This window comes from Strix uralensis, chromosome 13, assembly GCF_047716275.1.
Source record: "Strix uralensis isolate ZFMK-TIS-50842 chromosome 13, bStrUra1, whole genome shotgun sequence".
Classification (NCBI taxonomy): domain Eukaryota; kingdom Metazoa; phylum Chordata; class Aves; order Strigiformes; family Strigidae; genus Strix; species Strix uralensis.
The window spans coordinates 20,621,649-20,692,673 of record NC_133984.1 but is presented as its reverse complement, the minus strand read 5'-3'; the positions used below and the strand labels follow the sequence as shown (position 1 = coordinate 20,692,673).

Here is a 71,025-nt window from a genome sequence, read left to right as displayed (position 1 = left end):
TGGTGCTTAGAGGTGTCTCATGAGAGAGCGAGGGGTGGATGCGTGCTCAGAACCAGCACAGGCAGGCCTCTGGCTGCGTGGCTGTGCAGAGCTGGCAGGGGTGCAGCCAGCATCGGCACCGGGTGCCCCCTCACCACCCCCTGATGAGCTGGGCTCCTACTGGAGAGGGGGGCTGTTTTGAGCGAAGTGTTTGAATTTTAGCTTTAGTTTTCCCCATCTTGCAGACAGAGACCCTCGGTGTGGGCAGAAAGCTCCCGTCCTGCGCTGGCACATCAGCTTTTGGAGAAGCCTCCCACCACTGCACTGGCAGCACGGTTGTGGCTCAGGTGCCTCACTTTGCTTTCTATCCTTTTTGGGACCCCTGTGCCTTTGCTGGCTTTGGTGGATTTGCTTCTGATTTACAGCTAGTGTCATATGAAATCTGAAGCAGGTGCTGCTCCTCTTGCCCCCTGCTTGCCCGTCCCACCTGGGACACCCTCGCCCCATCCCACTCCTCCAGCAGCTCCCAACACTGCTCCCCAGGTCCCTGCCTGTCCTCAGGGACATGTCTGCGTCCAAGCCTAAAATCAATGCTGATGTACACAGGCGGTTTCTTTTTCTGTCTGCCTATTTCTTTCTTTTTCCCTTTTTTTAAAGGAAACTGAATCCAAGGCTGCCATGTAGTGATGATGATATCATTGTTAGTAGTTATTTCTATTTCCATAGCTCCAAGAGGCAGAGAACAGAGTCCCACTGGGTTAAATGCAGCACATGCTGTAACAAAAAGACAGTCTGGGTGCCAAACAACTTGCAATCTTCTTCTTAATGTAAGGAATGTAAAATTAAGATTACTATAGCAACATCTTGCTCACATTGCATACAGATAGGATTTGTTGGTCTTTATATATATATATGTGTGTGTGTGGGTATGTGTATATATATGTAATATATATATACAAACCCTAAATATCTCTGGCAACTTTTTGCATTGTTGAATTTATATTTAATTTCAAGCTCTCTGTATCTCAGATCTGTATTGCTCCTTAAGATTTGCATCCAGCTTTCCTTCAGCAAGCCTTGCCTTCTCCTTTGGGCTCTTTTGTGCATGCTGCGTGCCAGGCTCGAGTCCCCTCCTCCTGGGGAGAGAGCTCGGCCCCCAGCCAGGAGCAGGGACAAACCCTGACCGGGGGGTTCATTCCATCTATTGGGGGTTTCGTTTTAAATGTATACAACCCTGTTAAACTTCATAACTGACTTAACATCTCCAAATTTGCTTTCTTCAGCCAGATTGTAGGAGAGTGGGGTGAACCTGAGACATGCAAATCCCTCTTTTCTCTTCCCATCTCTCTTCTCTCAAGTTATTAGTTCAACTTTAAGTGAAATTTTGTATGTTATGAACCACACCTCTCACTTCTCCTCCATGACTAAATAAGACCTGGGCCCAGAAATCCCTGTGGGAAGGGCAGAGCACACCCAGGAGAAGGGACCCAAGGGAAAGGCAACAGGAGGACCTACAGTTCAGCATTGCTTAAATTCTCCAGGAAAGCAGCAAAAATTCAAGCACAATTTTCACCTTGTTGCAGAGGTAAGTGGAGTTACCGATAAAGAAGAGTTTTAACATCGCCAGATCTGAGGAGCTGTCTTTGCTTACCAGACTACAATTGGGTAGGAGGGGAAAACCAGGCACCAAACTGTGCTGAAGAGATCTGAAGGGTATCGCTCTCCGCCAAAGAAAGACGCGTCGGAGGGATACCCGTTTCTCGTGAGAAGCGGGAGGAACTTGCGGCTCGTTTGTAACAGCTTTGAGGCTGTGGAGTTGAATGTGCACAGTTGGAGGGCTGGTGGATTCGCTGTTTTGAGACCAGACTGTAATGGAGATCTGAGAACCAAAACTGAAAACGTCTGCTGGCAGGTCTGGATGGAGGAGCTGGAAAGCAGCCTGAAGTTGCCAGCTGCAGATTTCTGGTGCCTCTGACTTAGCAGTATTAAATACAAGGAAATAAGTCATAGGCAGCTCTGCCTCCAGGGTCTAGAAGGAAAGCAAGGGGACTGGGGTGAGGTGGGTGAAGAAACCCCACTTCCCAGTGGGTCTGTGGGGAAGCAGAATTGGAACGGTGAAGAAGGGATCTGCACGGCATAGAGGGGCCAGCTTTCAAAGCCCACCCAATGGCTTTTCTTCAGACAGAACTGCTCTGTGATCAGGAATCAATACTCTTCTGCAGAACCTGCAAAAATGTTGACAGGTGTGAGCGTGCAGAGCTGATGCCGAGTAGGAGATAACTGGATGGAGCTATTGAAGAGGTGGGCAGGATGAGAGCAAGCGTGAGTGATGCTGTCCTGGTTTCGGCTGGGATAGAGTTAATTTTTCTTCTTAGTAGCTGGAATAGTGCTGTGTTTTGGGTTCAGAATGGGATTTGGTATGAGAAGAATGCTGATAATACACTGATGTTTTCAGTTGCTGCTAAGAGATCAAGGTCTCTCCAACTCCCCATGTCCTGCCCATGTGCAGGTGTACAAGAAGCTGGGAGGGAGCAGAGCCGGAGCACCAGACCCAAACTGGCCAATGAAATACTTCATATCATGTAATGTCATGCTCAGTATAGAGGGGAGGGGTGGCCAGGAAGGGGGGGCGTTCTTTCTTGCTTCTGGGATTGTGGTTTCAGGATCCTGGTATTTCAGGATCGCTAGCTGGGAATGGGCTGGGTATCAGTTGGCAGGTGGTGAGCAATCACATGGTGTCTTACCCATTTGTACTTTCTATTATTGTTATTGTTTTATTTCAGTTATTAAACTGTTTTTATGTCAACCTGTGAGTCTCCCTTTACCCCTCCAATTCTCTCCCGCATCCCTCGGGTGGGAGAGGTGAGCAAGTGGCTGCATGGTGTTTGGTTGCTGGCTGTGTTTAAACCACGACAGACACTTCACATGTATGCTGGGTGTTGGCATGGACCTTACAGTGACAGGCTGAAGGTCTGGGAACAGCTGAAGATCAGACCAGGCCATGGGGAGTGGGTTGAAGACCAGTGGAAGTTCATGAGCAGCCAGGTATTAGAGGGCAGAGCAAAGTGAGCGTTGTAAGATGGGCACTCACCTCAGTAGCTGTCCCTTCACTGAACCAGCCCCAAACCAGGGCCGACCTACAGGCAGAAGAGACATCGCTACTTCCTTTCCCCAAAGAAGGAGTATAGGCAGGCTCTAGGGGTCAGGGGGGCAGCAGGGGCTGTGAACCTGGCCCAGGAGGAGCCAGCAAGTCTGTAGGGCTGAAGAAACCATCTCTGAGACCGTCGGTTAAAATGCACACACGCTTTCTCATTCTTTTCTCTGGAATGGGAACCCATCAAGACAAGGGTCTGTTTATGATGCTCAGCTGAAATTTAACCACCCTGGACTTCCTCAGGTAAGGGCAGTTGCTGTGAGCACTGGTGCTGTGCGCTGCGTAAAGGTTTGGTGTGCAACCTCGGCCCAGAGACCTGGCTGCTCACAGCTTAGAAACCCTGCAGGGCTTTGCAGGTGTGCTGGAGTGTCTGGTGAAACTGGGGCTTTTGGTTGGAGTGGAGTGAGAGGGGAGAATTGTTTCCCTTTCCCCAAGGGGTGCTGAGTTTCCCAGCTACGGGATGCATGCTGCTGATACGCACCAAAGCGATAGCCTGAGAAAAGGGCATCTCTTCATTGGGGAAAAAAACTGTGGCTTTGGAGTCAACTCACTGCAGCCCTCTGTTAACCCCTGCCGCACTGCTGCAGCGGACGGCTGTGCTTCTGGAGGGACAGGTGGGGGCCACGCGTCCCCCCCGGCTCCACGGCGCTGCCATGCCAGCCGTGACCACCATCACATCTACGTTTTTCATTTCTCTTGACCTCTGTGTTTCCATCAGCTGTTTTTAAGCAAGCCTGCCACCCAGACTGTAATCGGTTCCCGTGTACTCCTATTTATGCTTTCACCTAGCAATTTGCGCAGGGCTGTCGAGCTCTCTGCTCGTAATTGACAGGAGAAAGCAATCCACTTCACGAGAGGAAACATCTCCACTAGCTGCTGGGTCCGAGCAGGCTATTTCCTGTAATGAGGATGAAGCAAAAACAGGATCTCACTATCAGCCGCGGATGTAGTGAGCCCCCACTACTGCAGGCGCAGAGGTGCTGCTTGGGACATAATGAAGAGCTCGGTATTTGGAGTGCAGCGTGTCACGCCGTCCTTCCTGTGCCGATGGCTTGTGACGAGGCTGTTAGTGCCAAGCACTCCTGAAGCTTGCTTGAGTCACAGCTCCCACAAGTCAGGAGGGGCTGCTCGGGGAAGGAATGTCTCCTTGTTTTCTTTCTTAAGGCTGTTAATTCTCCACTTGCAGAGGACCACCATGGCAATTGGAAAGCAGCTGCCAATGGCAATGGAGTGATTTTGACAAGAGTGGCAACAACCGTGAGTGCCCCCAGTGACAGTGCGGCTGAGCGGGTAACACGGGCACCGGGGAGCCAGGCTGGCCGGAGCCCAGACTCGGGCTCGTGCCATCCCCAGCTGGAAAAGCAGCTTGGACGTAGTGCTGGGCAGCAGAGTGGGTGCACGCAAAATGCTTGCAGGTGGGTGTGCATCCAGGCGAACTGCAATGCAAATCAGGGATGGGGGTGGGGGAATGTGGAGGGGAGAGTTCCCAGAGCACCATCTCACACTGGTCTCCCCACGGCAAGGCCAGGAGCCTGGCAACCAATGCTGAACATTTGAGATGCCGCGCAAACTTTTGGGGGTGTCGGAGAAAAGAGCAACCACCTCTGCTTGGGCGCTATCTGTGGAGCAGAGCGCTTTCCCACCAGGCCCTACAGGGGATAAACCAGTCTTACCTCCTTGTGAAGCGCTAACTAGCCCATTTTTGGGGGGACTGAAGCACAGCCAGAGGATAAGCTTAAGTCCCTTCTCTGCATACAGGTGGTGGTAAACTGGGTAGTACCCTGGTGTGTCCAAAAGATTGACCTGACCCCTCCAGCTGACCCCTAACTGAGATAGACCCCAGGCTTGGGGAGGGGGAATAAAGAAAGAGGAGAGAAAGGGAGGTGAGAGGCTGGGAGAGCTGCACCAGGAAGACCGAGAGCGACCCAGCTAGCATCCCCGCAGGCGCTGAGGCGGGAGGCTGCAGGAGCAGCCGGGTTCCTTGTGCATGGCGTGTCGGGGCAGAAGGGGTGGACAGGGAAGGGACTGGCGGAAGGAGACCTGTAAGGAGCAGGAGTGGGTTTGTTGGTGGTTTTCACTGGTAGAAAGAGGGACTGGATGAGGAATCTCAATGGAAAAAATGTGTTCTTTTTTTTTTTTTTTTTTTTTCCCTCTTGCCACCCCAGGAGGTCTCGGTGTAAGGGGAAAGCCTTCCCCAGTACACGCTTTGTGGGGACAGTGTGAGGAGAGTGAGTGGTCCTTATTTTGCTCGAGTTAAAGGCAGGTCTTAAAAACAAATAGGGCCCCTGTCTGGGGGGACCAGTCTGTTATGAATCAGGTTTCTTTGCTCTGCTTTCTTTTTTTTTTTTTTTTTTTTTCCAGATTCACTGCCTTGCTGATAAGCACTGAGCTGGCAGCACCTTGAATAACTTGCCTGTTGTTGGGCAATGTATGATTTTCTTACTCAGATACTAAAGCACTTAAAATTCTTTAGGATTTGTTAGTCACAAAATACATCAACTGAATCTTCCCAGCTTAATGAGGTAAACAGTTGTGGCCTTTCCTAAGAGTTTTTTTTTTCCCAGTTCACCCTAACAAACCCCACCAGCCCGATCCTTTCCATGTATTTCCTTCAGCATGACTGTCACTTGGGCAGAGTCCTGTGCTACCACTCAGCTGTCATCTGAGCAGCCTCAGCAGCCCGCACAGCAACCAGGCTGCCTTCGCTGGGAGCAGGCCCTCTGATCTGGGATTTTTTGGATGGGATTCAGTAAGATCATTTTAAAAACGACATTTCATCCTAGCACCTCAAGACCTGCAGCAAGACCGTCTCCAGCCTGGCACAGCACGGGATGCTCCCTGATGTGGCTGGTGGCGAGGGCTACGCCAACACCCCAACACGATGCATGTCCCCAGGGTTGCCAAGCTGGGTTCAAGCTACTGAAGATGCTGCAGGGAAGAGCTTGAGTTTTTCCGCACATGTTGGAAGGGCTGGAGTTATTTGCTAGCAGAGGTTGTACAAATCCCATGCATAATTCAGCTGCTGCCATACAAATCATCCCGCTAGTAAAAGCCTTTTCGGAAAGCATGATTTGATCGCAACAAACTTTGACCTAAATGTGCCGCAGCTGACAGCCCCGTATGGTGGGTTTTAAACTTATGCCATCACTTCCTTCTGAGAGGCAAAGTGAATCTAGGTCACCCCCCTTGCTTGTTTGTAACGAGGCTAATTCTGATTTCATTCATGTTGCGTCCTCGAGTTTGAGATGGGGGAAAAATGGGAGATTTGAAATGGCAAGTCAGCCTCAAAGTCATTCTTCTTAAATCCCATCTCGGAGCAAAGGAAGTGGTTTGATGTTGCGTCCCAAGGCAACATTGATAGTGTCATTTAATATTCAGGGTACGAAAGGAGTACAAAGTTTTCCTTCTTTTCCTTTTTATTTAAATTGCAGTGTTGAGCAGTTGAGCTGAATGAACAGGCCTGTATCCGCAGCTTTTTGAGTGATTAACAAAAAACCCTGTTCTGGGCGAGTGAGCTGTGCGCTCTGCGTGAGGCTGCTGCTTCAGGGACAAAGAGGGGAAGTGGCTGAACACGAGGTTATTAGTTTGTCTGGAGTTTCTATGCAAGCGTGATGGCACAAATAGAGCTGCTTGTTTGTTGATCTCTTCTGTGATGGCAGCTCAGGGCAAGCTGCTGTATTCATCTATTTATTGCTGAAGCAACTAGTGCTTTTTTCCCAAGACTGGGATTCTCTTAGGCCGTACACAGTACAGCTGCATTGCCTCTGCAGTAAATAGCTGCGCAGTCCTAATGGACAAGAAAAAAGTTTGGGAGAGAGGAACTACTGCTGTATGTGTTTGGCTAGAGAGTTGTGGGTGGATAATGGTGATTCCCCCTTTGGTAATGGTTTGGCCACATGCTGGATTTAAGTCCAGAATTGAGACAGGGAGAGGGAAAAAAAGGTGTTGGTCCTTATTTTTTGAAGATAACTGCCATGATGCACAGTGGACTAAATGGCTTATTTTAGCTGTGTTTGTCAGCTCAAGGCGTCTAAGACTGTGCCAAGGAATGAACCTCCGTTGTCTGGGGTCTAGACCAGAATCTTAAACAAGAAAACCAGACTGTGCTGGAAAGGCACGTGCTGAAGCTCTCCAACGTCTGAGCACCGCATCCTGGTGGCGTTAAACCACTGCAGGCTCCTGGTATCAATATGGGAGGCAGGAGAGACCTCTAAACCCTCATCTGGTCTGCTCAGGGGTGAAGGGAACCTACTCTGCCCATCACCAGGAGCAACCCTGCAGGGCTCCTCTGCGTCCCATCCAGGGCTAAACAGCGTGGGAGTAGCTCACGTGGCAAAGGATTTATTAGCCCTGTTTCTGCATCTGCTTATGTGTCTCTCCCAAAGGCCATTGCTTGAGTCAAAAGGCCCGCTTGTTGAGAAATTACAACTTTTATTGCCGTTTGTTCTTGCTGGAAATAAATATGAGTACTCGGCCAGGCTGGTGTGGTGGGAGGGGAGGGACGCAGCTTCATTCAGCATCTTTGCGCTGCATGTGAGGAACTGGGAAACGGAGCAGGAGCTCGGTGGGACACAGGCAAGGGAGACAGCTGAGCGTTTCTGCTCCGGGACCTCTGTGTTAGGAATGACTTCGTGCTACAAAATTGCCTTTGCAGCTCACTGGTAGTTATTTGCAGCGGGGAAACCATGGTCCTGCCTGGTGTCTGCTTTTGCAGGGAGTTCAAAGACTTGCCTGCACCCTGTCTGCAACCGAGACGTTCAGCACAGAAGTTCAGGGAAAGTTTCCTGGTGCCCTGGTTTTCTACATTTCTCCTTCCTTCTCGTATCTCCTCCCTCCTTCAAAGCTGGACACCAAAACACCTTTGAATGAGTTCACGTTGGGGTTCTGAATTTCCCAGCCTGGTATTCTTTATCCAGTGTTAACCTACCTGCTCGTGGGGGTGCTCAGAGGGCTGCTAATTATTTTGGTAAGCACGAGGAGTTCCCCAGGTCTGGCTAAACGGAATCGATACGTCACTGTCACTAAGCAGACTCAGTCAAAACGACGAGACAAATTGGCCTTAAATATGCTGAATTCAGTATAGTAGTAGTTGTGGAGAACAGCCATTACCTTTGTATATTTGACAAAAGTTAATTGTCTCTTTGACAAAATCAGTGTAGTAGTCAGCCTGTGCCTGTATAGGGGGGGAAAAAAAATCCTTCATTTATAAGTGATTCACTAAGTAGCATTAAAGCTGTCTCTGAAGACAAAATAATCTTTTTAAAGAGGACTCAAGGTACCAGGAAGAAAGATTAATGGCTCAGCTATTTTTCAATTATGCAAGCTTTCATTTATTATAGTATACCTGGATTAACTCTTACTAAGCTGCGTGCTTTGGTAGGTAGGGTCAGGAAGGGGGGTGTTTCGCGCCCCTGGACGAGTCCTGCACTCAGCGAGGGATGAGCAATTCTCTGCACATGGCTGCTGTGGTGGGTGCGAGCGGCATGGTAGGAGGGTGCCAGGTGCTGCCCCTCTAAGCCTCACTGTTAGCAAAGCTATTACATTTTTGCAAAAAGAGTGTTTGAAAAGCATCTACGGTGCTTGAATATTTTGTGCTGATTGCACTCTGCTTGGTCTTCCTGTCTGTGTACATGTACATACCCTCTCTGGTGTGCTTTGGGTACTGAAGGGCTCTGGGTTTGACCCTAATTCAGTTGCATTCGCCTGTGATCACGTTCACGGTCCCTGCACAATCAAATGAGCCTGAATTCTTCTAATACACTGGGGATATTTTTATTTCAGTATGATTTACGTCAGAGGTTCCGGTAAAGTGTAATTAAAAAGGTCTTATTGATACCTCTACCTTCATTTTTTTTCCTTGCCACTGCTTCCTAGAGTGCTAGCCTTTCCTTAATTGAAGCAGTGAAGAGTCCATTTAGCAGAAAGGTGGGAGGAAACAGCCTGAAAATCATTCATCTAAATCACTCCACCGATGAAAACTGTTGCTCACTACATCTATCATAATTTCTTCTAAGTGTCTTACGGGAGATTAGTTGCTATAACTATGCAGCTGCACACATGCCTGGTCGAGCTACGCAGACCTCCTCATCTAGAGCAGTCGCACCGGGCCGTGGAAAAAGACTGCTTTCTGCACGTATAAATTGTGCACCAAAAGAAGTTACCATATGAAAACTCCTTTTTGTGTTTTTCCGGTTGCAGCAGTTTCATAAAATGTGACCCCACCTCTACCTTGCACTGCTGTGCTAGAAAGCATTTTTTTTTAACTGTAAGTGAGGCCAAAACCTTCATTGGGCAGCTTTGGCACTGCCATTGGTGCTCTCATCCCAGACAGCACCAGCACAAACACCCCTGCCCTGCAGCTGGTGTAGGGGCAGTGGGGTTCAGCAGAGTTTGCATTAATACCCTTCCCATTGTTCGGCAAACTACCGTTTGCTATCACTAGGCGAAACCCGTTCCCCACGGGACGTCCCAGCTTGGTGGCCAACGGAAGGTGCTAGAAGACAGCACTAGGAGGTTTGGTGCTCACACAAGATAGCTGTTCTGAGTGCAGGTTTGCTGGGGCTCTTGAAAGCTTCCAGAGGCAGGGGAGAAGCAATAGCATTGCACACATCTTTAAGCAAAGCACTCAGAAAGGCAGCTTCTTCCTTGACTTCAAACACCATCTTCATTAGTTTCAAACCATGTTTCTACTAGCAAGTCCAAGACACCTGCATATAAAGTTCAGGTCCTCTGAAGTCACATCCCAGTCCTCCACATCTGAAATACATCTGAGAGTGTCTTAAAAATGGTGCAAACAGGTGCCAGAGCAGAGTGGTGTGAAGGTGAAAGGTGCTGGAAGGATGTGTCCACGCGAGCTGCTCCAGCCCCTGCTCCTGTACCGCAGGTACGTCCTGAACGTAGACCAGATGAAAGTCTGTGAACAAAATATTTGGTTTACACAGAGAAAATATTAGTAAAACTATCCAGAATTCAGTGCAGAGTGTCAACCAAGAAGTTGGAAGAAACCAAACTTCAAGCCAAAATGCTCTCTTTGACAATTTGAAAATGCATGCGTTTGATCATTATCTTCAGAAAACCCATTTGGTTTCAAAATTGAGTGCTCTCCAGTCATGGGGAAAGGGTAGAAAGCTGCTGAAAGCAGCTTGGCTCAGCCAAGGCCTGAGTGCGGATGCGGGGCTGGCTTTGACCCCGCGCCACGGGGCTGGGGCAGACCCTGTTTGCTGCTCGTTTCGGCTGTGCCTCGCTGCTGTTGGCAGGGAATAAGCTATCAAAGCATCTGCTTTTAGCTTTGTTATTGAGTCACTCAAGCGGGCAGTTGTAAAACCCCCAGGCTGGATTGTGATACAGCCTTCGCGTTGGCTGGGGCACTTTGACCTGCACACAGAGAAGCGGCTCTGGGCCGAGGCCAGGAGAGGTGCCGCTGGGGGTGGCTGCCCCGGTGCCCCCCTGCCCTCTCCTGCCCCCACCCAGGCCCTAGCACAGCATCACAGCTGATGGCCACAGCTCATAAAACCTATTTTCTGTGTTTATTTTCTAAATAAAGCTGAGAATTCATGTGTCACAGAATCGTCTAGGTTGGAAGGGACCTTGAAGATCATCTAGTTCAACTGTTAACCTAGCACTGACAGATCCCAAATACACCATAACCCTCAGCGCTATGTCAACCCGCTTCTTGAACACCTCCAGGGATGGGGACTCCACCACCTCCCTGGGCAGCCCATTCCAACGCCTGCCTACCCGTTCTGGAAAGAAATACTTCCTAATATCTAGTCTAAACCTTCCCTGGCGCAACTTGAGGCCACTACCTCTTGTCCTATCGCTTATTACTTGGTTCAAGAGACTCATCCCCAGCTCTCTGCAACCTCCTTTCAGGTAGTTGTAGAGGGCAATGAGGTCTCCCCTCAGCCTCCTCTTCTCCAGACTAAACAACCCCAGTTCCCTCAGCCGTTCCTCGTACGACATGTGCTCCAGACCCTTCACCAGCTTCGTTGCCCTTCTCTGGACACGCTCGAGTCATTCAATGTCCTTTTTGGAGTGAGGGGCCCAAAACTGAACACAGTCATCGAGGTGCGGCCTCACCAGTGCCGAGTACAGGGGCAAGATCCCTTCCCTGTCCCTCCTGGCCACACTATTGCTGATACAGGCCAGGATGCCATTGGCCTTCTTGGCCACCTGGGCACACTGCTGGCTCCTGTTCAGCCGGCTGTCAATCAACTCCCCCAGGTCCCTCTCTGACTGGCAGCTCTCCAGCCACTCCTCCCCAAGCCTGTAGCGCTGCTGGGGGTTGTTGTGGCCAAAGTGCAGCACCCGGCATTTGGCCTTATTGAAGCTCATAAAGATTGCAGCTGCAATCCGACTACAGGGGCTTGGCCTCTTCTTGCTCATACTGGTGTGGAGTAAAGCACAAAAGGTGCCTGGAAGCCCCAGCCGTGAGAGCGGGGGCAATCCCTGCTGGGGGCTGCTTGCCTGGGGCTGAGAAGTGTGCAAGGGGGCTGCTGAAGCTGGAATTACTGCCGAGGCTTCCGCAGCGCACACGCTAGAATCAGTAAAAAGCATTAAAACGACAGCGAAGGGGGTTGTTCTGACATAACTGGTTGAAAAAGTTCTTGTGACGATGGGTTTGGCTCGGGGGGGGGGCTGGTGGCGTGCTGGCCCCGGAGCGGGGCTTGCAGCGGGCAACAAAGGCAGAGAAAACCCTTCTGCGACAGGGACAATGCGCAAACCTTCACCTCGGCTCTTCTCCCTTTTCCGTACCCCTGTCCGAGGGCGGGAGCCGTCGGAGGCTCCCCGGCAGCTGCGCTGCTGCGACGGGTGCGGGCAGCCCTGGCGCTCACGGCTGCCTCGCTGCCTGCCTGCCCGCCTGCCCGCGGCACCGCTTCGAGCCGGGCCCGCTGCCCCTGATCTCCTCCGTGGGCAAAAAATAAAAATAATCCTTCTCCCTGACTGGTTGCCCCCTCGGCGCAGCGCTGCGGCCGGCTCCGAGGGGGGAGGCGAGGTCAGAGCCCGGTGGAGCGGGCGGGGATGCGCGGGGGGGGGGGGGGCGGGCGGGAGCTTGTCCCCGGGGCTGCCCCGCCGCTCCCCGCCCCGTCCCGCCCCGTCGTTCCCCGCCGCCGCCGCGCGGTGGCGCCATCGGACCGGAGAGCGCGGCGGGTGCCCCGCTCCGAGCACCGGGCAGCCCCCCCCCCCCCCTCCCCTCCCGTCTCACCCCCCCCCGCCCCGCCCCGCCGCGGGCAGGGCGGTGGCACCGCCGGGGGAGGGGGCGGCGTGTGCACCCCCCGGGACGGGCGGAGGGGCGCGCTCCTCCCCGCGGCGGCGGCCCGGGGGGCTGCCGTCGGGGCGGGAGGAGGAAGAGGAGGAGGAGGAGGAGGAGGAGGAGGAGGAGGAGGCGGCGGCGGGGAGAGGCGCGCATGGAGCGGGAGGGGAGCAACGGGAGCTGCCCGGGCTGCCGGCCGGAGCGGGGTCCGTCGGCGCGGGCCGCCACCGCCTTGGCGGCCGTGCTCATCTTCACCATCGTGGTGGACGTGCTGGGCAACGCGCTGGTCATCCTCTCCGTGCTGAGGAACAAGAAGCTCCGCAACGCCGGTGAGCACGGGGCGGGCGCGGAGCGGGCGCGGGGGGCTGCCAACTTGCCGGCGGCGGGTGGAGCGGAGCGGAACGGAGCGGCACCGACCGCCCCGCACTGCGCCCGGGGCTGCCCGGCCCCGCACGGCAGCGCTCCCCGCTGGCGGCGCGGTGGGAGCCCGCGGGGGTCGGCGGGCGGCAGCGGCGGGCAGGAACGGCGGCCCCTCCTCGGCACCGGAGCGGTGAAGGGCTTCTCGGCGACGGGAGCCGGTGGCGAGTTGCCCAGGAGGCAGAGGAGCACCCGCTCGCCTCTTCTCTGCGGTGACCCGAGCTACCGCGGGGGTCCCCACTCGCTGTCCGCCCGTCCCGTCCCGTCCCGTCCCGCTGCCCTCTGACTTCCCGGGACGTGGCTCTGCCCCGGGCAGCCGCAGATGGAGGAGCCCGAACTCCCGCCGCCACGCAGGTAACGGCCGCACCCCTCCCGCCGGGACCGGGCGGGGAAGGGCCGGGGGGAGCCGGCGGCCTAAGGAAAGCTCGGGTGCCAGCCAGGTGCGGGGGAAGGACTGCTCCTGGCTTTAAGACGAGCCTATGACAACGCTGAACACTTGCTTTTACGGCCCAGCCTTGCATGTGTTTTAACATTTTCCTCAAAGCTGCTGAGCTTTAGGTGACCAACTGAACGCAGAATACAGATTTTTCCACGGGTAATTTGAAAGTCTGCTTTGGAGCCTTAGGTATTGACCTCCCTAATGAATTAATCTAGGAAGATTATCAAGCTGATATTGATATTAACCATTTCTAAGAAAGCTGTATTTTTTGAGGTGTAATGTTTTTGCCTTCAAGGTCCAGTTATTTTAGCAAAGAAATAAAACTGGATATGAATTGCTCTGTAAAGAGTTAAAAGTAGTCTGTGTAGTGCTGCTTAAAACATACTGCAGAGTGTGTTTTGCTAAGGACTACACCACTGCCCACTTCTACAGCGAAAGACGTAAAATGATCTTTAGTTTTATAGATTATAAAATGGTTTTAATGAAATATCTCCAGTGTTTATAATGTATAAGACAAAGTTGTAAGTATTTCGGAGATGCTGATCTCTCTCTGTCCCTCTCAATCTTTTGTAAATATGGAGTAACTCAACAAAGTTTGGTAAAAGTTGCTGATGGATAAGACTGGCGGGACAATTTCCCTCCCGTGCCCTTAACATTTGGTTTATTAACAATAGCACACAAATGGCTACTGGCCGGGGCAGGCGCTGGATGCAGTGACCTCCACCAGTGAGCTGCTCTCTAACTGGCACACAAAACGTGGCCCATAGTATCCACAATACACAGACATGCTGTACTGGGTTTATGAGAACTTTAATAGAGTTGGGAAAGGGATTTTCCATTCTCTTCAGCTTTGTTTTGAAATGTGAGCGCTGTGAGCTTGTGATCAGTGGTTCTGGGAAAGAAAAGTAGAGACACCCTTCCCTTCTCTCCACAAAAGTAGTTTCTGTTATCTGGCTGGTTGGGCAGCAAGCAGATCTGGAACTATTTAACTGCTTTTATCACCTTTCTACTTGTTAATCACTTGAATGCATTTCACTTCTTAAGACTGCCTGTGCTGTGAATTAAGGTAGAGTCCCTGTGGAAGTGGAAAAGAACAACTTTCCCTTAAAGCGACCATGGAGATATTTTCCAAACCTTAATCCTTGTCAGTAGCCTGTTGTCTGCTCTACGTACAAGCTATTGGGATGTACGGGTAAAGCCAACACAAGTGGAATCTTTGCTGGCCTCCCTGATTTGAGGGAAGGTGGCTCTCGTTGCACACAGAACTGAAGTGTGACTAGTGGGGAATTTAGTGTTATGTGCTTCGAAAGGGTGGTGGGTGTCAAGAGAGCCGTCCTGCTTTGTTGACCTGAGCATCATTCCCCCTTCAGTCAACAGCCTAAACTGGGAATGCCTTTGCCAAGGCACTGGAGGGGTTCAGCAGCAGGAAAGCGAGGTGGTCAGACTGATGGTGATGGTCTGAAGTTCAGTAAGGTAAAACGTCTAACTGGCATCTAACTGTTGTATCTTGTTTTGCTGAAAAGATCATGTGTATTTAGGATGTGCAGACAATATCCTGCACCTGTCCACGTTGGAGAGTGAGTGCGCTGTCTGCCTCTCTGGATGTAGAATGAGAGAGAAGTCAGGGGTCAGCTCAGTTCATGTTCCTCCTGACACGTGAGCAACACCATGAACGAGAGGGGCTCAGCTGGAGTGCAACCGCCAGGTTGAAGTCCTCTGGACAAAGCATTTCTCTGCTCATGTTCAAACCTACCCTAAGCCAGTCCACTAAATGAAAAGGACACCCGTTATGGATGTGTCAGCTCTAGCCAAATCCTGGAAGCGCCAAGCCCTCTGTTTCTGGAGCAAGCTCACAGGGAAGATAGTGAGAGCTCAGCTGCAAGGTCGTCCAGCTGGAGCATAAGCTGGATTCGGGCTGGGATGTGAAACTGGCACTGCATCAGTGGCTGTGGTGGGTGATCACTCTTATGGGGCTGGGGTTTTTGGTCCATCCCCCTGGCCCTCTCTGCAGTACTTGGCACACTTCAGCACCTCTGCGCTGCCTGCAGCTACGGTGCGCAGACAGCACGAGTGTGGCTGTCAAGCGGGCTCACACAAGGAGTACCCTCACTGGCGTGGTCAGCTGCCTGGAGAACATCAGCAGTTGCCTGGTGCTGAATGAGCAGAAGGAGGTGAGTGATGCCTGTGGGCAGAGGAAATCCAGATTCACTGAAAGCCCCAGGCTTCCTCTGTGGTGGACAGTTCGTGCCCACAGTTCGTGGTTGTTCAGTCAGTCATGCTGGAGAACTGCTGGAGTTAAGCTTTCCTACAGCAACATCCAGCTGCCTGGACACTTGGAGCTGCTTGTATGGTCTGAGAGCACCAAACAAGGGTCCCAGCTTTGGTCCATATGTCCACAGTGCAGGACATTTAAGTGGTTGAGGGTGAAGGGCATGAGGAATAACTCTGCTCCTCTGACAGGAGAGATGTCTTTATGGGAGGCAGGTGAGAAGGGGTGAACTTTTTTTGGCAACTGAAAGCCTTCACAAACCTGGCCACCCTTCTACCCCTGCGCTGGTGGGTTTTAAAAGCAAAAGACCTAAAACTTTCCAAGAGAAATTGCTCCTTTCCCACACTCTGGGAAGGTGTAAGGTATGTCGGGTGGGTGTTGGTGTGTGCTGTGGTGTTGCTGGAAGGTGCTCAGAGTGCTGAGCACAGATTAGGACCCATGTAGGAGATGATATGAGTGAGCTGTGTGTTACGTGGCCTGTGCAGGATCATGACCAGCTGAAGGGTGCTGGCATGGCTGAGTCTACAGCTTTTCATTTGTGAGTCCTGCTGGCTTTACAAGTGCCAAAATCTGCACTAAAAACAGCCAATATTTTTCAATGACTCTTTGGGCAGAGGCTCTGGAATTACCCTTCTCTAGCTCTCCTGAACTTGCTGCAAGCTTAGGCACACAGCCAAAACATGCATTCCCTGAAAACCCGTGTCTCCCACCAGTGCTGCCTGGAGCTTCATGTGCAGACAGCAATTTCTGCTGCCTCATGGGTCTTTTTCCCTCGTGGAAACATCGTCTCTCCGGGGAGCCAAAACCTCCGTGGGGGCAGACAGTGCAGGTACAACTCTGCTGAGGTCACCAGGCTCAACTGGCTTTTAATCCTCTGGATATACACTCTACACTGATGTTTGCATAGCGCTGGGGATTTTGTTCTTAGACTGTCACACCGGCCAAAGTCAAGCGTCACACACAAGTCTGCATGTATCATGTCAACACAGTTACCTTTGTCAGCCAAATGTGTACTCTTAGAAGAAATACTAGATTAGTTTGACAAGCCCTCTGACCAGAAAACTGTTGACTAGCACTAATTGTGTTTCCATCTCTGAATACTGCCTCTGCCGGGGACCGCGGGCAGGGTAACCAGCTTGCACTTCCCAGGTTGGGCCGCTTGCCCTCTGAAAATATTGGCAAAACCCCAAGTTTTTGTTAGCTTGAGTGAGGATTTTATTTATTGTTCCAAGACCTCTGGAACTTCCTGGCTGGCCTCTGACATGTTTCTGTTAATTTTTTTTAAAAAAGTCAATGTTAGGGATTTAGTGAGCTCCTTCATACCCTCTGATGTGCAGGTTTTCTAGTTAGAGATGTGAAAAATGGTTAGCAGGTGGTATTGGGTATCTTCCCAACTTGGTTCTCAGAGAATTTTGTTATAGCTGAGATATGTCATCCTTATGTGCAAAGATAAAAAGTAATGCTTATACTTTCTACATCTTCTGTATCAGAAAAAATTCATTGTACCTTTTTAGCATCAAGCCTATTGCACTGATAGATTGTTGCTTTTATCCTGATATACCTATTGGCATTAGGCTTTTTGGTATCTTTTAGTTTTCTTTACAAAATGTGTTGATTTCCAGCTACTAATTCTATAGTGGATTTTCTATTTGTTACATATTTTAGTTATTTTTTAATTTGGCTCTTGTCTTTAAAAAAATTCTTATTTTAAACCAAATAAACCTTTTTTGAATACTCTTGGGGGGGGGGGGGGGAAGGAGGGGAAGGAGGGCTCTACTAAGGCATCTTTAACATCTCCCAATAAGCGTTGTCACATTTGCTTATATTTGGGTGTTTTCTCTCAGTTATTTTTGTGTCTGATTGTTTCTGGTTTTGGGAAACTGAACTTTTAGAGACATTGTGTAGGACTATGTTCTGTTTCCTTATCTCAAATGCAGTTGAGAGCTGAGAGCTGGTTTTCTTCCAGCTACTGCAGGATTTCCTTGTCTTAGAAAGCTATCTATTATATGTAGGTGTGTTGAGATTATTATGTTTTTAATATTTTTTTTTTTTAGCACCACAAACTCTCCAGCATCTGCCACAAGCCTGAAATTACATCTTTTTGTACATTGTGAGTAGATGCTTCAGGAGCTGCTCGTCTGTTCTGCTGATTCATTTGTCTACAGCAAACTCCCACCAGTGCTTGTGATTTAGCCAGCCCCTGACCCTCTGAAATGTCAGGGATCTGCAGTGGGTGCTTGGATTTCTGGTGGGCTCTGTTGAGGGAAACGTGCTGTTTGTCGATGATATTGTTTGAAGGTTCCTGGGACTCTAGGAATGTATGGTTGGTGCAGAAGAGGTGTTGGAAGTGGTCGGCGGTGTGAGCAGCAGGGGTGTACCTGAGTGCACCCAGTGGGCTCAGGGAGCGGTGAAGAGGATGTGCTGGTGGGGATGTGTCAGTCCCTCCCTGCGTCCTGCTGCTGCAGCCCCCTGCCCCTGTGGCCCTGCAGGCAGGGGCTGGAGCGGGGCCACCGGCTGCAGGAGGTGGGAGAAGTGGGAGCGACAGTGGGATAGAACCTGGGAGAAAATTAATTTGGATTACGGTAAAGCATGAGCTTTAAGTGTAATAGCAGCGTATAGTGAAGAACAGTCTTAACCTGTGTTTTCCTAGGAGGTGATTTGCATAGTGAGACACGAAGGAATGGCGCTTTGCTTGGTCTGTGTCACCACCCCGTGACCAGGCTGATTTGGAGAGCTCTGACAGCATCACCTTCGTGTGCACTAGCTGTGGTGGGGGTTCAGGTCAGGCTCCCACCCAGACCCTCGCACATCTGTCCTCCCAGCAGGGCTGCGCTGGGCTCTTCGTGGGCTGTGGGAGCAGCGAGGTGCCCAGAGTGCCGAGGAGGAGGCTCAGAGCTGCTGTCCTGCTCCGAGCAGCGTTTGCAGCTCCCATGCTGGGCTGCTCCCATGCTGGGCTGCTCTGTGAGCTCTGGAGGAAGCGGCAGCTCACTCGGGTGTGAGCAGCTCATGAATTTTTTTGGAGTGCAGTAGCTTCAAAATATTTCTAAATTGGTCCTTTGTACAGCTCCATAAGGGATCCCAAGGGATTCCATCCCATCAGCTGTGTGAGGTGAAATCCACCAATTTTTGGTTCTTTTTTTTTCCTATTTTTTTCAGGAAAAAGCCCCCTCCTTACAGTTCATGTAGATGGTAGTATTTTTGGGAGTGCCGGAACTCTGGAGCCCCTTTGTGAAACTTTGTGGAACTTCCAGCAGAAATCTCTACTCCCCTGTCATGGTTTAACCCCAGCTGGCAACTGAGCCCTACACAGCCTCTCTCTCCCTCCCCCCTGGTTGGATGGGGGAGAGAATCAGAAGGGTAAAAGTGAGAAAACCCATGGGTTGAGATAAAGACAGTTTAACAGGTAAAGCAAAAGCCGCGCACACAAGCAAAGCAAACCAAGGAATCCGTTCACCCCTTGCCATGGGCAGGCAGGTGCTCGGCCATCCTCAGGGAAGCAGGGCTCCACGGTGGCTTGGGGAGACAAACGCCGTCACTCCCAGCGTCCCCCCTTCCCCCTTCTTCCCCCAGCTCTATATGCTGAGCATGATGCCACATGGCCTGGGATGTCCCTGGGGTCAGTTGGGGTCAGCTGTCCCCGCTGTGCCCCCTCCCAGCTCCTTGTGCACCCCCAGCCTCCTCGCTGGTGGGGTGGGGTGAGGAGCAGAAAAGGCCTTGACTCTGTGTCAGCGCTGCCCAGCGGTAACGAAAACATGCCTGTGCTATCAACACTGCTGTCAGCACAAACCCAAACCACAGCCCCATACAAGCTAATAAGGAAAAAATTAACTCTACCCCAGTCAAAACCAGCACATCTCCCATTCCCACATGTTGGTTTTCAGGACAACCCATGTTTGGAGAAGGACTTAAACACAGCACCTTAAGTTGTGGATGTGCAGCTGGGGAATGGAGTTAAAACACTGTTACAGAATCACAGAATCATCTAGGCTGGAAGGGACCTTGAAGATCATCTAGTCCACTAGTAAGTCAGCAGTGCTCAGCGTGCGCTGCAGGTGTGCCAGTGATTGGATAGCCAGATGGTACATGGTCAAACAAGTGATTGTATGATTCCACTAGAAACAGTAATTCTGGTGTTTTGGAACTGAGGAATATTTGTCTTTGCAAAGTGTTTGGCAAAAGTTTTGTTACAAGTTGGTGCAGGTCTCTATACAGTTACCCTCAAATTAGTTGAAACAAAAATCCTCTGATTAGCAAGTGTGATTCTGTGAAGATCTGTGTTTTGCATCATGCAAAATAACACCCTGCCAACCTGGGAGGGTCACCCTATGGACCTTGCAACAAGAGTTAGCAAGCCACGTTCAGCCTGGTGCTGGGCTCTTTCTCCCTCTCTGAATCCTTCGAACTCCTTTGCCCTTCATTGCCTCTAGAAAAGGCTTTTCTTTTTTTCTTTTCAGCCTCAAAGAACGTTACTGCTTCAGGACTTGATGTTTCTGAAAGATTTGGAGAGGCAAGTACTGGCTTAGACAATGGCAGATAGTTAATTACCTTGCAGACAGTCCTTCAACACAAGCAGGAACGTGTTTCAGGAAGAGGGAAGGTGGGCATATGTGTTCAAAGTAGCTGTTCCCTGTGTGACTTGTGGAGTGATTAATTAAAAGGCTTAAAAAGACAACTATCATGTGATGGCCTATAAATAAAACGGAAATTAATTCAGAGATGGTTTTTGTATGCTCTTTTTTCTCTTTTTTTTCATTTTCATTGCAGTTTGCTTTTCTTTTTCCGTGCACGATGCTTAATCCCTTCCAAGTCCGTCCCACAGCAGAGAACAGGGGTGGAGGAGGACAGGACCATCCTTTGGGCTGGTTGGCAAGGAGAGGGCTGTGCCACAGTTCCAGGACACTCTGTCTCTGACAGCCCCTGTCTAATGGGACTGCTCTTTGTGGAAGATGTAGAAGGAAACCTGTGGTGTAGCTTTCTCATGTTTAACTATTCTCAGTCCCAAAAGTTGGAGTGAGGGCCGGTGAGTCCCTGTCTTCTGCGATCCCCCATTTGATGTCTTCTGTTGAGAGACCTCAGATCTTGCTTTGTTGAATAATCCCCAGCATCACCTTCAGATGTGATGTTGGCAAACACTGCGATGGCTGCAGGGGACTGAGGTCCAGCAGCCAAGGTCTGACCTGCCCCGAATCCTTACTTGTCCTTTGACTTAGATGCAACACTCATGGGCCTGGGCTTGGCCCTAGGCGAATTCAGGCACAACTAAGCTGGATGACAGGGGTGCTGGGGAATGTGTGTCACAGCTGTGGATCCCAGGCCAACATAAAAGGATCCAGGTAGAGATGGGTTCAGCGAGGCCTGGGGCAGGAGGATGTGCAGAAGGTGAGAGAGGAAGGACATAAGTGGGAATGCTGATGGAGTGGTGAGTGTCTGGCCACAGCAGGAGTGGCGGGATGTGCCAATGCAGCCAAAAGTGAACAAGGGTGGGTGGTAGGATGCTTGGACTAACCCAGGTGTGCCTGTTCCCCCACCCTGAGGGGAAAGGGGGGGAGAACTGGCAGCTCATTGCAGACATTTTTGTTTGACAGTAAGGGTAGGTGGGCTCGAGAGACCCTGATGTCTTCTGGGAGGGAATGTAGCTGGCCCCGTGGGTGCCAAGCAGGCATGCAGCCTGCGGTTCCCATGGGCTATATGAGCCATAAGTTAAATGGAGTCTAATGTAGTTCACCTTGTTCCCGGCCCTGTGTCTGGTCTCCAGATCTCAGTTGTGATTTTTATTTCTGCAGATATTGCAGTAGAAAGTAGAGCAAACTGAATCTTAATGGCTGGGTGAAACCCACAGCAGAGTCACGTGTGGATGCATTAGAAGCTGGAGCCCTGGCCTGTGCTGCCAGAGAAAAAAGCTGCCTGACAGCCAGGCAGGAGGGAACAGCTTCCCCAGTGTGGCCACAGCACGGCTCCTGCCAGGCACGGGCTGCCTGCACCCAGTGAGATGGGGGGCACAGGGCTCTCCTGTGGCTTTAGCTCTGTCCTACTTGTGGGGCAATTCACAAGGAGGGATTTAGGAAATGTTCTCTAGGTGGTCCAGGATTTTCCAGTGACTTGTGCAGGGTGACTAACTTGCTTTCCTGCATGCTGCGGGGTGAGGAGAGCCTACTGATTTAGGTGACCACAGCAGCTTAAGCCAGCCCTGCGACTTGCATACTAACATAGCACAGGAGCGTTTGTGGAGTGGGCAGCAGGTAGAGAAGATAAGAGGGAGTAAAAGACTGGTATCCTGGTGTGTGGGAAGGGGTTTGGGCTCTGCTTTTAGGGTGGAACTGCTGAAGACCTGGAGGAGATGGTCCGTGCTCAGGACTTCTGTACCTACCCAATCCCGCTTGTGTCTGCTGGCCAGTTTCAGTGACAGGAGCCATTCAGATCTCGCTGTCCTCCCAGTTCTTTGGCCCCGAGTCCTGTCTGTAGGCTGCTGAAATACTCCTGCCTGGCATTTGCCTTCCCAATGTATTGGTCAGCATTCAGCTTTGGGGCTTCCTTGGGCCAATGGAAGAGTCCCTGGCCCGGAGGAGAGCAGAGTCACACCAGCATTGGCAGGAGGGATTGGTGCTCGCCCGTGTGACAGGCGAGGGAAGAGCTGATGGGAGCTGTGTTTTGAGGCATGCTGATGGAGGAGGGAAGGGTTGGGGACATCAGGGGAGGTGTGCAGGGCTCTTGTTCATGTCCCCAAGGGCACAGTGAGGCAGGGAAGGCAGCGTGGCAGCCCTTCCCCCACACTGCTGTCGGTTTCCAAGCAAAACCTAGTGTTGTTCTTGGCTGGTTCCTAGGAAAATGGATCATACCATATCCAAAATATTCACTCCTGGATTTAATAATAATGCGAAAATAACTTAAATGTATTTCTTTCAGAACCTTATGGTATTCCATGGAAATGATTTCTGTTTATCTGCTGGAGTTGCCAAACATGTACTCCAAAGCCAACGTTCATGCAAGTCATCGCTCTTTTAAATAGAAGGGGAGAACAATAGCCTGTGTCGATAGCTTTGGCCCCATGCTGTCTGAGGACAACAGCTGTGCATTATACCATTCACTACCTGCAGCTTTTCACCAAAGTTTCCTGGGTCGTATCTCTGTTGACATTGCTAGAGAGGCGCCTTGGTGAGCAGAGCCCGGGCTGAGCGGCTGGGTAACCTTCCTCTACGACTACACCTTTTCCAGGTTAATTTGTTCTTCAGTCTCTGCACCTATAGAGACTGTTCTTCAGTCTCTACATGTCAAGATCCTCCCTCCTCATTCTTTACTTTGAGATGCTCTAGAGCTTTTTGGAAGTTGCCTTAGTTGTGGAGGAGCTGGGAGAGTGGTGGAGACCTCTTGACGCTGGCCTGGTGTCTTCTCTGCAGCGCTGGCATGATCCAGCCCAAATAAAAGCAAACCCCAGCCCCTGTGATTGATTCTCCAGCCAAATGCAGTAGCCCAGCCTTATACAGCACCTCCAGGCCAAGCCTGTGGCTTTTCAGTGTGGTCAGGGTGGAGGTCAGAGCTGAAATTCAGGAAGAGTCTGGTCAATGGTGCCCTAAGGACATGGGCATAAGGTGTGTTAACTGTATCTCAAGGATAGTAAACACCCTTTCCAGTTCCTGGTGCAGAGACTAAAAGCAGGGCATGACAACATAAAATATCTCTGAAAGAGGCTTCCAGTAGCATTTGGAGTAGTCTGGAGTTGGCAAAATTCATATTCCTGCTTTTCAGTCACACTTTCCATCATCCTCTCTCACACTCCCCTCCTCCCTCGCCTCTTTTGACTCCTGGTGGAGGGCAGATCATGCTCACGCTAATGGTATCTGTTAGTATCTGACTGAAAATATATCTGTCTCTTCTGAGGTTTGCGCCATTATCTTGTTTACAAATGGCCAGTATGATCTCAGCATCTCAATAAACAGCAGCAGCAAAGATGAAGATGAGTTAAGTAGTTAGCTGTCCCCTGCTTTCCATCACTAGTTCTGCCTGTTTTCTTTCTGTCCTTTCCAAAAATATTGGCACCATTTCTGGACTTTTCAGTTCTCTGCTTTGCAGGGAGAAGTTAAGCTGAAATAAAGTGTACTGTTCCCTTTTATGCAGAAGTAGATGTTGTCAGGTCAGAGATTATATCTTGGCTTTTTCAAGGGAAAACTAGAAATGAAAGAAACCTTTTCTACCATACCTAAGATGTGTTAACTCAGCAGCAAGCTCTGCCTTTGTGTCTTAGGTCTTATGTCTTAAACAGTCTTTCTACTAATCAAAACTGACTAGGCAAAACTAATTGGACTAAGTTGAAAGCTTGCTGACAAAACCCTTTAAGAGTAGGTGTGGTTGATAGGTTCCGAAATGATCAGATATTGCAGCATGGATTGCAAGCTCTGCCTCTTCCGTGCTCATCCATGGGAGTTTCTGTAGGGAAGGCAGAAGTGTGGTGCGAGGACTTGCAGAAAAATGGATGTGCGGTGGGAAAAGGAAGGACTGGTTTAGTGGGAGGCTGTCAAGCTAATCTCTGCCTTCAAACAGGCAGCGCTGCCTGCTGAGAGCTATCATGGCCAGCAGTTAGAGCAAAGAGGAGCAGCAGGAGTCACAGCTCCGTGTTATTCTAGATGAGATGCAAGCTCGCTCCCGCAGGTGATCTGCTTGCATTCCTTGCTGTGATACATCTGGGTGCCCGGGGTGCAGAGTGGTGCCTTTCTGCATGTGCCAGCTGTGCCCTTGCACAGCACCCTGTGTTTTAAGGGTTCAATGAACCCAGCCTGTTGCAAGGTGCCCTCTTTCAGGGCACTTCTCGCCCAGGTTAGGCGTGGACTGAACATCTAGGCATATGCAGTGGTCTTCAGGAAAACAGAGAACTCGTTGGGCAATGTTCTTCCTGACAGATGCTTACCAGCCAATTCTTAATGACCCAAGACCTCACTGGGAAATTCAGAGGGCTCTGCTTTCAGGAGGACAGCTGCAGTGAACAAAACATTCCCAGCCTGGACTAGATTGGCATTGAAAGGTGAGGTGATGCTGTCTGCCACCACCTAGCTAAGTCCTTCTAAAAGGCAAGTCAGGACAGAGGAGCTGGGAACTGACTTGAGGGAAGACCTTAGGTGGGGAAAGTAGGGTTTGCCATGCAAGGCAATGAGGGAGTAAAACTGCCTAATTAGGACGATAGACTAATTAGCTAATGAGAGAAGCCTTCCCAGTGTGGATGTACCATTGGAAGCCATTAATTAAAAGTCCTGCTAAATTCCAGGCTAGACAAAGCCTTTGAGATTAGTGTGGGAGCAAGAAGTAACCACTGGATGAACACCAGCATCGTGTCCCTTAGCAGACACACAGCCTTCTCCGCCTTCTCCATGGAGTCTTTAAAATAATAAATTTGCTTTGGAATAAGTTATACAGATATGGGAACAGAGCAGCTGGGCAAGCAACAACCAGGGCTTACAAGGAGCTAGACTGTTTCAGCCTTCCTGTGGCAGCATCTGTTCTTCCTTACTGGTATTTCCACTGCAGTTCTCATTTATTTATTTTTTGAGACAAATTTCTCCCAGGAGAGGCTGGATTTCTTCTGATTGATCGTTAGCTTTACAAAAACAGTTACTGCTGCTGGACTGTTCCCATTGCTTTGATGAACCAGTCTTTCACAGTTTTTTCCTACCTTTGAAAGTGATTCTTTTGCCCATTTGCAACAAATGTGGAAAGATACCCACTTTTCCTCCCATGTGGAATGAAGACAAACGATCAAACACTGGCACTTTTTTCCTCGAATGTGATCCTGGTTTGTAACTAACCCTTCTATTTTCCTCTCTGCTGTTTTAAAATGAGTTTCAATTCCTAGCAATCAACAAAACTGTGCTATGAAGAGGTGACTCAGATGGCAAACTGTGATCCCTTTTCCACCTCCTGTAGTGTTCATAACGTGGGCAGAAGCTTCTCCTGTGAGGGTGCTGGTGAATGGCATGCCACCACTGCCCTGGCTCCCTCAGAGGTGGCATGAGTGTGTCAGGCCTCTGCTCTCACTGATTTATGGTAGATGCTACTTTATAATGGACCCCTCCCCAGTAGATTTTACTCTATGGTTTAATATGCACGTGCGACACCCAGTCAATGGGCGTGTGCCAATGTATGTGTCTCACTGGTGAGGTTTGCTTGTGAGGTTTTAAAGGTTTGTACTCACAGAAGATAAAAGTTGGCAGAGAGGTGGCTGGCATGAAGGTAGTTTTGGTGTTAAGGAAAGGGTGGTTGTGCTGCAAAGTTGTTGTGCACTGTGGTCCTGTATTTGTTGCCATATGGCTGTAGGGCTTGGGGGATAGCCCTGCGTTGTAAGGGTCCTTACTGCAAAGCTGGAGAGTTGCTGGGCCAAGCAACAGCTTGCTTAGCCACAAGCTGTTCTTCAGTGTGGTAAAATCCCCCCCAACTGGGGCGGAAGGATACAGCACATCAGTGAAGAGAGATTGCTGAGCAGCGCTTTGTCTGGTTTAGCTTTCTGCCATGAACATCTAAGGCAAGTTCATTTTGAAATAGAAGCTGACTGGTTATTCTGCACTGTGTCACCCAAGAAAAGCACTTCTTTTCTTAAAGAAGAAGAGACAGAGAAGCCAGTTCCTGCAAAGCGTTAATTTTGTGCGTGTCCTTCCACACACCTTTGCTTCTCTAATTCTGCTGAGACTGCTCTTTCACCGGGGAAACCAGGGAGGGAGGGGAAAGGTGCTGTGTTTGGGGCACCTAAATGTGTTTGGTTGCTGACTGCAGGATGAGGATGCCAGTGCGGACAGGCGCCTGGCAGTGTATTGCACTTCTGTCTTTGGAAATCCAGCAGCCCTTTTTGTTCTGATGAGTCTGTTTTAACTCTTGGACTTTCCCCAAAGCGGGGTTCTTAGTGTGGGCTGAATCCTTTTTAAAGTAATTGGGTGGAATTTGAATTGGCAGCCCACTAAAGACTGTAAGTAACTGGTGGTGCAGCTGCATTTGGGGCATCCTGGCTGCAGCACCGCTAGCAGAGCATAAATGTGTTCCCCTTGGCATTAGAGGAACAGATGGTTTCCTGTGGGTCTTGAGTGTGAGTGTTGGCATTTTAATTCTAATAATTCTAATAACAGTGCAATTAGAGTGGGTGCTGGTCCCAGGACACATTCATCCCTGCTGTGCACTGGTCTTGCAGCGAGGAGATGGTCCTGGCCACGCGTGCTGTGGGAAGGGGCCCGGGGAGGCTGCTGTGCCAGTGCTGCGTGCGGGGCTGGCTGCCCCACGGCCCCAGCTGAAGGCTGGAGCGTTGCTGGGCTGGAGCGCTGATGTATGAGCTGCCACACTGATGGGGACCGCAGAGCCTGGCACATCGCTGTCGGGAACAAAAGGCGATGCACGCACCGTGTGTGATGCCCGTGTATAGGGTATTGAGCACCCGTCCTGTTGTCCTGCTGCGCTGTGCGTTCCTGGTGGGGAGGAGAGTCGGGGGAAAACAGCATGGATTCAGGAGAGAGAATGACTCTCTCCCTTCTGGGCATCCTAGAGCTCAAAATACTTGAATATCTCTGCTGTAACGGGAAGATAGATACTTTGCAATCATGCTAAAAAGATACAGCATAAAAGACTTCTGATTTGGCACCCTTTGTCCTTCTGAGTGGTGCCGACTTTAAAGCAGGTGAGGTATCTGCTGGAGTGGCCTTGAAGTGGCACAGGAATAGCAACAGGGGAAACTGGAGTTGAAATTCCCTGCAAAGTTGGTAAAAGGACAGCCTGAAACTGAAATGTTATTCAGCTGCAAAAGAGATGAAAGTAGTTTCTGCTTGAATACAGTCCCTTTCTTATATATCCGGCGGTGATCTTTGTGACTATGTATTTGTCAAAAATGGTTTTCAATTACCTGTTGTGGAGGGTGTGAGTAGATAGAAAGCTCTTATGCTGGCTTTCTGGGCATCTGGGAATAAAACCCAATGCTGCTGATATCCCTGCCGTCAAACTGGGCCTGGCAGCTTTTATTCTTATCCTTCACACTTGGGAAAGTAAGACAGAAGATTTGATTTCTTTAGCATGGTGACGAGCTGCGGACTGTAACAGCAGCATCCTTTCCAGGGGACTGCTGCTGGACGAATACGTTTCAGACCCACTGTGTACTCCTTTCTCTGTCTGAGACAAGGAGATTTAGAGCTGTGATACCTGGAAGAAGCTAAGATGTGTTTGTGTCCATCCCATCGTCAGGTTTACTTTATTTCTGTCAGAAATGCCTAGTTTGCATTTTAACAGATGCACTAGGGATAAAGCTTTTTCCTCTTGAATACTGTTGGTTGTAGGATGTGAGACCTATAGATCAGCTGCCTGTGGAGCTGTAGTTTCACCCGCATTGTAGTAGTTTCTCTGCCTTATTCCTTCTCCCCCATTTTAAAATTACTTTGCTTTTAAGTGCTTTTCCAAGCTGTGGAAAGCTACTGACATTCAGAAATTCTCAAACTCCACCACAGAGAACACAATTCTTCTGCATTCTCTATCAGCAAGTGTTTTATAATTCATTATTCTAGTAACACTGAAGTTTTCAAACATTTCTGGGTTGCTTAAATACATTTTCTGTGAATTCAGAATGTACATGTCTGAGAACACACCAGATCTCTTCCTCACGCCTCTTGTATTTCCCTGTCTTCCTCACAATCATGCTGTATTAATTCTTTCAGTGATTAACAGTGTCTGCCTAGAATTGTGTTGGGAGTATCTTAAGAAGTAAGAAGCCAGTTAAAATTCAAAGCAGCACACAGCAATCTTGACGTGGAACTTGAAAGTGCTGCAAAATTATGCCTAAAGAGATCAAGCACTTCTGTTTTAAAAGCTGCTCTGTCCTTTTCCCTTCCCTTCCCTCTGAGCAGTAAAAGATCTGCGTTAAAACAGTCGATGAGCAACAAAATATATCTATATGTATCTATATGTAAGCAGCAAAAAGAGAAATAGAGCAAATTATTTCGTGAAGCAGCTTGGAGCCTTCTAACATCAGATCTGTGTTCTGAATCATTATGCAGAAAAAACCCCTTTGCCATGTGAATGGATTCGGATAGGCTTTAAAAGGAAAGGGTGACATGAAGTCTGGTGCTTGGGTTTGCCTTGTGATGAGGACACTGTCTTTTGGAGTCACCTCTACTGCCATCCTCTCAGTCCCCCCTTTCCTGTGATGCTCCCTTGGAAGTGGGCCAAGACAGTTTCACACTGGGAAGCGATGTAAAGCCAATGAACAAGGTTTCATGGCATGGAAAATATTTGCTCTCTTCTGACAGTCTTTTCCTTCCTTTTCCTTAATATCTGAACATCTCCATGCATAATCTCTCCTATAATTATAACCACATTAGAACCAACAGTGTGGTACCTAGTAATTACTTTATTAATTCATATTTATTCGTTCCTATGACTTTCATTCTTTTACATTAAAAACCAGATTTTTACTTGCCATTGTTCGAAGTCAAGAATGTGGCATGTATTTAAAAAACACACACAAAACCAACCTTTTTTTTCTGTTTGGGGAAAAAAGAATCCCAACCACAACCCATGTTCAAGACTTCCCAAGTGTCTAAGCAAAAGTAGTGATTCTTTTTAAGGAGTTAAACTTGTGGAGTTTTAACTGAGAACTACACAACCTTTTCAGGTCATTGTGGAAAAGAAAGATCACCGTGGTGTGTGTGTCCAATTTGCAGTCCAGCTCAGGGACATCTGTTTTGCAAAGCTGCACCTGGGGAGGTTTAGGTGGCTGGGAAGGTGTAACACGAGTGACTTTGCACTGCGTCCTTCCCCTGCCCCTCTGCTCGTCCCGTGTGCTCAGGCTGTGGGCAGGGGCTGTGCCTGACCTGCTGGAATGGAGCCTGTGTGCTGAGCTCCAGCACTGCTGTGACCGGGCACTCGTACACCACCACCATCAGTGACTCACATGCTTTGCCATCTCACCAAAAGTTGCAACTTCTACTAAAAAAAGAATCGTTTTATCAGTGACTCTGGCAGCCCAAGGATTTGTATGAACAGCTTCCTTAAAGGCTAAAGGGACCGACCAAGGATGAGTGTTTTACACTGTTGTTCTGAGAGGATGGAGACGAGCCTTCAAAGCTGGCTTGTGCTGGCAGACACAGCCAGCCAAGATGTTTGAGCTGAACAGCGGACTTTTTGCATGCTAATTGATATCCAGATATTGAAATGTGCTGGTTAAAGAAAAACAAATTATTGCATCCGTAGTATACCAATGCATCATTCTAGCTCATGGCTTTATCTAATTCAACTTTTGATTTAGATTCTAATTTTTCACACCATTCAGAAAACGTCGCTGAACAAGGAGCAGGAAAGACTGTGGAAAGCTGAGCAGTTGTTGGCTCTAGCAGCCGAGTCCTCTGCAATCTTATTCCTCATCTAATTAGCAAAGCAAGACAACTAGAGGGTAGCATTTTGTATAAACTCAGAGATGCAACCCACCGTCTTGTAGGGTTGTGCAGAGCAGGTTGTAAATCAGGCAATGCCTCTTAACTTACACACGGCTTCATCTCCTGCTCCGAGTAGACAAAAGGAGTGTAATAGGGAGCAGGTATTACTCGTGCCAACTTTACACATACTTGGCTATGAATCTCCTTTTAGGAACGTTTCCTTCTCCAAAGAGCCAAATAAGAACTGTCATCCTGAAAAAGACTGATTAAGAAACTGCAACATGGAAATATTAGGAGAGGGAAGAGCATGTGGCCCTTATAAATGGCTGTAGCAACTGTGGAGAACAAACCAACTGGACTTGACTCCTGGAGATATCTTTAAAAATTCAAATGTGAAGTAACCCGAGAGGAGCTGGTTGTACATCTGTGTACATCATCGAGGGTGTCGTTTGGTTTTGCTCACTTTCAAGCTAAAACTTTGGGGGAGTTTCAGTAAGAAAAGTACATTGTAATTACACAGTGGTTAAAAAGGTATAATTTCTTGTCAGAAGTGTATCTGGCCAAATTGTAAAGGCTTGTTTCTCTTCTTCCATGGCTAGTTTTGTTTAAGACCTGCTTTGCAACAAAGCTGGTAAAGCCAGGCTTTTTTACTTCAGAAAGAGGAGGAAGGTACTGAAGGTTAATCGGCAAGGCTGGAGGTATTTTATTAACACCACCATGGGGGAAGCCTGATTCTGATTTATTTGCAGAAATTTCACAATTTGTCAGTGCTTCTGTCAGGCTTCCTCTTGACTTTCAAATGACTGGATATTAGGATCAGTCCAAGTAGAAAGCTTTGTTTGAATGTGAACTTCACCAGAGATTACCTGTGAACTTTCTTGAGATCCTAATGCACCCATGGAAATGTTAAGGGTTTAGAAGAAACCAGTAATTACTGATCAGTGTAGTTAGTGTTTTAATTCACATATCCGTTCTAAATAGAACTTTTCCAAAAGCTTCTGTCTAAATTTAAATGGACTGTTTATAGCAACCAGCCAGTAATACAATATACTGAGCAAAATGTGCTGAGCATATGAAACAAGCAGGGTTATTAAGCCACGAATAAATCATTGGTTCAGATCAGTTTGCACTAACGATAGCGCCAATTTAAAGAAAATGTACCATGTAATTCAAAGTGTTTCAGCATTAATAATAATAATTACATTCTTAATCACCAGGAGGCAATGTTTCTTTCCCTTGCAGCCGAGGAAACTTTAGTAATGTAGGATTTATACTTCTCTAGATGTAAACCTCTAATTTCTCCATAGCAATCATATCGGACATGTGCCATTGTATGGGATTATTCCCCTATGCTGAATGGGGAAAGACAAAAAAAGATTACAAATTTGGCCTCGTATATTGTTTTAGGAAGAGAATGGCCCCGACTCTTAATTTTTCTTCTATGGGGAATTGTTATGTCCAGATTTGGGTTTTGGTGCTTGGAATTGGAACAAAAAGTCAAAATTGCCTGCAGACTGAAGAAGGTTGATTCCAGCTTGTCAAAACACTGAAAGATGAAAACATGTAAATGTGCATATAGGGTAAAACTGAATATTTGCATACAGTTAAATTGAGATGAAGTAAGCTGAAACATGTTTACCTATCAAGCTAATTCATTTAGTCATTTGCTACTAAAAACTCTGTGCAAATATCAGCATGTTTCTCATGAAGATTTTGGATTTTGGTGCAGCAATGTTTTCTTTACTTGAAGAGCACTGCCTTTGAAAACACGTGTTCCTAACAGCCCTGCACAGTTGGAAAAGGACCTGGGCCTCTGGGTATTCAGCCCCCAGCCCTGCCCGTGGGGTCGCAGCTCCTTCAGCCGGTGGGCAGCCATGCCTGGGGGATGCAAAGCTCACCTGTGGGAGGAGTGGCCAGCTGGGTTTTGGCAGGAGACACAGAGGTGACGTGTTTTTCTTGTATAATGTCTCGTACAATGAATCATTCTATAAATTGTGCAGGCTTTACTTTAGACAAGAAGGACATCTCATCTGGGTAACCACGTTGTCTCCAAGTATGGGTGGCTTCCTCTACCAGTTGTGCTGTTTGTCACCTGTGGGAGCCTCGTGCCCAGTGCAGCTCACCCAGAGAGCACAGTTATGGCTCTCCTGGAGATCGCTGAGCTAACCGGGAAGTTAGGCTTAAATGATGCAGGAGGAGACTTGTAGAGATCTGTCAGATTTATAAGCATGCATTCTCTCTGAATACATCCTACATCTTTTCTGGCCACCGTTCAAGCGAGGGCTCCTATAGCATCAGCTCGTGCCAGGCACAGCACCTTCCCTCCCTGCCTACCTAGGCTCAGCCACTGCTTTCTGGCTTATTTTCTTCTCCAGGTAGATAACTTGTTAAGTGAAAGCTTTGTGTCTCAACTGTCTTGTAAGATTTTCTTACAGGTCCACTGTAGTAGTGTTTAAAAATGAACTCTCTTATTAGAAAAGCTGCTATGTTTTATTAATATTATATATGACTCTAGTGTGCCTGTCTGTGTGTCGGGGAGGAGCCCTCCCTCAGGGGATAATTATCTGCCTGTTGCCCACTATGGTTTCCTTGAACTTTTCTGAGGCAGCTCCTTCTGGCAGCTGTTGGCAGTGGGACACAGGACCAAGTGACCCTCAGGTCTGCTTTGATGTGGCTGTTCTCATGCTGAGGGCGTTCATCATTCCTTTGATCTCCATGGGGTGTGAGTGTGTGCCCACAGCAATATCAGGTGTGCCGGCACACTTGCTTTTTCTTGTCCTTTGCTGAAAAGTAGAAGCAAGCACCAAGGGAGTGGGGTAGAAATGAGAAGAGGAATGGTAAGGACATGAAGGATTCCCTAGGCTGTGGGATGTAGATTTATGGGTGTCCTAATAGGACTCATGTTTGCAAATGTTTTTCTGCTTTTCCTAGTGAGCAGCAGTAGTTCAATTCTGTTCTCTTTAAGAGAATGATCATTTATACTTTCAGCATGGATGCTATTTCCAATTTTCCACATCCTTTCAGTGCCTCAACAATTTCTTGTGAAGATAAAGTGCATTTGTCTTTTTTTTTTTTCCCCCAGCTGAGGTTGTGTGATGTCCTCCATTAAGGCCTCTGGGACTGTGTATCTCTGGGAAATGAGTGTAAATAGGTAATCATCTGCATGATATTGTATGCCAGAGTTGCAATCTGTGTAATTATCTAAAAGACTGCACACCCTGTGAGCTACAGAGTTGAAGAAATTTGTGGTTCCTAACCTAGACTTTATCTAATATTTACTTTTGTGGGTAATTCACATTATGTCATTCAGGTTTCCAAAATACATCCCCAGAGTACTGGTAAGTTCTGAATTCTGTTTTGCCTTCTATTAAGGATTGGAAGAGTTCTCAGATGATTTGTAATGAACATTAATCATAATTATAGGGATGTCATTTTCTGAGCTTTTGAATTTGTGTCCTCAGTGTTTGTGTGATTGTTGCAGCAGCTGCAAATATTGATGTAAACACAAGACCACATACATCCACGGAAAGAACTCTGTAAATGATCAGAAGACTGCTGCACACTGAAGTAGAGCTTTCCTTCCCTGCACTTTAAATAGCGTTACCAGAGCTGTTACCTTCCCAACACGTTTTCACTGTTCTTCATAATACAGAGAAGAGTCAGCTTTGTCTTCCTTTATAACAAAACCCTGTACATGGATAATAATCCCACTAAATCCTGATATCATATTTTTAAACCATTTGCACATTGCAGGAGAATGTATAAGTGAGGGAGGGTAAATATTTAGAGAAGAAACCTCTCATAGCCTGAAGATAGGGGGTGTATGATATGGATGCACCATCCATGAACAGGTAGGATGCACCGTGGTGAGGTAAGGCACAAAACGTCTTTCTCATCATGTGCCCAAAGGCACTGGACCTGACACTTCCAAGAAACAGCAAACTTGGGTTTGTTTTCAGAGGGCTTGTTTCCACGCAGTCTCTAGCATGCTACCCTGGCTCAGGGCTGCATGTTGTGAACAAAGCATTTTAATTTCCAGCTTTGCTTATGAGGAAATGAAGTAGCATGTTTTAAGACCTGCTACTTCTCCTTGCAGAGGTCACACTGATTCAGTGAGAACTGGCTTTGGCTTCCTATGATATGGCAATCTGAGGGGAAAAAAAAAAAATCTGTGAATCCTGGCTTAAATGGATAATGTGAAATGCAAATGTGTCATTCTGCCTTGCCCTGATGTCCACAGGAGCAGGACTGAGCCTCCTGCTGCTGCTGACATGGGTCTTGCATTGTTTCTTGAAAGTGTCAAAAGTGGAAAGCAAGCTGCACATTTTGGGTCCCCAGAGGGAGGGTGCAGTGCCCTGACCCCCTGGCTTCCCCAGGGTTCCTTCCATCTTTGTTCCCTTCCTCACGCACAGCCTGTCTCCTGCTTTTGCTCTTCCTTCAGTGCAATCCTATATGCAAACAACTGGGAGAGAAATGGGAGGAGGTATTGTTTTCCTTCTTTCAGCTCTGCAGGCTGAAGCCATCCCAGGAGGGCAGGAGCACCGTGCTCCTGCTGTCATGTCCATCACAGAATGAATTTGAGGGTGGCTTCTGAATTTAAAATGAACTAGCAGCAGTTCTAAGCATCGTCCTGCATGTCCTGCTCTTGCTCCTGATTTTTCTCTATTCATTGAACTCAACCTCGTGTTAGAGAGGGAATTGTCAGGAAGGCAGTACAGTAGGAGGGGACACTTTACTCATCAGCTCCCATTGCTTTCATCTGTGCATCCTAGCAGTAGTTTTCCTCAGGCTTTTTCTCACTTGAAACCCTTATGTCATCTTGTTATTCTTGAACGTGTTTCCTCCTGCCCTACTTCATCTCCCAAGAATGAAAAAGTTAAAAGTCAACATTAAGGGTTTTACAGATAACTGCTTATTTTTACTATTTCCTGCAGGCAGAGCTCAAAGGTTGAGAAGAAAGATGCACCAAACTGCAGTTGTGCCTCAGAGGGCTTCCTTCTTCATGGAGCATTCAGGCTCCAGCCAATTCTTTAGCCAAATTTTCTTTCTCAGCCTGCATTTCAGAATATGACCAGTTAATACTGAAGGAATATATGGCCTTCAGTTCTTACTCTTAGGTTGGCTTTCAACCCTGTGAGACTTCTGAAATGTTGAGATACAGGTGTTTATGGGTTTCCTTCCAGGGAGTGGGCAATGGCAGGACTGCACGTCCTCAAATGAGTGCAAGGTGGTAATGTTTTACAGTGGAAACCCTTGTTGGTGAAAAGTGAAGTCATCCATTTCCTAGATTAGTTTTGCAAAAAACAATTATTTTGTGTTATGGGGAAGCATAAAATAGTGTTTTTGACATCTTCAGAAAAGAAGGTTTCCATGTAAAACTTTCTTGGAAAAAAACCCACTTCAGTTTTATCAAGAAAGTAAAAGAGCTTGAAATCACAGGGAAATATTCTGTTCCCATTTTGTTCATTCAGAAATTTCTTCTTGGTTGATGCACTGGAAGTTAAATTTTCTGAAGTACTGAAGAACAAATTGCATTGTAGCAGGAGCCAAACACTCTTGTTCCAAACAAAAGGTTGTTTGTACAACCTGTGTAGCGGTGTGTGCCGAGCAGCCAGAAAGCGTGAGAGAAAAGAGCAGCGAGAATCCAGACACGACAGTTTGCCAATCTTCCCATCTTCCAGTTTTTTAATTACAAAGTTTCTCTTGTTTCTTGGATGGAATAACACACATCCAGAGCCAACAAGCAGTCGGCCTTCAGTGGCCTGATAAATTGTTCTTAATTTCTGGAATAGGTTCATTTTATTGAAGTAAGGGAAGGCGAAAAGAGCAGGCTTTTCGGGGCACTGCCAAATAAGAAGATTAAATCAGCATCAAATCCATTAGTGAACTGATTTATCTATGTTGGCTAACATCATTTCAACCTCTTTGTCTTGCCTTTTTTTTTCTTCCTTGGGTGGCAACCCACAATCTCACTGCTGTATTGCAGCACTACATGGTTGTTGCTCTGCTTAAAACTAGGTTTACTGCCCTCTAAACATTTTTTAAGCAGATTTAATTTTTTTCATGGTAACTTTTTCTTCTGCGAATGTGCCATTTCTTTGAAAACTCATGGGACTTGATTTCTGGGAATATGCAGTCTTAGTTGTTGTAGGCTACTGCAGACCATGCCTGCAACGAAGAAGTTGCCTGTATTAATTGCCATCTGTATGTGTCCATTACTATTCAGTATCAGCTTTGAGATTCCGTTCAGGAGACCTGTTCCTCACCTCCATTGTGGGCCTGCTTGTAGTTGTCTTGCCAGTCTTTGTTTTCCTCATTTTAATTTCCTCCTGATTGGAGGACTGGAGCCTCACGGTCAGGTTCTGGTATCAGTTGAAGTCTAACCTGTGTCAGAGACTTTCTCCACCTGTGGGATATTTATAAGGTGTCTGTCTTTTGTGGATTCTTTCCTAATTTCCTGGTCTTGGATTTTGCAAATTCTACCAAGAAACATGTATGCCAGCTATTATCCCCGCCTTTGTTAGTCTTGCTGAAGCAGTCAGCACTTCAGGGAAAAGTCTTGGTTTAGAGGAGACTTCTGCTAATAACTCCTTGCCCACAATGAGATATTCAGTTTTCCTCTTCTAGGCTGAGACATGAAAGATGAGTTAGTTTGACTTGAAGCCAGCAGCAACCTCTCAACAGTATTGTGATGCTACCTCTGGTTTTCTTGGTGTTTAGCATCATTTGTACAGAAGAGGAGTAAAATGTTGCACATCACAATGAAGCTAGTTTTCCTATAGGCTGGTTCTGCATTGGGTGAGTATGAACTTGACTGAAACTCGTCCCAGTCTGTGGTTTTGTAACTGAATTACCCTGTTTCCTGGAAAACCTGAGGTCACCTGATACCTTTTTTAATGAGTGCAGTCACTCACAATACCCCTGCTTTGCTGGGGACCAGTTTCCATTGTGTAGAAACTGGTTTTTTTCAAATGAGTCATCCAGTCTTCTATAAAATGTGAATGAAGTTGGTCTTCAGGAACAAAAATTACTGAGGAAAAACAGGCAGTGTGATCAGACACTTCATTTCTCCAGGAAACTGGGCTGAAAAACGGAGATGAGCAGCACTGATATTCTGAGGTTTACACCTATGAGGGAAAAGTCTATTCATGTCCAGCTGTTGTTGGTAGGTCCTTTTACTGTGAAAGCCATCTTCCTGTGTTGGGAATATTTGTAACTTATGGTTTATATAGTCATGATGTAGCAGCAACTTCAGGTCTACCTCAACACAGGGACTTTTGGGGGACTGTCAGGGTGGTTGTGTGGAGGTTCAGGATGGTTTAGCTCCTTGAGCCCTTGAGAACAGCTTCTTGGTGTCTGGAGTCTCCAAGGCATGCATCCTTGTTCTTGATATTTACCTGTCTCCTGAGGAGAAAGGCGACAGCCCTGGTTTATGTGATTCTGTGATTACCAGAATTGACTCGCTAGAAGCTGATATTGTTGTAAATGCTGCCATTATCCCAAAGCAGCCTCTGCATATGCTTCAGCACATGCCTGTCTTTCAGGCAGTCTAAGAAACTTGTAGCATTTACCATAACAATGATTTGCAGTGCTCTGTCTTCCATAATTACCAGACCATCTGAGGATTGTGCAGAAAGTGCTGATAAAGGAACCCAAATAATAAAGTGAAGTAAAGAGCATAGGTGTGTTCCTGTCACAGAACACTCCAAGGTCCATAGTGCAGCTGTAGCTGCTCCTGGTGCAAAGGCTTCTTTGCAGATGCTTCAGTAGGTATTGCTTCCATGGAGCCACATCATTTTTGAATCTCTGCCACATGTGCTTAAATGTTCCCACGCTGGGCCCCGGGAACAGAGTCCTGTGGTGTGTTGTGCTGTGCATGTGTAGCAGGAGGCATAGGGGGTATTTTGTTCTTTTGATGAAAATTTCATTGCTTTTGCTCTTAGTACTTCAATGTCCTTCACATGTTCCTTTCCTGAGTAGATGTTGCAGTCCTATAGCTGCTTCAGTCTTCTTGGCTGTTACGTAGTACTATTGTTATGGCCAGGGTTACAAAGCCATGCTCTTGTACATAGACAGCAAAGCTCTTTTTCCTGGAATATGAGCAAGTGTTCAGTTTTGGGAAGCCAAGAGGTATGTGTGAGCTTTTTGTTAAGTGAGACCCACTGGGAGATGTGCAAACAGCAGGAGCCTGAAGGGGAAACCAAGGCTGGACCTCAGTTCCTGATGCCATGGTCTCTGAGAACAAGGAATTAGCTTGGGGCTCTGGTTACAGAGAGGGAAGTGCAGGCTGTGTGTGACCACCTCTGTTCCAAACCAAGCATAAATTAAACAAGCAACACTCATAGTTTACCCGTGAGCCGCATCACTGCTTTCTCAGATGCTGACCTGCGAGGCCATAGGCAGCTTCTACCCTGTGCCAGGAGGACAACAGTGTGTTTGTCTCATGCAGTGTGATTTTCAGTGGGTCTTCCCAATTATCCCCTAGAAATCAGCTAGTGAGGTTTTTCTGGAAGAGATCTTCAAGCGCTTTGCAGACTGACAGGCTGCGAGCATGGAAGTGTTGACAGTCCAGGAGTGGACCATGACTGTATTCAGTTGCATCCAGCTTAGAGCATGAAAGATTTCCAAGTCAAGTGGAAGCTGCAGGGTAACTGCGGGATGCAGAAGTCCAAGCTAGGAGTTAGTCAAGGGCTCTTCTGATTCAGACCGCTATTGTTACAAATCCCCAGTCACGTTTGTTAACCCAGCTAGCTCTGTCCTTTTCCAGGGCCACAGCACCTCTAGCAGCAAAATGTGCTTCTGGTATCGTGGTGGGGTAACAACTCCATCTAGTTGTGTGGGAAGAGTGTTGCCTACTGAATTTATAGTTGTGTGTGCTGCAGTTCAGCATTTCTCATCTAAACCCCTCCCAGTTTGGGGACTGAGGGGAATGCCCAGACAGGTAAATAGGGCTGTGCTACTGCCGGTTTTATCCTGCTTCTTTCCATAGTTCTCGCATATCACAGGCTCTGGAGATTGCTCTGCACAAGGTGGTTCAAAGTGAAGTGTTCAGCTTGGGAGAACTGCCCAAGAGCCAAAAGGTGAGCACATCAGAAATATTTTAATTTCTATTTCTATTCTGTCTTCCACTGAATGACATCCTTGTAGTTTTAAACACCAGTGAATGCAAGGAAAGCAGATCTGCTGGCAGAGCAGGAAGCTGAAACACACAGAGGCAGTGGTTTGCTCAAGGCTACATGGTGATTAGTTGGGGAAGCCCTTGCTTGAAACAAGTATGGGTCTCTTGTTTGTCCTTGGAGTCAATGCTCCAATATGAGACTAGCTCTGACTAATTAAATGCAGAATTACCCAGTGTGATCACTTCCTGCCCTCTAAAGAAATACAAAACAAAACCTGCCAGCACTGCACCCTCACACTATGGGGCTGGCTGGCTGGTTATCTACTTAATTTGTTTGGTTTTTCAGTGTTTCTTTTGGGCCTGACTGAAGCAGAATCATCCCGTCCCCTCTGGAAATCAGCATCCTTCAGGCAAAATGTATAGCTTGGCTTGCAGGACACTTTTCAGTCCCAAATATTTCTTGGTGACTGCTGTGGTACCTCTACAAAATCAACTTCAGGTGTGACTTGTGTAAGCCTTGTGCATTTCTGTTCCCTTCTGTCGATCCCAGCAGTCTTCATGGGTGAAACCAGTGCCTGGTGGTGTAGAGAATTTGGGAGTGCTGATACCTGAGGACAGGTATGGCCTCGACCTATGTGGGCAGAAGGAAATGTGTGGTCTGTTCCAAGATGGCATTGATATTGATGCTACAGACCCATCAGCATCCTCCATGTTGAATGAGTGCATATTTTTAAGGAATATTGTAACACCAAGAGAATAATGTTAAAATTTGGTCTGGTAGGATTTATTACTTTAATATCGGAGGGTTCCAGCTGATACCAGATTAATATATTCATAGGGTTTTAGGAAACACTTGGGTATTAACAGTTACCTTTTAATCTGAAATCTTTGCAAGGGTCTCGTGTCACTTCTGAGCTAATGCCTCAGCCTGTCTTTATAAGAGGTTAAATTTCTTTACATGGCGTTTTGAGATTAAATATGAAAGAGGGAAACTGGCCCTTTATTTTAACAAGTTCCCATTTGATTTAACAGCTGCTGTGAGTTCTGTCTTGTCTTTTTGGCTGTATTTGCTGCTTTGGCAGCGTGTTTCTGGCTGTCAGTTTTACAGAGTTCTAATGAAGTGCAACACTTTTTTCTGTTCGCCACAGCTGTTATTTGTCATTTGATATAAATCTACCTTTTTATTCCTGAATAAATGACAAAAGGACAGTTAGTATCAGAAGGCAGTGCTGGCATGAGAATTTTTGCTTTGTTGTTAATGTATAAGCAGCCATCACTCCCCTTTTAAAGGATGTGTTGTATAGCTGAATTTTGGAAAGGCTTTGAACTCATAAGGGAACTAAAGCCGGACTCTTCCCCTGTTCTGCCCTTTGCTACTGCCTTGTCCTAATTAGCAGTTAAACTCCATGCTCTGCACTCCTGGTGCTGAGATGCTGGTTTCCGGCAATCGTGCTGGGTTTGTTTTTCATTGTGGTGCAGTCATGTCCTGGTTTCGGCTGGGATAAAGCTAATTTTCCTTCTTAGTAGCTTGAATAGTGCTGTGTTTTGAATTCAGTATGGGAATTCAGTATGAGAAGAATGTTGATAATATACTGATGTTTTCACTTGTTGCTAAGAAATCAAGGACTTTTCAACTTCCCATGTCTTGCTAGCGTGCAGGTGTACAAGAAGCTGGGAGGGAGCAGAGCCAGAGCACTGGACCCAAATTGGCCAATGGAATATTCCGTATCATATAACAGTGCGATTAAGGTTGGCCAGGAAACTTGCTCTCTTCCAGGATTATGGTTTCAGGATTTTTCCTCCTCTGGGATCGCTAGCTGGAGATGGGCTGGGTGTTGGTGGTGAGCAATCGCATTGTGCATCACTTGTTCGTATATTCTATTATTGCTATTATTATTATAATTTTTTTAAAAATTTTATTTCATTTCAATTTTTAAGTTGTTTTTATCTCAACCTATGAGTGTCCTTACCTTCATCCTTCCAATTCTCTCCCCCATCATCTGGGGCGGGGTGAGTGTGTGGCTGTGTGGTGTTGGACTGCTGACCGGGTTTAAACCATGACAAGTCAACACTGAGTTGCTTCATTTGTGCTCCCAAATGAAGGCTGTTAGATCTGCTGAGTTAGCAGACATGGGCCCACGCTCCTTGGGGTGCATCTTCCCCCACCCTGGAGTCGGGGAGATGCGACAGCCAGAGCTGGGTGATGCAATAGCCTGGGCACGGTGTGCCCCTGGGGAGGTTCTTGGATGGTTCAGACTGGAGAGTTTGCTGCAAGAGCTGGTCTTGGTTATATTGTGTAAATCTGTTAATGAAGCTGCAAATCCTGGTTTCTTCTAGCTCGGACATTACAAATAACTTCCTGGATTCCTTAGAATATATACAGATACTTGACAGAGCTATTTGAGTCTGTTAAAAACTTCATGTGGTTGGACAAGGGCGGTCCTGCTGGACTGAAGATGACCCCCTTGCTCTCAGAGGTGTTTCCTGAGCTGCCTAAATGAATGTACAACCCATGTTGGTGCGTTCACACGCCTGACAGGGAAATGCACACCATAGCATGCCGTGCAGCCAGCTCTGCTCAGAAAGCAGAGTGTGTTTGCTGGACTCCTCTCGGTTTCTCATTCATGTGCAAAGTTCTCATCTGTTTCTGGTAACGCACCAAGCAAACTTTTGAACAGAATTTCTGCAAAGCTTTTTTGTAGTGCATGCTAAGCTCACCTTAGATCTCCCTGTCCTGTGTTTCTAACAGCTTGCTTTTGAGGCTCCCTGTGAAAAGGAAGTGGGCAACATGCTGTGAGTTCTTGTTGCCTACCTTGACGTGCGAGGTAGAAATTCTCATCCTTTCTAACCCTGTCAAATCAACCCCCTCTCAAGAAGATATTTCTAATGATATGTGATATTGCAAGTACCCTTAAGATTTCATGATGAATGTATGACATTGGTGTTTGCATTTGGACACAAGGACTTCTCACTAGAAGACTCTATATTAAGCCCATACCTCATTTAATCCTTAAATTTTCTGTTACTTTGGAGTTTGCTGATAGACAAAAATACTTCATCGGGGACAGATAACAACATGGGGATTACTAAGAAGAGGAAATGGAGGGTCACAAATGGTTCTGAAGAGACTGGGAGGCAGGAAGTAATATCTTAAGCTTAATGAATGACGGCTCTTTAAAAAATGCTGTTAGATAGTCTAGGAGTGGGGAAGAGGGCTTTTCAGAAATTGCATAGAGTGAATGAGGTTTTTCTTTTAGAAATTTATGAATCTTGACCATTTCTCATGTCTTTGGAGAGGATGGCAAATTAAAAGATGTCCTCTAAAACTGATAGACATTCCAACACTTCAGGAGCAAAAGGCAGTGTGAAAACCTGTAACTCTTCTATTTTGCCCCTGCTTGGGGGTAGGTCTCATGTTGGCCTAAGGTCCTTTTAAGTTATTTCTTTGTTTCTGAGCTTGCTCAACCAGTACATGCCTAAAACCTTTTTTTCTAGCAAGCGGTGTGGAAGGCAGCTTGGATTTGAGTGATGGCAATGTTGATCTAGAAATGCTCCTTGTCAGTAATTTTTAGGAGAAGCTATGCCTGAGAGGGATGGTCAACCCAGGGGCCCTTCCAGCTCTGTTGTTGCTGATGGGTTTCATAGTCATACCCTCGGCCATACAAACACGGAAGGGGGGAGCAGAGTCTCCCTTACCAACCACCAGCTGGGTTAAAAGGTCCACTTGGGGTTAGCGTTTAAAGGGTTGCACGCAGCCCTCTCTAGGCCTTGCTGGCTCATAATGGGAGTCATAAGGCTCGAGTTACACTTTACCACTTTGAAGTATCCTGGTATGGATATTAAGTAGTTTCAGAGAGAAGAAATCTCTGTGGTTTATTTCTTGCTAAGGGAAGTTCAATAGAGATAAAAAGGGAAAGGGAGGAGAAAGTTTAAGGGGACACTCAAAGCACTATCACTTGATGGTGATTATACAACTCTAAAAATAGGCCTGCTCTTATCACTACAGACTAGAAAGTAGGTCTCAAGGGCGTTTCAGGATTAGGCAATTGAGCTAAGTACATCAGAATTTCTTTGGCTTACATGGATGGCCTTTTTTCCTTTTTTTCAGCAACTTTTATTCTTTCTGGTGTTTTTTGCTGAGGGCAAAAGTTTGTGTAAGAGCAAAATCCAGTGATGCTCTTGCAAGTGGAAGCTGTCAGTGGCAGAGGTGTCTGCCAGCCTCATCACTTGTGGCCCACAAGTGCAAGATCTCCCTTTTAATGTGCATATTTCTGCCTACAAGTACGGCTACTTACTTCAAGAGCTTCCCCCAGTAATTTAGGTGTCAATCCCATGAAATCTTATTCTTCTTCAAGCCAGCTGGATATTCGCCACCATTAGACTCTGTATTGAGATCAGTGCACCCATATGAACTATTTGTTCACGCAGGCTCATGTCAGAACATGTTTACTGTGGGCTTTGCCACAAAAACATCTTTTTTCTGTTAATATACCCACACATTGCACCTCAAAGATAATTAAGTTTTATAAGTCACTAGGAAAAAACCAGAACCAGATGCCTTCCAGCAATACCTGTGGGACTCCCCAGTCCAAGTTCCTCATATCATCGATCATTTCTTGCTGCCCATCCTGTACCCAGCCTTGACATGAGTCCTGTAACCCTGTGGCATATCTGGAGTGAAGCTTTTGCTTATGTTCTGGGAAACACTGTTTTTTGGACTCATTTCTGGGAAAATGGAAAAGGACCTTTAGGGCATGCGTTGTTTTTTTGAGGTAATTTTTTCCAGTATCATTTTTATTCTTATTGAATCAGCTTTAACTGTTTGCATTGGACTTTTGCCGATGCAGTTGTATCAGAGTCCCTAAAGTGTTCCCAGGTGAAAGTAACTCTCCATTTCCAATGGGATTGGTAAATAGTTGTGAATGAACCAGGAGGTCCAGAATAGATTTTCTTTTACTTTCTACTCTCCTCCTCTCACAGTTCACAGTCTTGATGAAGCCATCAAACCTTGGGTCTCTTTCTTTCCCCATCTGTAATGTAAGGAATATTACTCCTCTTCCTAGAAGATTGTGAAGGCTGGATGAACCATAATTCAGGTAGTTCAACCTTTTTCCTTGCCATGGGGCTGGATGCTGGGTTTGGAGGACTGGCTATGCAGAGGAGTGTAAGTAGCTCCCCCAAAATGTGCTGCTTTCCAGTTCCTCATGGTACCATTTCTCTTCCAGCCTCATCCTCGCTCCATGTGCATACTGTGGCAGTATCTGTTTCATTGCCAGGTCCAGTGTGAGGCCACAGGAGAAAAAAATGTGAGCTGGAAGGAATTCTGTGGACTAAATCTACCTCATGGTTTATTTGTATAACCTGCTTTTATAACATTGGCCACCAAATGTTTGAAAAAATACATTAAGGTTATCAGAAGAAAAGCCATTCAATTGCAGTGTGGCACTGTAAGACATACAAGGACTATGCTGTAGCCTACAACAAGGCTATCACCTTGGAGATAAATGGGATCCCAATTATGTTTCTTTTTCCTAACCCTAGTGGCAATTTCTGTGCAGAAGCAGAATAAATATCCTACCCCAATTATCACCCTGCTACTGCTCTAACACCCAAGCCTTCATTTAGGTAACCTTTATTCAGTTCAGTATTTAACTAGCAGACCCTCTGTTTTCAGTGCTGAGAAGATGAGCAGAAAGGAGCTGGTTTGTTACAGTGATTGGCAAAAAGGCCATTTATGAGAAAGGTGGTATGTGCCCAGCTCATCAACACCAGGGTGTGCTGGCCCCTGCCCACGAGTCATGGTCAGTGAGGTCTTTGCTTGGCCAGTGAATTCCTCACCCCAAGCCCAGATCGAGAAGTGGCTTTAGAAGGTCAGCTTTGGTTTAGGAAGGCATCCAGCCTTTGACTGATCAGATCATGGGGCGCCAGGGTGCAAAGTTCGTGCATCAGACATGAAGCCCCAAGTAGGTTAAGTCTGGAGAATATCTAAGAGCACCAAGGGTAGAGTAAAGATGGAGAGGAACACGCCTGTTTTCCTTCCATCTCCTGCCAGCCACGTTTTCAGCATGTTTACTCAACACATTTACAGCAAGAGGAGGAGGGTGCTGTGTAATTACAGTGAGGACAGATTTAACAGCTAAGGCAAATTAAATGCAGATCTGTTATGGCAGACTGGAGTGTTCATTTGCCTGTGAACAAGTCTGCTTCCTGCAACTCTCTGCATGATGGCTCTCTTCCTTACATCCCTGCATTTCCCTTTCTTTGGGCTTTGACACCTGCTTGCAGGACAGTTTTTCTTAATTAACAAACCTAAGATTTGCCCCGTAATACTGTAAGAAAAGTGCAGGCCGATACAGCTTCAGTTTCATGCTTTTCAAGACAGCTTGCAGAGGTAGCAGATTGACAAGCCCACTTGCACTCGGTTTGTTTCAGATTTGCCCTACCTATGTGAGATCAGATTCTGGTTCAAGGAATGGGGTTTGTTTACCCTCTCCAAAACAGATGAGAAAGGAATTTCAGCTAAATAGTCTGTATGGCACAGACTAACCTGTCTTGGCAGCGGAGAGCAGGAGTTCATGAAGTTCCTGAGGAGGCAAGATTTGCTGGGAAGGAAAATAGTCCTCCTTAGACCAACCCAGAATGGGAAAAGCGGATAATATTCCTCTGGGCACATGACCCCATCTCAGCATCGCTGAGCTGAGGTTGCTCAGAGCACAGCTGCTCTGTGTTAGTGTGTGTACCCAGCAAAACTCTGTTCTGTTAACTCAAGCTCTCCTATTACTATTTCTCTAATTATTGAGTTAGGCTTAGTTATGTTAGGAATTATTTCTAGGTATTATTTTAGGCTTAGTTATATTAAGAATTGGCTCAATGGTTGCACTCAAAGAGCTGCAGTCAACAGCTCAGTGTCCAAGTGGAGAGCAGTGGCGAGCGCCTTTCCTCAGGGGTGGGTGTTGGGACCAGTGCTGTTTAACATCTTTATTGGCCACATGGACAGTGGGATCAAGGCACCCTCAGCGAGTTCACAAATGACACCGTTGACATGTGGTGCGGAGGACACGCTGGAGGGAAGGGATGTGCCATCCAGACCTGACCAGGCTGGAGACCTGGGCCTGTGCAAACCTCATGAAGTTCAACAAGGCCAAGTGTAAGGTCCTGCACATGGGTCAGGGCAATCCCAAGCACAAATCCAGGCTGGGTGATGAGTGGATTGAGAGCAGCCCTGCGGAGAAGGACTTGGGGGTGTTAGTGGGTGGAAAACTGACTGTGAGCCAGCAATGCGCGCTTGCAGCCCAGAAAGCCAACCGTGTCCTGGGCTGCATCCAGAGCAGTGTGGCCAGCAGGTCGAGGGAGGGGATTCTCCCCCTCCGCTCTGCTCTCATGACCCCCCACCTGCAGTGCTGTGTCCAGCTCTGAGGGCACCAACATCAGAAGGACATGGACCTGCTCGAGTGGGTCCAGAGGAGGCCACAAAGATGACCAGGGGGCTGGAGCACCTCTCCTGTGAGGACAGGCTGAGAGAGTTGGGGGTGTTCAGCCTGGAGAAGAGAAGGCTCCAGGGAGACCTTATAGCGGCCTCCCAGTAGTTAAAGGGGCTACAGGAGAGCTGGGGAGGGACTCTTGATCAGGGATGTAGGGATAGGATGAGGGGTAATGGTTTTAAACTGAAAGAGGGTAGATCTAGATTAGATAGAAGGAAGAAATTCTTCCCTGTGAGGGTGGTGAGGCACTGGCACAGGTTGCCCAGGGAAGCTGTGGCTGCCCCCTCCCTGGAAGGGTTCAAGGCCAGGTTGGACGGGGCTTTGAGCAACCTGGGCTAGTGGAAGGTGTCCCTGCCCAGGGCAGGGGGGTTGGGACTAGATGAGCTTTAATGTCCCTTCCAACCCAAACTGTTCTACGATTCTGTGATTCTATTACTTATGTTGATTACCTTTTTGTCTAAAAATGACCTTTATCTTTATATGGCAACTGACATTTTTTTGTTAGTCTCTTGCTGTCAGACAGAGTGCTAGAGGAGATACTGATGCCAGGATCAGTATGTGTTAAAGATCTGTCCTGAGCTTCCATTAGAAAGTGAGGCTGGATTTGGGGCAGCATTTTGTGTTGTGCTGGTCTGTGTCCAGACTGAGCTTCTCCTCTATAGCCTAAGCTCAATTTGCTCTCTCCTGATGTCGGGTACTGTACAATGCTCCTTTGTTTCGAGTCTGAATCTTTAAAAAGGATATTAAGATGTATCTTGAAAAGGGCATCTGAATTTGGTATTACAACATCTAATACATCCCAGAAGTGAACATATGCGTGTGCACAAACAACCCTATAAAAAGCACCTTTAAGTCTTAATAGGAAATCTGGCTGCTTTGGCTCTCCCCTCACCTCACACAACTTCTGTGTTCTGTCCTAAGGCTTAACCAACAGACAAGCTACAGTCTGAAAAGGTTTTGCCTGTAGCAGGTTTGGACAAGATTTGGTCCAGAATGAGTTAAAGGCTAAACGACCTTCACTGATAGAAACATTTTTGTGTGGATTTTTTTTTTTTATAATAGCTTCATCATTTCCATATACAATTCAAAAGAGTTACAGGCACAAAAAATTGCCTCCCATCCCCACCAACTAACCAGAAAGAGCTGGGACTGGAGAGAGAGACTTATCCCTGGGATTGCAAGGCTGGGAGCCTGAAATAAGCTGTTAGTTGTGTCAGGGTAACACCTGTCCTTGCAGTGGAGGTCCAAGGGTGTGGTGACTGATGTTGTCACTGAGGTTTAGGCAACAAACTGTGCTGATGAAGCACAGGGAAGAGCAGGAGCCAGCTCCTGGGCTCAGCTGTGTTGGTTCAGCAGGGCTCACCAGGGCAGTCAGACATGATTTTTATTGGTAAAGTCAGCTGTGTGTTCAGATCTGACTATATGCTCTACCTCACAGCTGCCTAGGAACTGGTTGCTTGCATGTAGCTCCTTTCCAGGCCAGAAACACACTTTGACTGGCACGAATAGCAAAAGAGCATTTTTAAGTCTATTAAGCCTGAGTTCACAGATTTTGTTTAAGAATAGTAGCAGATAGCAAATGGTGTCAGTACAACTGCTAGGACTGGAAGAGGATGGATGCTGGTTTGTCACTTCAATAGGTGCTGGCAATAATTCACATTTATGTTTATATAGGGCCTTTCCTGTTTCAGAGCACTTTACAAACCAGATGATAAATAATGGACTTGGAGTTATTGTGGGCTGGTAGAGCTCACCTCTGTGCTCGTGTGGCCAGTGTCTGAGGGTAACCATAAGGGCATCAGCCTGTACTCCCTACACAGTCTGGATGGGAATTAGGCAGCTCCTTAAAATCACATAGTACCACTCAGCAGGGATTTCAGGCGGAAAAGGAGGGTAAACAGCTGGAATTCAGAGGGTGGCACTGATAGCCAGGGTGTCAAGTGGGAGTTTGGGGACCTGGACTCCCTCTCCCATGGCTGCAAGAGGTTTTGTTTAGACTCTTCCCACAGACCTGTCGTCTCCCCCAAGAAGCTGCCATCAGGAGTAGGCAGCCATCAGCCATGCTGTCCCTGCAGAGCCAGACCTGCAGCCAGTGCGTGGGCTCGGCTGGCACCCGGAGGTGCACATGGGAGGGTGGCCCCGAGGCCCTCCTGCCTCCGGCACTTGCTCTCTATCAGCCTTGCTGGGATGTGTGGTGTTTCCGAGCCCATTTGGAAGTGATACAGGGAACAACCGAGTTTTTAAGCTGAATGGCTTGCTATCTCATAGCCTTCCTGCAGGCTATGGGTTTGATAGGTGTAACAGTTCAATGACAGTAGTCTGGGGCACATAACCAGAAGGGGTACTTCTCAGCACTTTTTTTTGTATATGTAAAGAGCCAGATCAAGACCACTGCTTAGTCCTCCATTACTAGCACATCTAGTTGCCATAATTGCATCCAGGAAAAACATTACACTAAGAGCTAAGTTTAGAAATCCAGAAGTATTGCAGCAGCATGGTTTTCCCTCATGCAAAGGGTCAGAACTTCCAGGAAAAATTCATTAAAAGGCACATAAATGAGCAGAAAATTGTATTTTTAAAAAGTTGAAAATTGTTGGAGTTAGGTAAAACATCAACTTTACATAGTTTCTCTTTTCTTTATATCTCCAGATCATCTTTTCAGGAAGGTGTGCCTAAACTGATGGGGATGTGTTAGGAATAGTGTGGGAGAACAGGGGAAGCTTGCCAAACAGTGTTTCTCTGGGATAGTCTAAAAACTTCCTTTCTGTTTTTAAAATACTGAAACTGGGGAAGTTGCTCTGCACTGGTGCCAAAAGACAGCTGACCCCTTTTTAAAGGTCTGGAAGAAGGTGTAATTAAAATCAATTTTATTCGGTTGAGAGTGAATGTCCAGCTACCATCTGCGTCACACCAAGGGAACAATCACATCTTTTACATTATTTCCAGTGGTAAGTGATATAAGGAAAGATATGAAATCACGCGAGCAGGGCTGGCCTCTAGTTTCCAGCCTATTTCCACAGACTTCAGAGCTCAGATACAACTTTGAATCTGTCTGGCCTTAGCCAAATGAAAGTTATGAATCTCTGGGGTGTAAACGCTGCAAATGATTGCCCTCCACTGCATTCAATTAGAACAGCTGAAGGCATGGCTCAAATATGTTTTTGACAGCAACACAATTAAAAGGTCATGACCTAAAAGTAAGTCTAAAATCCAGCAATCCACTCCTCCACCTGGCAGTGGAAGCAATTCCTTTCTTTAGCCATCAGCCAAAATAATATATGGGGCATAACAAAATAAATGTAATTGAAGTGCTGGGGAGCTAGTTCTTTCCACTTCAGTAAATACGTTGAGTTTTTTCTCCTGGAAGCAAGTCTTTCTCACAGGTCCGGAGGGAAAGGCAGCTTTCACGCAGCCGTGGCAATATACTGATGAGATGGCTAATGAAGCTTGCAGTCGGGATACCAAAGTGATGCCGAAACGTCTGGTTGCAGAGGGGCGCAGGAGGAGGCTGAGAGTTCGTTTTCCAGACTGCCTCCCTCTCCGCCTTGGCCTTGCTCCTGCAAGGACATGGGGCTGGCACAAGGCAGGGAGCAGCACTAAGTGCCCACAGCTTTCCCATAGGGAATGATGCCAGTAAATCAGGTAATGGGCAGTAGCCCACAGCATAGTGCTGGTCTCTGGATTTGTGCCAGAGACTGTGCTGAGAGATCTCAAAGGACTTTTGCCAGGAAAAAGTTAAATTATTCTGGAGTTTTATGCTTTTGTCTAGGACCTTCATGGTGTCCTTAAATTGGATATTTCCATGTTCTCTAACCTTACATCCTAAGGATGCTGTGGGCTGGCAATACCTCCTGTCCTGTCTGTTCATTACCCTCCATATCATTTTATGCGGCACAGTCAGAATTTGAGACCAGCTGGCAGCCAACTGCATTGTCTGTTTAACTGCAGGAAAACACACTTTATCCCCCTCTGAATTCTGATGGGGTAATGGTAACAGATAATTGATTGAATGCTTTTTCCATTCTTTTGTTTATTCCTCTCTTTGAACAGACTCCCTAAATACATAAATAAAATCCTGAATTAAAATTTGTGGGTTAATGAATTGAACAACAGATCTGTTCGTTGCTTTTTTTTCCTGTTGCCTGTATCTCAGGGAGAGTTTCTCTGATTTTCACTTGTTCTCTCCTGTCAAACATTTTCAGTTGTCAAAATGGGTAAGTAACGTGCTGGGCTGTTGTATGGGCATGTCAGATGGATCAGTGCTTATCAGAATGCTGAAGAGTGACAACAATTAACAGTCTGGGATTTCTCATGTGCCATTTTGTTGCTCTGTGTGTGGTGTTCACTGTGCCCTTGAAGCCAAGAGCTTGCGTGGAGCAGTGACATGGGTCGTAGTCCCCTATAGAAGGACAGTTCTTAAATGCTCTTTGATGGGGTAAACATTGTCTTCCCTGGAGTGATCCTTTAGAGTCTGTGTTGTAAGAAATGCGTGTCAGAGTGAGGGCTGCAGGATCAGGATCTCCCAACACCACAGTATTATTATCCTTCTAAATTACAGCAGTGTATGATCAATATGATTGCACACGCTCAATGATATCTTTATATGATAAAAAGAACAAAATTGGTCTGAAAGTGTTTTCTATGAACTGACACTTAGTTTGCAGAACTGAGCACATGCTTCATGTCTGCACACTGGAGGTTACTGAGCTACAAGCAAATGCACAGTGAATGGCAGGTAAAAACAAGAAAAGGAGGCTATCAAAGCTAATAAAGAGGCTCACTGCATGCTGAATAAAGCTTTTTTGACTTTATCTTTTTGCCTGGGGCAAACAGTACATTTCTGTTTTGCAGTGAGCATAAGGTTTGGAAGGTTAGAGACTATTACGTTATGGTAAGTGGTCATCAGAGGCTTGCTTTACAGTCATGATCTGTTAAATTTTTTACTGAACCTTGTTATATATATCTCTCTGAGGTTGATGTGAGTCTTAATTCCAGTTTATCTCCTTGTAGACATAAGTATGAGTTTTTTATAAAACCTGAAAGGAAAAACATAAAGTTTAAGATGTGTTTTATTATAAGCCACAAATAGTAAGGTGTCAGCACAAACGTACCAGTCACCCCAATAAACTTTTAGCCTTGCGTCATTGTGTATCTTAGCATGTTTTTCTCAACACAGGTTTTTATACCTGTTGTTTTACAACTGTCAGTTATTCTGGCTGCAGCCAGACAGATGCTAGGGTCTGATCTCACTGCTGGGAGAGGTTGGGACGGTGTGGGGACTGGTCAGGCAGTGAGCCCCCATGGCACTCATGTCCATCGAGCTTGTGGGTCAGCTTCTCACCTGCTGGCCTTGAGGCTGTTGTATGTAGGTTTGTTTGCCTCAAAATGCTGTGCTGAGCACAGCTCAGGTGGCTGCAAGGTGGCTGACAGGAAGAGGCAACCTGGACAGTAAAGCCCTCTTTCCTCCTCAGTTGAAGCTGGACTCTGCCAGGCGAGCAGAAGTTGATCTGCAAAACTCTTTGCTTTGAAGCAACTCCTGTCGCTCAGGACATTTAAATTTCAGCATTGTGTTTACAGCTAACAGTGTTAACTTCAGGCTGCATTGAACTTCTGTATCTTGTTAACCTGAAGCAAACAGTTCTGTGGTATTTCAGCGTGGAATGTGAGCGTAAGAGAGCTTTATATGGATAACAGAGAACAAAAGTTTTGGGTGCTTGCTTTGGACATTTTGAGATGTAGAAAAATAGCCAATTTTCAGAAAAATATTTTACCTCCATCCCCTTCACCCCCCTTCCCCTTTTAACCCTGTGTCTAGGTTCAAGAGACCTAAACCACAGCCCCTGTGTACTAAAGGACAGCCCCCAGCTCTTGTGTGGGAACAGCAGATCTCTGCAACTGGAGCTTGTGCACCGAGGGATTTCCAAGAGCCTCTTGAGGCAGGCTCTTGTATTTGTACAGCAATGCTCAGTTAATCTCTGTAAAAGAATGATGTGCTTTTCTATGAAAGTCAGGTGCTGTTAGGGCAGCCTGTCATTGAACACCTCTACATATGTGGTTTATTGATTTGCAGAACTCGTTGCAGTATTTCCACATTTCCTAGCACCAGGACTTGACAATAAATCCTCAGATAACCTGTGTTGTTGGATAATCCAGGCAAAATGAGAGGCAGGGCCAAAGAACTGCTGGAATACAGGAGCAGGCTGTTGGAGTGAGCAGAAACAAGATTGCAGGAGTATGGGAGGGAGGAGGGGAGCTCAAAGGCAGGAGTACTAGGGCAGAAGATGTTCTGGGATAAATTCCCTTTTGTATTACTTGCGCATGCTTATAATCTGCTCTGCTGCTGGGCTTCAGGTTGTTTTGTGGGTTTTTTTCCCAAACAATTTGTGGATTGCGCTGTGAACAGTGTATCATACCTCTAAACCTATAGCTTTGTGTTGGACCTCTGTAATGTAAAAAGACTTAAAGTTTCTCTGAAAAGGTGGCCAAGTCTGTATTACTACTGTGCTTGTGACAGGCTTGACTTTCTCATGATTCTTCATGTATGATTCCATAACTGGAGGATGGAGCACAGTGGCACACAAACCGAGTTACACCAAGTAGAAGTTAAAAACAGGATGGAAAATGTGAAAGCTAATAAGGAAATATAGTCACATGCCAACAAAGAGGAAAAAAATACATCTGAAAATAGTGTCACAGAAGCAGATAAGTTAAAATTTGAGATGAGATAAAGTCCTGCTGGTATTATTTATGGGCAGGACTCCTTTGTTTTATAGTGGAAAAATGTAAAAAAATACAGTAGTGAAGATCAGTGGCAGGAGACTGCTCTTTACCTTCCCTAAAAGCCACACGTTAGATGGCTTCCCATTCTGCAGTGTTTTTGGGAGTGAGGGTCCGATCTCATCTTCCAGAGGACAAGACACGAGCCTTTGGCTGCAGGGCCCAGCACACGGTGGTCTCATAGCAAACCGGGGATTGCAAGGCTGAAGCAATTTTTAACTCAAGTTACTCTTATTTTAATAATTAGCCAGCAGCCAGTTCCCATACTTTGAAGGGCATGTTCTGCTTTGGAGGCATGCAATGTGCCCCCTTTTCTCAGTACTCAGTCATTAAAAATACACCGATTTTCAGGATTGCTTAACAAATGGCTATTATATGGGTCTGACCTTCATGTTCCTCTCACCAGAAGAACAATGTGAAGTTCACCACACTGCCAAATAAAATGGAAGATGAGTTTGTTTCTGTGAAATAGTACTGAGTGAACCTTTCTGACCTTATTTTCAAGGACCCGACACCCTGCCAGAGCAATAGCCTCCTAGCTGATAGGAGAGCCAAGACCGCAAGGTGAAAGCACACAGCAGAGGATGGCAGGTTTGTTCTCCAAGTAAAGGAGGAGATTATTCTTGTCTTGACAAAACCATCTCTTTTTTTCCCTGCTGGAGCAACATGCGATGAAGTGGTGTCAAAATAATACAAACAATACTGTGCTTTTGGATTGAATCCAAACTACTAAGGCCATCCTGAGAATAATTTTTTATAGATTTTTTTCCTCCTATATTTTTACTTTCTTCCAACTATTTGAGTTGGTGAAGAAAGGCTGACAGAGACTGCTCCCAGCAGCTGGCAGTGATGTGCTAAGGCTAATAATTTTCCCTATGACTTTGCTAAGCTTTGAAATCCCCTGGTGTGCTGTCTTAAGTAGGGAATATCCAGTTTTGTTCTGCTTTGCCTGATTCAGAACTGGTTGTGGAATGTGGCTTTCATCCCCAGCAAATGCAGAGGCTCGCTCTCCGGACACCTGTGTGTATAAATATGTATCCAAGTGGGACAGGTCCAGTGAAGAGGGACGGTTGTGGTGCCATCAGTGGAATCTGTCTCCAGCATCCTCTGGAAGTCTCTTAAATTGGGTTGCTGATACCTCTCTGTCTCTGCTTTGCTGTCGAAAATTTTTTTTAAAAGCTTTCCAAAAGGAAATTCTGGTGCTGGGGACACATTTTGCTTTTTGTTGAAGTGTGCATTTTTGATCAAATGAATAGAAGTTTCGCTGAAGAAGAGCATTCCCTCTCTAGGGTGCCTGCACGAGCACTAAGCCTGACCACAGGTGGTTTTGCCCCTGACAGTGGGTAGAGAGTTAATTATGTGGGGACCAGGTTCGGTGACTGCATTTTAAAAAGCTCCAAGTAAGGTATTAAATCAGCAAAACAGCAGCACTGAGGCACAGCAGCCGCAGAAGTTGTGTGCTGTGGTAAACCTGTGTATGTGAAATCCCTCTCTAAAAAGATTTCAGCACTTCACATGACCTCTGCTAATACTTATTTTTAAAAGGTGCTTTGTGTCAGCTGTTTCAGCTCCACGATGCTGTGGGTTATTCTCAAGTCTGGACTGTTTTCCAGTCAGCGTGAAGTGGACTCTGCTGCCTGATATGAACTGTTGACTTGTCCTGATAGTTTCTGTTGTCAAAAAACACAGCAATGAGCCAACTGCAATGGCAATGTAGCTGTGATTTCTGCCAGCCTCTGGGTATGTTTTCCAAATACTGAAGCCAGTGACCTAGCTGAACTGAGATCTCAGTGAGTCCTTTCATGGATACTACTGAAAAAGACCTCTTCTTAGTGCTTTTTTTCATGTAATCTGGTAGACAGCAGGATATGAGGGTTTGAAGAGGAGTGTGATCAGTTGGCTGGGATGTTGCCTACGACACTTAGGGGCATAGGTGTTAACACCTTAAATGTGTTAAATATAGCCTTTGCTGGCACTCTAGAAATATTTTACTTCCTGCCACTGCAGATATATCTGAAGGTGTATCTGGAAAAGCAGCTACTTTTTCTAGTGTGCTGTCCTCTAACTGCAATGTTGAGCTCCTCCTGAAATGACAATTTGTCTAGTCATCAAAAAGCTGAATATTGATAGATGTCCTTTTCAACATTATAGCTGATCCTGTAGTTACACTAAAAGACTTCGAGGTCCCTTTCTTAATGCATTCCTCTATTCTGACTGGCAAACTGAACAGAAAGGGGTGTTTGCATACCTAAAAATAAACCAGACTCATAAAATGAGTAGTAACTGCTGTTAGCAAGTCACTGGTTGCCCAGCTCATTGGAGGCTGGTGTTGTCCCACACAATGTGCCATTTTCAATCCATCAAGGCTTAAATTATTTTATATTTGCACAGACTCTTAACTCTCTCCATTTTAGAGCCTAAATGAACAACCTGCAACATACACTCTGCAGGGATGGCTGACAGCAGCTTATTAATCATATTCCCCGCCCAGCCCAGACAGTGTAGGAGTGACTGACCTTCCATATTGCATTGAAAAACTTTAATATTAAAGGAATATGAAAACATACCAAATAAGATAAGCACATAAAGGCTGGCTGAACCATGAGTCCTGGAAGAACACACACTCCTTAGCATGAACACTGCAGAAATTCTCTTGAAAATATACCTGTTCACATGCAAAAGACCAAAAAAGACCTTTCCTGTGCAACTGCTGTCAGTGCAATGAATAAACCACTTGAACACTTAACCTGCCTGCCCCAGTTCTTTGGCCCATGATGGACAAAGCTTATGTAAAGTGTCACTATGTGATGTTATAGAAAGTATTGTGTCCTATATAGTATTTAAAAGAATGAAGTTCTCTGCAGGACAGCAAATGTGAATGGCTGCCTGGTGACTACAGCCATGCTGGCTGATTTACAAGGCGAGCAAAATCTTTTTCTCTTACACAACTTAGAGGGATGCAGGAACCTGACCCACAGCCATAGCTGAGTTAAGGGTAACGCTTCCAGTTTAGAATTTTCTTAAGAAGGAATATGCAGGTTAATCATGCCTAGTTATTCTTCATTGCTGCCACTAGTAGAGCAAAGTCTTATTTTCTAGGATTTCAGATCCTCAATGGAGGGTAGAGTGAAGCCCATTAGAAGAGTTAGGCCTCAAGAGGAGTTCTGAGTAGTGAGTTGTCTATCTGGACCTACACTAACCTCTCATGGTCTCTCTCCTTTTTTGTAGGCAACATCTTTGTCGTCAGTTTGTCTGTTGCAGACCTTGTAGTTGCAGTTTATCCATATCCTCTGATCTTGAGTGCCATTTTCCATAATGGATGGACCATGGGAAACGTTCACTGCCAGATGAGCGGGTTCCTGATGGGCTTAAGTGTCATCGGGTCCATTTTCAACATCACAGCGATTGCAATCAACCGCTACTGCTACATCTGCCACAGCCTTCGGTATGATAAGCTCTTCAACCTGAAGAACACCTGCTGCTATCTCTGCCTGACCTGGATACTCACAGTAGTGGCAATTGTGCCAAACTTCTTTGTTGGCTCCTTGCAGTATGACCCCCGGATTTACTCCTGCACCTTTGCCCAGACAGTGAGTACATCATACACCATCACAGTGGTGGTGGTTCACTTCATCGTCCCACTGTCCATCGTGACGTTTTGCTACCTACGGATCTGGATTTTGGTGATTCAAGTCAAACACCGGGTAAGACAAGACTGCAAGCAGAAGCTCAGAGCAGCTGACATCCGGAATTTCTTGACTATGTTTGTGGTTTTTGTGCTTTTCGCTGTGTGCTGGGGACCATTAAACTTTATTGGCCTTGCTGTTTCAATTAATCCTTCAAAAGTGCAGCCACATATTCCAGAATGGCTTTTTGTCCTGAGCTATTTTATGGCCTATTTTAACAGCTGCCTCAATGCTGTGATCTATGGGCTTCTTAACCAGAATTTCCGGAAGGAGTACAAAAGGATACTGCTGACACTCCGGACTCCCAGGTTGCTGTTCACCGATGTGTCCAAGGGTGGGACGGAAGGGATGAAAAGCAAGCCGTCTCCAGCCGTAACAAACAACAGCAACCAAGCTGAAATACACTTATGAGTCCCAACAGTACTATTTATTCTGGATTACAGTTGTATATATAATATAAAAGAGCCTTTCTATGTGTGCATTTCACAGCTGATGTTGCTGGGCCTCATGCAAGGAAGGAGTCTGCTACCTTTCATGCTTAGCTTATTGCTGCGACATCAAGGCTTTGAGTAAGGATTGTCAGAACAGAAACGACTGATCTTTATTTTATTTTCTTTTTTCATATGCTATCTTTCACCATGTGCCTAGCTAATAGGTTTGGTTGCTTTTGCCATAAACATGCCAATACCCTTGAAAAGGGAAGCGTTCAGAGTGCATGGGGAAATACAGTTATGCTTGAAATGCAGCCTTCAAGAACTGGCAAAATTCCCATGCATTACAACAAATCTTTCTTCCTTCCATCTGAATTCTATTTTTTTAGCATGAAAAAACCCCAAACCGTAGCAAACAAAGTGTAAACTGCATGACTTTTTACCTTTTCAGTTAGGTAACGGTATTAGCCAGCAGGCATACATACTGGCATGATGACTTCCACTGCGTGTGCGATTGTTTTTGTTTTCTCTTAAGCTTTAGAAGCCAGCCTGGGCTAGGTGTGAGGCAGGCATTTTAATTGAATATCTACAGATATTAAGTACCCTTGCACTCTCCTTTCCAGGTCATGACTAAGAGTATAACATATGACATAATCTGAATGTGGGAAGATACCAGGAGCCTGATTGTAATTTAGGCAGTATCCTGTCATGGCCAGCATTCATTCCAAACATCTTTCAGAAGTCCCTGCTACATGAACATCATAAAAAAGATGAACATAGCAGAGTCCCATCTGTTTAATGCAGATGCTGGCTTTTAAGTTCCAGGAATATTTACACTTGCAGACAAAGGGAGAATGGGAAGGAAGTGTTTGTTCCAAACACCTCTCCTTTTCCCCACTACATAACATGAAAAAAAGTGGAGAATTTTTTTTCCATTTTATTCATGTGCAAAGCTGTAATTAATTCATGGAGCTGGGAGAGGAAAGCTACTTAAGCATATTCATGCATCAGTTCTCAGTCAATGCCTGAACTCTGTTTGTCTCATTGGAAACAACGTCCTGAAGTGCTGGGAAGGCCAGTATCACCAGTTGGAAACAAGCACATGGGCAAAGAGAAGGCTGTGTCTTTAATAGAGTGTATGTGTGTGGTGGGGGTGACGGCAGCTGTCTGGAAATATGACTTATTTTTTCCCTTAGCTTCACTGTGAATTCATCTCCTTATAGTTTTAAACATCTGCTTTGACACAGTCCCATAAAATCAGCAGGTAAAACTCCCCTGGTGCAACTCTACCTTCAAGCTAGCAAACCTGGCTTAATGCTGGTGTGCTGAGAGGCACAGTGGGAGCTGTGTGATGGAGAGGAGCAGGTCTGAGCCCCGTGGGTCTAATGAGGACAGCAGTCAGCCCTGCTCCTGATCATGGAGTGCGGTCTTCTCTCTTTGATCATAGTCAAAGCAGGTCTAGTTCCCAGGGCTGAACCCTCTAACACTGAGAACCAGCCTTTGCGATAGCACGTAGGTGTGTAGAGATGGTGGTTTGTAGGATTTATAAAAACCCTGAGCAGGATAAGTGTCTAATCCTTGGTAAAGTTAACAAGCCATTTGTGCATTGCTTGCTGAAAGCAACTTGTTGCTGAATGTCACCTCTGCTGATTTTGGGGGGGGAAGAGGAGTTGAGAGAAACCCCTTTATGAAGTGGGGCAAGAAACATTGCATGGCACGTTGCTTCGGTGAGGACTGGTGTGCGTGCTGCCGTGTGGTGAAGGTTGCTGCAATGCAAGGGGAGGGTCTCTGTGTTTACAGGGCACCCTGGCATTTCATGAAGTTTCAAACTTGAGCATCTCAGCCACTTCAGATGATTATTGTTTTAAAATGTACCGCAGCCAGCCTCCCATAATAGGAATCAAACTGAGTTCTGTTTTGGCCTCTCAATCTGCCTGAGCATGGCCAAATAAAGGTATCTTGACCCTCAGAAATAATGTGGAATAATTCTGAGTCAAACGTGGATAAAAAAAGCACTGTGGAATCCACAACTGCACAAAGTGTTTGTCCTGTTGTGCCAAGAAGATGACCTGTGTTCTGTGACTAGTCTTCAAAGTCATTTGCAATTAGCCACAACAGTGTTAGTTAGAATCACACTAGCAAATAATTTTAAGCATCTAGCGCCAAGCCAAATATGCTTCTTTCAATCATGAAGAATCTTGTACAGGTTTGCCAAATATCTCAAATACCCCACAAGTGGGATTTCATTTTATGGATCCTTGTCTTTTTAACTGAATGTTCAGTGAAGACAATGTGATATTTTTTTTCTTTAAGCTTGTATTTGCACTATATTTCTTACTCAGGCTCCAAAGTAATAGCCAGCAAGCATCTGAACCAACGAAGTAAGCCAAAGAGGTCCTGAACAGGCAAGCTGTGGGAGTCTCTGCTAGCACCAGGTAGGAAGGGGAGCAGCACAAACATGATAGGGCACCTCCCCACGACTTGCAGAGAGTCACTGCTGAACCAAACTATGCAAAATGATAGGGGGATCTGCTCATCCTCTGCTGGAGGGTCTGAGCCCGACTCCTGCCCAGGTCTTTGCAGGGGACAGGCTAAGTACCTGCTGTGCTGGGGTGGGTCCCGAGCAGCTCCTGCATGTGCAGACCCTGCCACCGCCCCACGGGGTGGGCATGGGTGTGTGATGGGTGCCATCCATCTAACAGCACAGAGATCTTGCCCTAGAACGACCTGTTCAGAAGTGCTTTGGGTGTCCCATGATAAGTGAGGACTGCCCAGGAGTGAGCCTAGAGCTGGGCTGATGAAGCTGCTACAGTTGGAGTCCTGAGCTCAGTCCTGCTGGAGCTGAGGTGTTGCAATATGAAACATGAACAGCAGGGAACATGTCTTCAAACAGAAGACACTCTGCCATTTGCTAGCACTTTGATGCAGAGATGGTGCTTAGAATAAGATAGATTTTTATACTGACTTATTTTAAAACTGCCCAAGCAGCTCCTTATTTTTATGTTAAGAAATGGTTAACAGGGTACAGAGAGTTTATTTTGTTAACATTTGTTTACGGAAAAAGGGAAGTGTGTCTTAAACAGGGAATCCTGAGCAGTGTCAGAGTTCCCCTGTGGGAATCTAGCTTTAATCCAAATCTGCGCTTTCAAGGAGATCCCACCACTTAAATCACACTCTGCCAATTCACCTGTTGCATACCTGGCCTTAAGTCTTAGAAATAACACTGAGATCTCCTATAAACTGGTTTTAAATCACTTGCTTTGGATTTGACCTGGTGGTGCTGAATACCTGTTCTAGCCCCAAACTCTAAAATTGTCTTAGTGGACTTAAATTTATGGAGAGGCAGTATTGCCATGAAGGAAGATGAATCTCCTGCCACAAAGAAATACTTTTGGATGTTGCTAATGAATGTTGCTTAATCTATTTAAGAAGAATGTAACCAATATATTTATATATAAATATATATTGCATTTGCTGTTTCCATTTTATCATTTGGTTAAGAATCCTTCACTATACTTTCCTGTTGCTATTTTTGTTCATGAAGTAGATTCATTCCCTTTACCTGTTAAAACTGTAATAAATCTGTCATCAGACTGCTTATTAATTTTTTTTTTCCACTTGCAGTTATTTTTTAATAAATATTTGGAACAACAGCTTGGGTTTTGTTGACTCCCAGAAAGCAGATTGAATTGATGAATATAATTGAGTTCAGGCATACCTCATCTGCCCAGCTCAGACCTGGAAGAGAATGACACAGTACTCTGGGACACCTCCTTGGATTTATGTGTTTTTCCTCCACCTGCCTGTGAGCCAGCTGCCTGGTGCGCTATGGCCTTCCTCATCAGGGAAGAAACTTTCTTCATAGTGCCCTTGGTCTCATCGCTCTGTGTCCCTCCAAGGCCCTTTGCCTTTCTTGTGTCTATTATCCATCAGGTGCTATGAAAGGAAAGACTGTGCTACATCCATTTCCTTGCCCTACAAACTGTTGCAGCTGAGAAGGAAAGCACAGCCAAACTGGGAATGGGATGGTGTGGGAGCTGGGGTGGTCGCAAGTCAGGGCACAAGGTGGCATTGGGCTGTAGGGGAGGGTTGGGGACAGAGAGAGTCCCCCTGGGCTGCAGGCACAGTGAGAGCTGCCACACTCTTGGTCTCCATTGAGGAGCTTTGTGAGGATGAGGACTGCTCTATCCAAGATTTTTTTTTTTTTTTCCCCCTCTGTTTTGGAGCAGATTTTACTGTATTCATGCAGTTCTTCAGACAATAGGCTCTGTCCATAGGTTGCAGCAATTATATTTCCATGCTGGCTTGACTGGAGCTGTTTTTGGGAGAGTCTCAGTGCCATTTTCGAAGCACAGGAGATGGGAGTATGGAAGATGGTCCAGTTGTAACTGCAGCTTGAGCTCTCTGTATGATTTTTTTACACAGACCAAATGCCTTGTTCCTGTTTCCTAACCAGATGTGTAATCACAGTTTTAAGGCAGTAAAGGCTGAGATTATCCATTAAAACAAAAAACTGCTGAACAACCATAGAGCAGACATGTTGAATGAACAAGCACTGTTCATTCAGTGGCATCCCAGAGCAGTACTGCTACTTTTTTTTTGCTAATCTTTTCCAACAGGCACTGGACTATCATCTGCTGATTCCACAGTAAAGCCTGCAGTGCTCGGTGATGTGAGAGGCTGAAAGCAGTGCTTATGATAGTTGCAGATCCCAAAATGTTTGTCTGAGTAGAGCTGCTAGAAAACCCTTGCACAGACGCTGTTGCTATTTCCGCCACATGGAACTGAATGAATTGAACTGTCAGAAGTGAGGCAGTGTTATTTATTTACTTGCTTGCCACAGAGTATAGTAGCTGGGAGATAAGATACAGCTATAAAAGACAAGAGGTGTGATAAATCAACACCGGGATAAAATCTCACTCATGGTGACTATTTAGAAATCAGTATTTGTCCTAATGTATTTCCAAGCTTATAATTTATAACATGAAGCCGGTCAGTAAAGAGCTGCTGCATATGTATTTAGAATTTTATTGGAAAAATGTAAATTACTGGGCCTAATGCAATATTTCTTACCATAAAAGCCCTGAGATAAGAAATGCAGAATGGGTTCTTCCAAGAACTCCGTGATGGGATATGCAAATTTTTTCTTTGGTGATAAGAACCATAAAATTTGTATCACTCATGAACTACATTTGTGAGTGGAAACTCCATAATATTGTTAACTGAATTTTCATTTTGTAATGCTTGTTTATAATATCCATTATTCATATGCTAGAAGTAATGCACTGTACAGCAGAGATAGAATTTGAAGTAGGGGTCAGTCTCCAGAGCAAACAAGGTGGGTCTGAACCATTAACTGAAATATGTTTCTATGTTTTCTCCCAAGCATGGTCTCCCAATGAGGTTTTTAACTCAAATAATAGCTTCTAGAAGGCCAGGGAAACTTTAATATCTTTTAGATTAGTGGCAGTGGCTGTGCAGTCATGGCTTGCTTAGATTACCTTTTAAATAGACTGACCCATCAAACCATTTTATAAATCTGTCCATTTGAAGTACATAATTTATTTTGTACGTAGAATATTTTATGAGTAACACATTTAATAAACTGTGATGTCTTCTGCACTGTACTCCTCCTGTGAGCAAAACTCCTGAATTTCCCTGGAAGTAGGATGCAAAACTGTTTCCTTAAACTGTAAGCAGGTTGCTTTGCCTTGAGATAGGTTGCCAGTGATTTTGATAAGTGTGTAGGACAGAGGTATTAATGCAGCATCAAAATACAACCATCTCCTGGATAAAAAGTGACGGCTGTTTTGCAATTAAAAAAAAAAAAAAGCATAGAAAAAAGTGCAAAAGAATTTGCAGGAAAGAAATTGAAAAAGACATTTGTGGTTGCATTGCAGCACCCCGGCTCCCTGCGACATTGTCCTGGCGTAGCTGGGGACAAGTAATTTCTTCCAAGCTTCTTCTGCAAGAGGAAATGGGTCAAGAAAAGTGTTTCAGGAGGCTGCGGCATATGCAGCACCACATCAGTTTGTGCTGGAGACCAGGCCCACACCATGTTCGTGCTGCTGGCCTGGCTCTTCACACAGGCCGGTGAGGTGGCCACCATCACAGGAGCCCCTTATCGCCCAGCTTGGGACAGTCATAACCAAGCCATGCATGAAAGTGGTAGCAGGGCTAGAAGCAGCCCTTACCCACAAACCCTGAGGACAATTTCTTCCACATGATACTCTCTCCTATGTCCTAGACCAGAAGTTAGCCTCTTCCTTCTCCCTTGCTACTTCTTGGTCTTCCAAGCAACACTGAAGACTCATCCATAGAAGCTCTGATCAGCAGGCCCGTGTCTGCAGGCCAGTGCTGAAACACAGGGGATAGGTGAAGGAAAAAGAGCTGTGCTTTGGCCTGAAGCCCTTTGGATTCCAGTATAGATCTTATACTGCTCTTCTCATTGTATAGAAACATTTGCTGAGGAGAGGGGCTCTGAGGAGGAGGATAGTGGTGGGGGGACCCTTCTGAAAGCACCAAAAACCTGCGGGAAAACTGCAAAATGAGAAGGCAGAAGCCCAGGGAAGAGGGAGAGCCTCAAGTCACCTCCCCCCTGAGTGGGAGGAGTGAGCTGCGAACGAGGGCGGCGGGGACTCAGAGCAGGCAGAGACTGGAGTGATGACACCCCATGCCCCTCACATACAAGAGCAGCCCCTAGGGAGCATGAGCGACCAGGAGCGCGGCGACCAGGGCGTGGCGCGTCAGAAGGGTGAGGCGCGTCAGTTCGAGTGGACAGGACGCAGTCCATCTCCAGGGTCTAGATCTTATCTGAGCTAGTTTCATCTTATCGTCCTCCATGAGTAGACTGAACCATGGTCTCCACTCGGGTCAAAACCACCACCAGAAGAACGTGGTGACCCAGACGGAGCTGCCACACAAACATGCAGCGTTCCAGGTCCCGGGCTGCAGGGAGTGTCTGAGACTGTCAGTCCTGTCAGAAGGCACCAGTGATAACACCTGTGTGTGCTGTGATCAGCTGGATGACCTGCTCAGCCTGGTGGCAGAGCTCAAAGAAGACTTGCAAGATTAAGAAGTGTTAGGGAGTGTGAAAGGGAGATTGATTGGTGGAGTAGCACCTTGGCACCTGTGAAGCAACAGGAGCAAATGAAGGCTCCAAATGAGGTAGGTAATCCCTCATCCTCTTGCTACCAGGCAGAAGGAGGGGACCTAGGAGATGGGGGAGGCTGGAAACAGGTCCCTGCTCACAGAGGCAGGAAAATCTTCTCCCGACCTCCCTCACCCTCCATGGTGCCCCTTCACAATAGATTCGGGGCCCTAGAACTTTTGAATGAAGAATAGAAGGAGGAAGAAAATGAGACAAACAAGGAGGACCAAGGTTCACCAAGGCCGAGTTGTTCTGGACCAGATATTAAAACCAGTTCTAAAAAGAACCCCAGAAGAGTCATTGTAGTGGGTGACTCCATTCTGAGAGGTACCGAAGACCCCATATGCAGACCAGACCCGCTTCATAGGGAAGTCTGCTGCCTCCCTGGGCCCCGCATCAAGGACCTCACAGCTAAACTCCCAGCTCTAGTGAGACCCAAGGACTACTACTCTGTCTTGGTTTTTTCAGGTAGGTAACGACGACATTACCAGGAGAAGGCCTAAAGCAGTGAAGAGAGATTTCAGGGCCTTGGGGAAACTGATTAAGGGGTCAGGGGCACAAATTGTGTTCTCCTCCATCCCTTCAGTTGGGGGGATGGATGAAGAAGAATACTGGAGAACACAGCAGATGAACTTGTGGCTCCAAGACTGGTGTTACCGTCAGGGCTTCGGATTTTTCAATCATGGGTTGGTATACAGGGCACCAGACTTTTTGGCATTAGATGGAATGCACCTGTCCCAGAGGGGGAAGAGGATCCTGGGGCAGGAGTTAGCTGGGCTCATTGACAGAGCTTTAAACTAGATCTGAAGGGGAAAGGGGGCAAAACACCAGCCCATCTGAAGTGAATGTATACCAATGCACACAGCATGGGTAACAAACAGGAGGAGCTTGAAGCCATGATGAAACAGGAAAATTATGATGTAGTGGCTATTACAGAAACATGGTGGGATGTCTGCCATGACTGGAGTGCGCCTGTTGAGGGCTACAAGCTCTTTAGGAGGGATAGCCAAGGAAGGAGAGGTGGTGGGGTGGCACTGTATGTTAGGGACTGTTACGATTGCTTTGAGTACAAGTGTAGTGAAGACAGGGTGGAGTGTCTTTGCATTACAATCAGGGGGAAGGCAAACAGGGCAGATGTTGTAGTGAGAGTCTACTATAGGCCACCCACCCAGGACAGAGAGGCGTATGAAATATTCTATAAGCATTTAGGAGACACCTCACGATCACTTGCCCTTGTTCTTGTGGGAGACTTTAACCTCACAGGTATCTGCTGGAAATACAACACAGCAGAGTGGGACCAGTTGCGGAGATTCCTGGAATGTGTGGCAGACAACTTCCTGACACAGCTGGTGAGTGAACCAACCAGAGAAGGTGCCCTGCTGGATCTCCTCTTTGTGAACAGAGAAGGGCTGGTGGATGATGTGGCGGTTGGAGGCCGACTAGGGCACAGTGATCATGAAATAGTAGTGTTCTCTATTCTTAGAGAGGCCAGGAAAGGGGGAAGCAGAACTGCCATCCTGGACTTCCAAAGGGCTGACTTTGTCTTGTTTGGGGCCTACTTGACAGGATCCCTTGGGAGATGGTCCTGAAGGGTAGAGAGGCCCAGGAAGGCTGGGTGCTCTTCAAGAAGGAAGTCTTAAGTGCTCAGGAGCAGGCAGTCCCCAGGTGCTGTAAGAGAAGCTGGCAACAGAGACCACCCTGGCTAAACAGGGAGCTTTGGCTGGAACTCAGGGAAAAAAGGAGAGTTTACCGCTTTTGGAAGAAGGGGCTAGCCACTCACAATGATTACAAAGATGCTGTGAGGCTATGCAGGGCAGAAATCAGGAGGTCTAAAGCCCAGCTGGAAATTAATCTGGCTTCAGCAATCAAGGAGAACAAGAAATGTTTCTATAAGTATGTCAGCAGCAAAAGAAAGACCAGGGAGAGCCTCCATCCCCTGCTAGACACAGGAGGAAACATGGTAACAAGTGATGAGGAAAAGGCTGAGGTCCTTAATGCCTTCTTTGCCTCAGACTTTAATACTAGCTGTATTGAGGGAATCCAGCCTCCTCGGCCAGAAGACAGAGACTGGGGGAACGACCCCCCCGCATTCCAGGAGGAGATATTCAGTGACCTACTGCATCACACAGACACACACAAGTCTATGGGACCGGATGTGATACACCCAAGGGTGCTGAAGGAGCTGGCTGGGGTGCTCGCCAAGCCACTTTCCATCATTTACCAGCAGTCCTGGCTGACCAGGGAGGTCCTGACAGATTGGAAATTGGCCAATGTGACGCCCATCTATAAGAAGGGTCAGAAAGATGATCCGGGAAATTACAGGCCTGTCAGCTTGACTTTGGTGCCCAGGAAGCTGATGGAGCAGCTCATCCTGAGTACCATCACACAACACATGCGGGACAACCAGATGATCAGGCCCAGTCAGCATGGGTTTATGAAAGGCAGGTCCTGCTTGACAAACCCGATCTCCTTCTACGACAGGGCAACCTACTTATTGGATGAGGGAAAGCCTGTGGATGTTGTTTACCTTGACTTCAGTAAGGCCTTTGACACCGTTTCCCACAGCATTCTCCTGGTGACACTGGCTGCTTGTGGCTTGGATGGGCACACGCTTCGCTGGGTAAAAAACTGGCTGGATGGCCGGGCCCAAGAGTTGTGGTGAACGGAGTTAAATCCGGTTGGCGGCCGGTCACAAGTGGTGTCCCCCAGGGCTCGGTTTTGGGGCCACTCCTGTTTAACATCTTTATTGATGACCTAGACGAGGGGATCGAGTGCTCCCTCAGTAAGTTTGCAGATGACACCAAGTTAGGTGGGAGTGTTGATCTGCTCGAGGGTAGGGAGGCTCTGCAGAGAGACCTGGACAGGCTGGAGCGATGGGCTGAGGCCAACTGCATGAGCTTCAATAAGGCCAAATGCCGGGTGCTGCACTTGGGCCACAACAACCCCCAGCAGCGCTACAAGCTTGGGGAGGAGTGGCTGGAGAGCTGCCAGTCAGAGAGGGACCTGGGGGTGTTGATTGACAGCCGGCTGAACAGGAGCCAGCAGTGTGCCCAGGTGGCCAAGAAGGCGAATGGCATCCTGGCTTGTATCAGCAATAGCGTGGCCAGCAGGGACAGGGAAGTGATCTTGCCCCTGTACTCGGCACTGGTGAGGCCGCACCTCGATGACTGTGTTCAGTTTTGGGCCCCTCACTCCAAAAAGGACATTGAACGACTCGAGCGTGTCCAGAGAAGGGCAACAGAGCTGGTGCAGGGTCTGGAGCACGTGTTGTACGAGGAATGGCTGAGGGAACTGGGGTTGTTTAGTCTGGAGAAGAGGAGGCTGAGGGGAGACCTCATCGCCCTCTACAAGTCCCTGAAAGGATGTTGCAGAGAGCTGGGGATGAGTCTCTTTAACCAAGTACCTTAGACATTTCACTGCCTGAAACTGCTCTATAATGCAAAAGCATATACACGGTGGTTAGAGGTGAAGTCTTATAGATTCACTTATAGTTGGAACAGCTGAATTTTGTGCATGCGGGGGAAGGCTGGTATTTTTATTTTTACTGAGGAAATATCAGGGAATGCAGGGGTTTGCACTTTGTGTTATTAGTGACCAGAGAGAATGAGCTTTGCTTTAGCTGCCATGCATGTGCTTTTCTTTGGCCTTGTCAATAGGTGATGGAAACCTCAGTTTATTTTTGGCATGTTCTTAGGACTGCCCTGGCCCACAGAGAGACCACCAGAGCTCCTGGTGACACCTACATCCCACAGGAACCCTGGTGATGAAAGGTTAAAGATTAAACATCTCACCAGCCAAGGCCTTGGTAGGGAATAAGCAGATAGACCATGCACAGATGAGCACTGGGGGAAAATTGTCAGCATTTATTGGCTGTGGGCCGTGGGGGGACCAGCCCTCTCCCCAGTGACTCTGGGATGTCCGTCATGGTCTGCTCTTCTTCAGGGCGTTTCCTCCAGAGGTGGAGCCTGCGTGTCCGGGTTGTGGGTGTGATCCCTTGCAGGGATTTCTCCGGAGATGGACCAGGCACAGATGAGTGCTGAGGAAAAACTGTCATCTCTTGTTGGCCTCCGAAAGTGTCCATGGCTGAGTGGCAGCTGGCAGCACAATGGCCTCAGGGCCGCTGAATGCCTGGGGTGCCATCCATGCACCAATCCCTCATGGGCTGCTCCCTCTGGACGCTGTGCAGACTCAGGGCCCTCCACCATTTCTGGGGACCCACCTAGTGCTGGCAGCAGGGAGCTACTCCTCTTGCTTTCCTGCCATGCAGAAAGCCCTGCGCAGAGCCGTGCGTACCCTCCTGAAGAGGGAGGGCCGACGCCTTCGATCCGGGGTGTGCGGGAGGGTGGCGATGCCTGCGGGCAAAGGAGAGATGTAAGGGAAGGGCTGGGTGGGCGGGAAAGCTCCCGCCTGAGCCCCAACACCCAGAGCTTCCCCCAGGGAGGGCTGGCCAGGACACGGCCAGTCCCTGTGCTCACAGTGCTGCTGACCTGGGTCCTGGGACAAGGGAGAAGCCGCTGCGTCTCCTGTGTTGTTCACTGCCGGGGCAAGGTGGGGTGTGTCAGCCTCTGCCGGAGGGCTTTGAGGCGATGGAGAAGCCACTTCATCCTCATGCGCTGCCGGGGAGACAATGTCTGTGCTGGCCTCTCCTTGATGGGCTCCAGACATGGGAAAAGCCACGTTTTCCCCATCCTCGCATGCTGGTGATTTGAGAGGAGCTGTGCTGGCCTCTTGCAGAGGCTCTGCAGCCGAGGGAGACTCAGTGAGCTGAGGTGCCACAGGTGTTCTTGCTGCTGTCACATCATCCACGCTTTGTGCCAGGGTCCGCTGTCCCGCCGGCTGCTGGCCGGGCCCCTGCACCACAGCCACATCCTCGGCCAGGAACTCACTCAGGAGGCACTGGATTGTGTCCTGCAGAGCCGTCTCATATGCTGTGGGGCTGTGTGGGGCAGGCGCCTGGCTCTCTGCCTCTGCTGCTGTGGCCTGCTCGCTGAGGACAGGAGAAGATGATGTCTCCTCTTGTGCTGTAGCAGCAAGAGTTGTGTGGTGCTCCTCTTCCTCAGGAGCTCCGGCCAGGGCAGAAGCTGCTGGCTCAGGGTCCCTGGGACCCACTGGGGCCGGAGATGAGCTCTGCAGGTTTCCAGCTGCCTCTCCTGCTGCCTCTATGCCCATGCTGCTGGGTCTGCTGGGCTCCTCCATGGGACCACCAGCATGGGGGTCCGGGAAGAGCTCCAGATGTTGTTCAACAGCCTGGTGGTGCAGCGGCCGCAACCTGACTTCCTCCCTGCCGGCAGCACCGGTGCCCCCGCATGGATGGGGACCAGGCAGGGGCTGAGCTGCGGGGGCCTCAATGCCATTGTCTGCCTGCACCTGGGCTATTCTCGATGCCAGTGCCTGACCCGTGCTGTGTACATGGTCCGGCTGTGCTGCCAGCTGCCAGCGGGGTCCCTGGCTCCCAGGGAAAAGCTCTTCCAGGACCTCATGCACACAAAAGGGGGCTCTAGCCCTCACAGATGCCGTCTGGGCTGCACGGCTGGGCGGGGAGGGCATCCAGATCTCCATGCTCGTGCCGGTGTCCCAGTCACAGCCTATGCCCCAAGCAGATGGGACAAGCTCTTGGTGGCCGATGGCTGCTGCTGCTGCACCCCTGGCAGAAGATGCAGAGGGTGCTGCTGGCAGAGGCGGCAGCTTGGGCCAGGTGCTGGCATCTCCTGCTGGCTGAGGTGCAGGTGCGTGCCGGGGTGCCGCTGCCTTCCTGGGGAGAGGCAGCAGGATTTCCTGATGGTCTGTCTCCTCCAGCATCATGCTGTTGTGGGGCACTGTCACCCTGAGCACCCGTCTGCCCAGCTGCAAGAGAAACCGAGGAGAGAGGCTGAGTGACTGCGGCCCTTGCCCCCGCACCCCCATGTCCCAGCTGGAAGAGCTCCTCTGTCCGGGCTGCCCTGCCAGCCCCTGGGCAGTGCTCAGCCCCGAGGCGGCTGCTGCCCCCTCCCAGAGCCGGTTGGGGAGAGCACTGGACCCCCCGCGGCCCTCTGGGAGACTCTCGGGAGCAGGACTGCTCCCTGCTTTTCTGGTGGGAGTTTGTTAGCTTGGCAGGAGAGGGATGGATAGAGGGAGGAAGCCTGGGGCCAGCCCCATAAAGCCACACACTGTCAAGCTTCTGTGGGAGCTCGCTCTGGGCCAGGGCAAAAACCTTGTGCCGAGCCCCCCGTGCCCTCCTGAAGAGGGAGGGTGGTTGCTGGCCAGGTGGGGCATGTGGGAGGGTGGTGATGCCTGTGGGAGAAGCAGAGCTGGAGCCAAGGGGCTGGGTGGGTGAAGCTGCCAGCTACTGGCTGGGTCCGTGCTTTGCAGCTGCAACCTTGGCCCAGGACCTCATTCACGAGGCGCTGGGCTGTGTCCTCAAGAGCCGCTGCATAGTCCTTGGCACTCACCTGCCTGAGTCTGACACCGGGCCGTCGCGGATGCCTCTGGCAAAAAATCTGCTTCTCGCCCT

At 47.4% G+C, this 71,025-nt stretch overlaps 1 protein-coding gene across 1 annotated transcript; it reads left to right on the top strand.

Moving 5' to 3' along the window:
- The first annotated feature begins 12,525 nt into the window (after positions 1 to 12,525).
- Positions 12,526 to 57,365, top strand: GPR50 (G protein-coupled receptor 50). The gene is made up of 2 exons (XM_074882540.1): positions 12,526 to 12,715; positions 56,497 to 57,365. The coding sequence occupies exons 1-2, from the start codon at positions 12,541 to 12,543 to the stop codon at positions 57,363 to 57,365; spliced, it is 1,044 nt and encodes a 347-aa protein (XP_074738641.1). The 5' UTR covers positions 12,526 to 12,540.
- Positions 57,366 to 71,025: the final 13,660 nt, after the last annotated feature.

Coding starts and splice junctions, on each gene's coding strand:
- GPR50 (XM_074882540.1), top strand. CDS start 12,541: ATGGAGCGGGAGGGGAGCAACGGGAGCTGCCCGGGCTGCCGGCCGGAG. Junction 12,716..56,496: donor CAAGAAGCTCCGCAACGCCG/GTGAGCACGGGG, acceptor CCTTTTTTGTAG/GCAACATCTTTGTCGTCAGT.